The sequence below is a fragment of the Lontra canadensis genome, unplaced genomic scaffold (assembly GCF_010015895.1).
Source record: "Lontra canadensis isolate GAN:19392208 unplaced genomic scaffold, GSC_riverotter_1.0 scaffold21, whole genome shotgun sequence".
NCBI classification, from domain to species: Eukaryota; Metazoa; Chordata; class Mammalia; order Carnivora; family Mustelidae; genus Lontra; species Lontra canadensis.
This window is the reverse complement of record NW_022631015.1, coordinates 20,436,600-20,508,688: the sequence shown is the minus strand read 5'-3', so window position 1 is coordinate 20,508,688 and position 72,089 is coordinate 20,436,600. Positions and strand designations below refer to the sequence as shown.

The 72,089-nt window shown below is 40.7% G+C and overlaps 1 protein-coding gene across 1 annotated transcript; it reads left to right on the top strand.

Moving 5' to 3' along the window:
- Positions 1-57,037: 57,037 nt before the first annotated feature.
- Positions 57,038-66,572, top strand: PRL (prolactin). The gene is made up of 5 exons (XM_032861635.1): positions 57,038-57,065; positions 59,371-59,552; positions 61,463-61,570; positions 63,946-64,125; positions 66,381-66,572. Exons 1-5 carry the CDS (start codon positions 57,038-57,040, stop codon positions 66,570-66,572), a joined length of 690 nt encoding a protein of 229 aa, XP_032717526.1.
- Positions 66,573-72,089: the final 5,517 nt, after the last annotated feature.

Sequence of the window (72,089 nt, the reverse complement as noted above, 5' to 3'; positions counted from 1 at the left end):
TTATTACAAACAATAAACTCACTCATGTATGTCTCCTAAAAGCTCATTTACAAGTTTCTCTAGAGCACATATACCTAGGAGTACAATGGCAGGACTATGGGATGTGAGAATGTTCAAATTTTGAAGCTAATGCCACACCGTTTTCCATATTGGGAGTAAGAACATGTACCTCCATCAATATATATTCTCCAAGGTCCCCCACCCATCTACATCAAACCGGCAGAAGCAGAAGAAACATACAGGAGCCCTCTTGGGAGGTTTCAATGGCTGAGTCCTAGAAGCAGCACATATCACCTCTGCTCACACGTCACTGGCTCAACCTCAAACACATGACTTTTTCGGTGCAGGTGTCCCTGGGAAATGTAGTCTAGGAAGAGGAGGCAATGAGCTGACCACCTCATCGGTCCCTGACAGCTTCTAGTCCTTCTAATACTAAAATATCTTTTATTAGGTACGCACCCCACAGTCTATACAGCACATTCATGTAGTTTCTTACTTTCATACGCTCACCAACTCTTTTGGGAAATTAGATCACTTATCATTATCCTCATTTTGTAAGTGAGGAAAGTAGGGCTCAAAGTGGTTAAATGACTTGCCCAAGGTCACAAAGTTAGTAATTTGCTAGAGACAGAATATAATATCAACTCTTTTTCCCCAAAGTCTTGTCCCATTTCTAGTATAATTAACCTTTCTTTTCCCCAATATTCATTCATCCAACAACTGAAATTAATTTTTGCATAACTACTACATGACTACTGCACTATGCGTCCTTCTAAAAGTACAAAAAAAAAAAAAAAAAAAATCATAGGGATCCTGTCACGAAAACGCTACATTTTTGAGTTTTCTAGGTGTATCAGCTGCTATCTACCTGCTGTCTCTATTTACTCACTTTTTACTCACAGCTCAGTCTAGATCTAGTTCATGCCTTATCTTATTTGAATTCTGTGAAACCATCCCGAATTGTGGCCCTTCCCTCTTTGTCCTGCTGTCATCCTTTAATTCCCATGATCCTACACTGTCCTGATTTTCTTCCTACCTCTCTGTTTAGTAATTTAAGTTACTGTTCTCTTATCCTCTGCTATGGGTCTTTGCATATTGAGAATACCTAACCCTAACTGCCACAACCAGATCTTTTTTTAAAGACCCAAATGAAATATCACCTTCTTGGTGAGTTTGTACCTAATTCCCCAGGCAAACGGAAGTATCTCCAATGTTCAGCAAAACTTGATTCTGAGTTCCTTCACAACACTGACCATGTTCCGCCTCATTAATCGTCTGGTCGACTTGAGATACTGTCTTAGCAGTTGAACTGATCTCCTTTGAGGCTCAATCCTGGCATATCTTGTCTTCTTCTAAATTCTCATTTTTGGCTGAAGGCCTTTATAAATGCTGTCTCCTCTACCTGGAAGACTTTCTCTTTTACCTGGTTAATCCCCAAATCTCTTTCTCAGCAAAAGTGACTTCTTCTATGATGCCTTTCCTGACCCTGCCATGAGTTCAGGTCCCCTTGTTACGTGCGTTCCTGTCCCTCTTGGCACTTGTCACAATTGTAGTGCAATATTCAACTGTGAAATTCATTTCATTTCTGTTTATTCCATTAAATTTTAAGTCCTGAGATCACAAGATCCAGGTGTGTAGTCTTTACTGATGTATGTTCTTTACATACCGTGGCCCTTCATTAGATGTTTGTTGAGTGAAATAATTTTATTACGGCAGAGTAAAATCTCAATGAGTTTTTAGATTCCCTCTCACGCATGACTCACAGTTGGCTAAAATCAAGGAGTTCTTTCTTTCCCCACCCAAACTCTAGAGCCTCATTATTTGGTGGATCTCATGGCAGAACTATAAATATATTTGCTTGTAGACATCATCTTACAAGATGCAACCCACTGGGTTTGCATTCTGCTATTCCACGTACACCATCTCTCCTACTTTCTGTCATCTGACTACATGATAATCAAGTCACTGACAAGGGCTGAACAGAACAAACAAGAGTCGAGGCTCTAAAACCTGCCTCTTGAAACTACTTCTTAGTAGATGACTGGGATTCTTCACCAGAGAGGCTCACCTTGCCATCTATATTATCCTGATCATGGCTAATTTTTGAAGGAGAGTCTGTATATCAAATACCCTTATACTGCTCATGAAAACCTAACCTTTGAAGGTCCAAAAGAAATGGTACCGTCATGATCAAATTCTACCTAATTTCTCTCAACAAAAGTGCCCTCTTCTGCCTCCATGTATCCCCATTGTGTTCCTGCCATTCTAATCTCGCTGATCACATCCTGACGTATATTATCGCTGATTGTTTGGACAGTACTAATCCTCACACTCACATTCAGTTCCTTTAAAGCAACAAGGGCTCACATCTGCTGCATTGAAATGACTACTTATTGAACATCTCCACCAGGCCAGAGACTGGTATTTTAAATGCACCAACTTATTTCTTTTTGGGGTAAATATTACAAGGATGAGCACTTCAGAGATGAGGAAACTGAATCTTAGAGACGTTAGTTTACTTTATAGTCCTCATCTGGCTTGGGTCCTGGCTCTTAGCATATAGGAAATGAGTGACTGTCAAATTAAAGTATACAAGTGATGTTGGTGGCAATCTGTATGGGGATTCTGCCCTCCCAGAGAATAGGATATTAATATCTTGCATTCGATACCGACTGGACTACATCTGAGCTGCTGTTCCAGATGACATTCCCTGATGCATTATTAATTCTCTCTTTCAAAGAGAGTATGCATTCTATATTGCTTCAGGCAAATAGAGACAGGACAGATGTGTTATTTGGAAAAACACTGTTGCAGGAAACAAACGTATGCAAATTATGCCTCTCTGTACACTTCAAAACCCATTCTTAAACGGGTAAACTTCTTCAAGGTGACATACTGACATTGTGAAGTAATTTCTCTCATTAGACTACACTGGCTACAATTCAGGCTTCTTAACGGAAGACCGAGGAAATGAAAACTGTCTTCCAAAAGCACGGAGTGATTGTTTCTACTGAGGATTTTCCTTCTCAAGCGTATCTAGACAAATACACAGTGAGATAGAGCGGATAATGAGGACTGTAAGTGATTCCAATGGGGAACTTGTACAACAAATCTATATTTTTCTTTCGCAGTCAGCCACAAAAACTCAGCTTGGGGGTCATGTTTTATATAAAGGTTTGCACAATCTTTGCAAAAGTACAGGATTTTTAAAAAAGATTTATTTATTTGAGAGAGAGAGAGAGAGAGAGAGAGAGTATACAAGGGTGGGGAGCAGTGGGGAGAGGCAGTCTTAAGTCGACTCTGTCCTGAGCAGAGCCTGACGTGCGGCTCAGTCTCACAACGCTGACATCATGATCTGTGCTGAAACCAAGAGCTGAATGCTTCACCGACTGCACTACCCAAGGGCCCCCGATATTTAATCTTAAGGAATATTTTCTGCTCATTTCTGCTTATAAGAACATCAGCTGAACGACTTTCTCATTTACTTTTATCTAACTATCTATCTATCTATTTTTAGAGAGGGAAAGGGAGGAAGAGAATTTCAAGCAGGCTCCATGCCCAGGACAGAGCCAGACATGGGGCTTGATCTCAGGACCCTGAGATCATGACCTGAGCCAAAATCAAGAGTCGGATACTTAACCAATTAGGCCACCCAGGCACCCTAAAAGTATAGGATTTTCTAATCGAATTTCCTTTTATAGGTAAGAAAATGTAGGCCTAGCAAAGATGAGTCTCCCAGAGCACAAGGCAGTTATGTTAGAACTCAGATTAGAGCCCAGTGTCCAGCCCTGGAGTCAAGTTGCTACATCACTGTCACCCTACCTGCTCTTGCAAATGGGTCCCCACGATGTGTAATTTCCATGTCAGAGTCCCGGGACATGACCATCCAGACTTCCGGTGGCAGCTCATGCTCCCACTGGCCTGTGCGGCCTTTCTCTCTGGCCTGGCGTTCTCAGTTCACTGGTCGAGATGAAGTTCCTTCCATGTAGTGGGCACTTGTTTGACTATCTGTGCATCCCATAGGGCTGGGCCAACACACTCTTCCCTCCCGTGAGCCATGACTAGAGAGATCTGTAACACAACATGCAGCAGGACACAGTAGGCAGGGCCTGGCATGGACTTTATTTTTTATTATGTTCCGTTGACCAACATATAGTGCATCACAAGTTTTTGTTGTAGTGTTCAATGATTCATTGGTGTGTATAACTCCCAGTGCTCATCACCACACGTGCCCTCCTTAACACCCGGTTACCCCATCCTCCCATTCCTCTCCCTTCTGTAACCCTGAGTTTGTTTCCTGGAGTCCAGAGTTTCTCATGGTTTGTCTCCCTCTCTGATTTCTTCCCACTCAGTTTCCCTCCGCTCCCCTGTGGTCCTCCACACTATTCCTTATGTTCCACATATGAGTGGAACCATATGATACTTGTCTTTCTCTGCCTGACTTATTTCACTCAGCATAATCCCCTCCAGTTCCATCCACATTTTTATCCATTCATCTGTTGAAGGGCATCTTGGTTCCTTCCAGTTTGGCTATTGTGGACATTAGCATGGGCTTCAGAATCTAATAGCAGGGCTGTCGATCCTGCTTCTGTTCATTCGATCTATCTACATGCCCACCACCCCTTTCTAAAGCCTTCTGAACTTCAGTTTCCTCAGCTTTGCCATGGGAGACATCATGGCTACTCTACATTGTTGGGATGGGGACAAGGTGAGGTAATGCATGAATTGTATTTATCACATGGAAGATGATGAGTAATTCACTGCCATTTATTAATGCTGTCCTTAAATTGTGGCCACAAGTTTGCACTAGGTTTTCTGAGTTGTCGTTTTCATTGATGGCTATTACGGGAACATATCTTTTCCAGGGGTGCCTGGGTGGCTCAGTTGGTTGGGCATTTGACCTTGACTTCAGCTCGGGTCATGATCCCGGTCAGGCTCGTGGGATCAAACCCCGTGTCAGGCTCCACACTCAGCAAGGAGCTTGCTTGTCCCTTGCCCACTGCTCCTACCCCCAGCTCACTCTCACACATACTCTCTCTCAAATAAATAAAATCTTTTTAGAGAGAGAGAGAGAATAGATCCTTTACAGAACATGAAAAAACAATCTACAGGGATCATATTGAGAACAATATATTCCTGATAAATCACCTTTACACAAGCAGAATGCCTGGAATGGACAAGGGATGTTAAGGAAAATAGAAAAGCCTTCTTTCTATATGTTGTTTCCACCCCAGACATTCCGTTTTTTTTTTTTTTTTTTTTTTTTTTTTTTTTTTTTCTTCTTTCACTCAAGTAGTTCAGTAGGCTGGATCCAGGTCACCTTCAACAATAACCTAGAGATGATGTTTAGGAGCCTCCACCCCTGTATTAGGCAGGGTTCTCGAAAGAAACAATAGTCATAAGAGACTGACTTGTCCAAAGCAACCCAGTTCCTCATCCGTGTGGAGTGCCCTATGCTGCTGATGTGAGCCAAGGCCCAAGACAGCTGCCTAGTGATGGCCTTCACGACAACGCAGGAGGATTTGCAGGTTCTTTCTTGGTGATCAGTCAGCTTAAGGAATTCTTCTCCATACGTGTCCCTATTTGGAAAATAAGAATTAATTACTGAGTTCTGAAGCACATTATCACAAAATCCAAGTTAGCTGACACAAAAGCATCAAGTGTATGGGTACAAGGATAAAGTCCTTCTGCAGGTGCAAGATTTAGAGAGAGGAGTCCACAAGACCACACCCACTCTTAGCTATTGAAGAGTGGATCTATAATACTGTATTAGATTCAGGTGTACAACACAGGGAGTCAGTATTTATGAATAAGACCACGCCCACTTCTGACAGCGCTCGTCATTTCAGGGATCCCAAAGGCTGCTGTTGGGTTCCATCATTAGCTAGAAGGGCTTCAAGTACACTTTGACCTCAGTTAAACACTGGAAACTATTATACTGCTTGTTAGGATTATCACAGTTGAGAGATACAGACTAAAATCGGCCAAGGGAAAGGGGATACAGAGCAGAGTCAAAGAAAGTATGAAATGTGGATCTTCTGGCTGTCCTTTCCCCAGGGAGTCAGGATCCACTTTACTTTCCTGGCACTGACATGTGACAATATGCAGAGAGTGTTTCCAAGCAGCAGAGCTCATTCAAGCCTCAGTGTTCAGAGACTTCACTGGGGCTCCGTCACCTCGGCATGACTAACTGCCCAGACAGCTGATCTCAGTCTCCAGCCCCTCCGGCTCATGCATGATGCAAACCCCATCATAAATCACGTGGTTGGTGCAGCCCAAAGCTTTCACTCCAAACAGCGGTTGCTCCCATCTGGCTGGCCAAAGGCCTCCAGGTAAACAGAAGCGCCTTTCTCAATGTCAACTTTTGGACAACTTCTCTAAGATGACACATTCTAAGGCCTTAGAGATTCCCTCCCAGGAAACAAGGTCAGAGGCCAGACTTCTCTCTGGGGAAGGCTGAGTTCTTTACTGCTCAGTTGGAGAGTTGGTTTTGCCCAAGGATGCTCCCGTATTGTAACTAGACAAAAAGAAAATCTGTAAGTGGCCTTATCCATGAAACAAACATTTCTTTGGTGTGTATTTTATTCGGGTCTTCTCTGAAATGTTTTCCTGGCACTCTCTCCATTAGCCCTCACTGCAGCCGGCTACGGTGGGCACTAGTTTAGTGGTACTTTCGAGATGAGGAAACTGAGGGTTGCCTCAAATTGCAGAGCTGCTGAGTGACAATGATGTAATGAACAGGAGCCAAGTGAGTGCAGAGGTACAATGAGGAGACTGTAAGAGTTCATGCTAATCCTCAACTACTGCAAATGTATTGCCTTTCCCATGGGACATAGATCTCCACACACACAGCCAAAGAGGCCAAGGTCACTGAACAAAAATCGTCCCATACTGTCCTCCTGTTCCACAGGATACGTGAATTCGGATCGCCACAAGTGACTCCTCTTGCCAGGCATTTAAGAGAAGTAAATGTAAGACAGAAGGACATGAAGATTTACCATGAGCTCATGGTGCCTTGATCAAAGAAGGCTTCATTGACAACAGCATTCCAAGTGGTCTTTTTGTCTGGAATCCCAGAGATCTGTACACCCTGGGGCACTGCACAATGATAAGATTCTGGGTCAGTGAAAGGCATGTCTTTCTTCATAAAACCGGATAAGGGCAATTCTGAAAGGGGAGGTGGGAAGACCGGTGTTTGAGTCTTCCAATATACATGCCTTGTCAGAGAGAGAAATTTAGAAAAGAGAACACAGGGATGCTGGGAGTTTAAAAATGGTTTCCCTTAAAACATTCCATATGAGCCTGGCCCATGCCAATCTTCACGTACCCCAGGATGCCTTGGTTTGGTACCAACTCGTCTGGTTGATCCCATTTCAATTGATCTCAGATTTGGGGGTAAAGCTTCCATTAACTTGCTGTGTGACCAATTGTGTTGATATTTCATAAATAAATTGGGAGTCCTGAAAACGGACTGAACATACGCGGAACTCAGTGTGAAATCCAGCCGGAGAGTCTGACCCGACACCAAGGCGGGGAGGGGAGTCTTCGTTTTTCTGAGGAATTGTGATTGAAGGGATGTGCCCCCAAGGGAGCTGTGAGGGAAAGTTCCTGCCCCAGCCCAGGACAGGACAGACCATGCAGTCTACCATCACATAGCACGACGGAGGACTGTTTCTTCCCACGGTCACCCTTCCATGGCAGAGAGAGATCTCCAGGGTGGCCAGTGGTTCCCACGACAGCGACACAGCCAGCCAGATGTGGAGAAGTGACATGGGCCAGTTCTAAGCAGCAGAAGTTGCTGTTCGTGGAAAAACATGGGTCGGCCCCCTCTTAGGCCTGTTTCTGTCTGAGTAGAGAATTCCCAGAGAAGGAGGGAAGGAGCTCAAGCTCCTTCTGAAAACCAAAATGGCGAGCATGAGCAGTGGAAGGACTGTGTGGGTCTGGAGCCATTTTTAGGACCATTTTGTACCTCCACATCTCACCAGTGGGTGGTCTTGGAAACATCAGTTACACGGCTGATTTTAAAGAAATATGAAATACAGATGTTTTCCCCTTTTATTGCCTGTAAATTTTATAAACAGGTAATTGTGAAATTTAATATGTAAAATTGCCTCACTCCAAGGATTATTTTATAATGATTAGAAACGTAATGATCTTTAAAGAAATTTGGCCAAAACACTGTCAGTGCCTCATTGTAGCTACACTCTACGAACACTGCAGCTTTCTGTTTTCAATAGAATTAGAAAGGCATCCAGTCCACACCAGTATAATGAGTTGAAAAGTGAAAAGTTTTAGTTAAGTACACAGTTGTACAACTCCTATGAAAACAAAGAAGAATGGTCTAGGTTTGGTGCTGACTTAGCCCACAGGATTGACAAAGCTCTTTGACTATTTGGTTTTATGTCCCCAAGGTCCATACCACCTCATAGATCACAGTCCTTCGAATTTGGGGCTTGTATAGTCTGGAAAATGCTCACAGACCCTCTCCTGGCCCTGGTGTATGAGGTAACTTCTAAATGTCTCGAACTTTTAATTGAGAGGAGGATGGGAAGCTTCCATAAGACAGGGAACCCCCAGCAGCAGCAGCTACTGCTCAAATAAAGCAGAAAAGAAAACCAGAGAGAGGGATGACTCTCAGCACTTTCCTCAGAGGGAGGGGTGTACGCTCAGCTTTCTTGTCCTTGGCATCTATAATGAAGACCTGGCCAAAGCGTATTTCTAGCAACACGTGGAAGGGCGCGGTGCCTTGAGGTCATGGGTAAAGGCACCACTGGAAAGGGAGGGGAGACGTGTTTCAGACTCTGCTTGGGAGAATTTGCCTTTGTTTCCAATTCATGGCCTCCTTCAGCCATGACATAGCATAAATGGAAGACGGAGCTTAAAAACAAAAACAAAAAAAAAAATAAAGAAGGCAGGATGGTTTTGTTTCTGCAAATGCCTTGAACAAAGCATGTGTTTCTGGTTAATACTGGATAAGCTCCAATTGATGTCTAGATCCTTGTCAAAATGTTTACTTTTCTGTGGGATTTTTTTTTTTTTTTTCCAGTGGGGCATTATGAAGCCATGGCTATGGGGCTGGGCTTCAAAGCCGTGGCCAGCTGCCCTTGGAAAGCCATTGTTGTACCCACTGCCCCATCCCTGTTCAAGTTAAATCTTACTTAAAAAAATAAAATTATTTTGGGCCTCAAAAATATCAATCTCCGTACAAAACGAGAAGAAACTGAGGAAGAGTTGAAGGAAATTCACCAAAGCAACTACTGAGACAACAAATACTGAAAGCATGAATGTTTGTTTTCCTTGGGATCCTCTGCGTGATTTTTTGGTGTCATGTAAAACAACAAAAATAGCTTGTTTTATTTTTAAGCAGTTGTGAACTACTGACCTGAGTGGGCACAGCCCCTGCAGAGGTAAGTTTGAAAATAAAAAAACATTCCCCTGTGTTCGCCTGGTTATTTTATTCAACACCACAGGCCTGTAGAAGGTAAAATACATATGCCCTGAATTATAAATATGTCAAGACAATAAATGAATAAGCCTGAGCAGTTTTAGCTTACATTTTCCCTAGAAAACTTAACCCTTAATAAAAGCCACATACTATGATATAAGAGATGATGGAATAAATAGAGGAAAAAAAAAAAGTGGGTAGATAACAGCTCTTCAGTTACAAAGATAAAAGAACTTTGTAAAAATAAGCTAAAACTAAAGCCTCTGAGAGTCACTGTAAAAGGATCCGATTTCTCCCTTTCCAATCTTTAAAATCCTTTAGATCGATTTCTTTCAAGTTCTGGGTAAAAGACCCACTTTTCCATCCCCCGGCGGAGTGCTGAAATTGGATCCCCAAGTTCTGGGCTTTGGTCTTGCCCCTCTCCCTCCTTCTGACTGGAGGTTTGTGAGTTAGTGTTTGATGCTTTAAAAACCATCCCCAAAGGTAGTGGCTTAAGACAACAACGGATTATTATTAATTCATGATGCAGAGGGCTGGCTGGCTGGTTCTACCCCCTTGGCTGTCTTGCCGGAGCCGGTAGAGCGAGGCTGACCTCATCCACACGTCTAAGGCTCCTGCCCAGCCTCCAGGAGGCCCATTCAGGCTGCACCTGGGACCACAAAGATCCCCAGCAGGAAGAAAGGGAGAGAGCATTGCACAAGCCCCCGTCAAGTCGCTGTGTGTACCCTGTTTGCTGTTGTTCCACTGGCCAAAAACAACATGAGTCAGTGCGGTTAGAGCAGGTGTAGACGACGTAAGGGAGTAGATACAGGGACGTGTGAACGATGTGAGGAGTGTTCCTGTAACAACCTGTCAGTCTAGGCTAGTCAGTTCACCTGCCTGAGACGCATTCTCTTCACCTCCAAATCGGAAAACGTAGTAATTCGCACTATTTTAAAAAAACTGGAGAATTAGATGAGAAAATATATGGAAATTTCTGAAAAATGAAAAGAACTCTAGAATTGTAAAATATTATTTTGACAGAGAAATCTATATTGTTCCAAGTAGTCCCCCCCACCCCACTATGCATGTTTTAAATTTTTACGTATGTCCCAACCACTTTTAAATAAATTCACCCCAATAAAAAATAACAAACTTTTTTTGTGTGTATATTTTAAAACCAAATCACTTCTTTTTAAGATTTTATTTTTAAGTAATCTCTGTACCCTGTACTCACAACGCCAAGATCAAGAGTCTCACGCTCTACTGACTGAGCCAGCAAGGCGCCCCCCCAAATCACTACTTTTTCTAACTGAATTTTTAAAACACTGAATTCAATCACCAGAGCTAACTTCAGCAGAAAAAATCGGATGCCATCTAACCTAATGTTTACAGAACTACGACTTTGTCTACACAATGCCAAAATATCCGGATAATTTAACAAAGTTGGTTTTTATAAGGCATCGAGATGTCTCATCTACCTAACGCTAATGATTTTGAATCTCTACTGCTCAACTGGACTGTTTTACTTCATTTTTTCTTAATAAGGTGCTACAGCTGCCCGCTTAAGAGCTTTCATTAAGAATATGAACATGTCCTGAGATTAAAATGTCTTCTGCTGAGAAAAGGGACTTTTATCCACCACACCTAATGAATCTCTTCCACATTTAATTCTAGCAAAATAAATGAATTACACTTAGAACAACCACGAGACTAAGCAGAACAAACAGTATGTTGAGTTACAACTGCCAGAGAAAGGTGGGGTGTCTTCTTCTCCGCAGCCCCTCCTGTGTTTAAAGCGTGTGAACAAAGCACTCAGTAGGATTCCATTAGAATCGTCACCTTCAATTAACGAGAAGGGAGCTGGAACAGCAATGCTGATTGGTCCCAAGTAGAGTTTGGAACTCCAACCTCCTAATTTGGTCCCCAAGTTCAGGGAGATCTAAGAGGTTTGGCAAGATTTTTATATTTGGGGTTTCAATTCTTTAACTTTTATGTACCCATATGTCACATAATTTTAATTTCTTAACACCCACTGCTCCAGGAAGTGGAAGGTTTACAAGAAAAGCTTTGTGTGGGATGTTTGGTGGCTCAACAGGTTAAGTGTCTACCTTCGGCTCAGGTCATGATCTCGGGGTCCTGGGATCAAGCCCCACATCAGGCTCCCTGCTCAGTGGGGACCCTGCTTCTCCCTCTGCCTCTGTTGCTCCCCCTAGCTCATGCTCTCCCTCTCTCTCAAATAAATAAAGTCTTTAATAATAATAATAATAATAATAATATTAATAATAATAGTGACGTTCATTAAGGGACAATTGGAACCGTTCTCATCTTAGCACCCAGCACTATCCAGTACAGACAATCTCTCACCCCTTTTTGTTCTCCCTTCTTTTTTCCTCTGCTTCCTGCTTGACCCATTTCTCTTCATCTTTTTTTTTTTTTCCTATTTCATTGCCCGATGGTGTCATTAGGTGCTGCAGGATTTCTTAGCAAACACATTGGTTTACTGTAAATCTGAGTCATGTTCTGTGATGAAGAGTCCTTTGAGATAACGCACAGTGTTATACTAGTTTCAGGTATTAAGGAGGTGTCATCACAACAGGTGCCCTCCTTAATCCCCATCACCGATTTCACCCGCCCCCTAGCCACCTCCCCTCTGCTGACCATCAGCGTGTTCTCTAGACTGAAGAGTCTGTTTCTGGGTTTGTCTCTCTCTCTCTTTTTTTCCTTTGCTGGTTTGTTTCTTAAATTCCACATATGAATGCAATCATATGGTATTTGTCTTTCTCTGACTGGCCTATTTAAAAGAAAACCCTCTTGAAATATGATTATCCTATGGCCATAGAGCTCTTCTCCTACAACTTTCTATCTTGACGGAGAGTTTTAGCTAGGAATTTGGGCCTCACTAGTGGATATGAAGTTTCATATTTAGGAAACCCAAACACTCTTCTGTCACATATATGGCCTAAGTCAGTACACAGGAGTTATAATACAGGGGAAGCACAGTTCAAGGCCCCACAGACTCACCATATTTTAATTTGTTGATATTTCCAGCATCTAATTGGTTACGCTTATATTTTTGAATCACCACAAGATTAGAAGTACTGGCAATAATCAAATTTGGAGAGGAAAAAAAGATTTAATTCTGTCTAATACAACTTTTGGCTTAAGTATAGTTTCTGGCATTCTAATTCTTCAAAAATGAATAAAACTGCTAATCAATAATTCATTCACAACCACATCATAAACTGAGAAGTCTAATTGTTTGGTTTAACTTTTTGATCCTACACAGTAAAATTAGATTACACTAATTATAGCCAGAGACAGTGACCATTATGTTTTTAAATAACAATCTCCTTCTAATCCCTATGATCAGCTTCCTCTTCTATATCCAACCACCCCCAAGCAACCTCTCCATGAGCCATAAGGAACGTGGGCTCCATCCCCAGACCTGGCAAGGGAGCCATTGCCCTAGACGTAGCTATAGAAATCCCTGCACTGGCTTTCTTCCCTAGGACTAAAGGAATGTTCCTCCCCAGGGCCTTATGCTTTAATCCTTCAAGAATCTGAACCCTGGAATTTCCTTCATCAAGGGCCCTATACACCCTTCCAAGACCAGGGTAATGAAGTTTGACTTTAGGGCAGAGGAAGAGCAGAGTTTTCATTCCTAGGCTCAAGGATTCACCCGTCTTCCCAGAAGGCCACCTGTAGGGGGAATAAACCTAAAGATAGGAAGACAGAGGGCCTCACGATTGCTTTCATCTCCTCCACCGCCACCCAAGAACACAGAGTGAACCTACAGAATTTACCACTTTTCCCAAACCCTCAGTGCCCTTTTGGGTTTAATGTCTTTGCATGTGCTCTTCTCCAAAATCCAGATTTCTCTCCCCTTTTCATGCCTCAAGAGGTCTCCGAAAGATCAAATTCCACTTCCTTTTTGAAAATTCTCATAACTTCTCTGGATCGATTGGGTGTCTTTTCCCTTGAATTACTATAGCCTATTTTACTAATATTTACCATACAAATTAACACATCTGACTATAATTATTTAGTCACATATTTGCCTCCTTCTCATGAAAAATTTGAGACCAGCAAGATTTAATTCAAATGGTGATGCTTCATAAATATTTAATAATTATGTGTTGAATTAAATGCACTACACAATCTATTTATACCCTGGTTATCAAGCACATTTCTCATGCTAAAATTCTTCAGGCTATGTCTTAGTAGAATATTACATTTTTATTAATGTAAAGGAATAGAATAGTAAACTCAAAATTAGTTATTTTCCAAATGTGGACAGTTCCAAAGATTCCATCTATAAAAATAAACGTTTGATGTATAACGTAGTCCTTGATTAAAAAACTGTTGATTAGGGGCACCTGGGTGGCTCAATCAATTAAGCCTCTCAACTTCAGCTCAGGTCTTGATCTCAGGGTCATGAGATCGAGCCCCATGTCAGCTCCGCCCTGGGCATGGAGTCTCCTTAAGATTCTCTCTCTCCCTCTCCCTGTGCCCCTCCCTCCCCACCCTCTCTCAAAAAAAAAATTTTTTTTTTCAATATACTTAGTATGGTTTTAAATCGAGAGAGATGCCCACAGTCAAAAACATAACCAAGGAGGGTGCCTGGGTGGCTCAGTGGGTTAAGCCTCTGCCTTCAGCTTGGGTCATAATCTCAGGGTCCTGGGATCGAGTCCCGCATTGGGCTCTCTGCTCAGCAGGGAGCCTGCTCCACCCCCCCCATACTCTGCTGGCCTCTCTGCCTCCTTGTGATCTCTCTCCGTCAAATAAATAAATAAATAAATCTTTTTAAAAAAAAAAAAAAAAGAATCTCTTCCTTGGTTTGCCTTTCTCTCTCTCTCACTTTCTCTCTCTCTCTACCTCCCTCTCTCTCTTTACCTCTCTCTCTCTATATATATATAAAACAAGGAAATATATCATATTCATATGTTGGATGCATCCATCAAATCAGCTGTTACTAACAGTCGGGTCAAACCAGAATGTCCCATCCTAGAGAAATAAATTCAGATTGATATAGTTACTGTAACCTGCCCCTCTGCCATGTACAGAAATGGGAAATATTATCAGAGGAATCTCACGAGGGTGAGGATAGTGCCCAAGGTCACTACGGGATTGAACCTATGACAATCTTAGAGACAGAAAGATCAAAATTTGGGAGTCACTGAAATATGCATGGTAAATGGGCAACTGGGGCCATAGGGGAAATGCCAGTGAGGAGCAGCTGGTCAGTTAGAAGGACAGAATAACACTGAAGGGTCTGGACAGAGGAGCTGGTGCAGGAGGTGGAGAAGGTGACATGAGAAAAGGTGGAGAAGAAACAAGAGCAGGAATGTTCCAGAAACCAGAAGAGGGGAGAACTGCATGAAGGCAGCTCAACATTACCAGACCGTGTACACACATCACACAGGTGACCATGAGGCAGTCCTGATGTGCATTCAGAGGGTCTCAGTTAGAAGTTCACATCTAGACTAAAGCCAGATTCGGTGAGCTGGTGAATGACTGGAAGGTGATGATGATGTAGGAGTAAAGAAAGAAATCTTTCAGAAGGCATTGAAAGGAAATGCAAACACAAAGAGGAAGCTTGAAAGATAAGGAAGGTCCGAAGCTGTTCTTAACAGTGCGTATTTTCCACCGTCATGGAAGCAGAAAACAGGCAAATAAAGCAATTTTAAATATGGTATAGTTGTATTTGCTAAAGCCATTGGCCTCCTAAATTTATATAGCAGAATCTTGGTAGTTCTAGACTCTTCATACTCAATGTTCGGACAGCTCCTTAGCATTCCCCAGGAGGTAGTTAAAACTACAAAATCTCACAGCCCACCCTGGAATCTCTTTTAATAAAAATTGCCAGTGATTTAAATGCATTTTAAAGTTTAAAAACCACGAATCGAGATTTTATTGTCGATAACCCAAGAGAAATCTTATCCGTTATAGTTTAAAATTGTTTTAATTTATTCTGTATACACACCAGAGTCACATCTAATTTATTTGTAAATATCATCATTGCTCTTTTTCAAATCCCCTAATTAACTAGTTTCAAGTTACACTATCTCGAGTAATGAACATTTCACTCTTAAAGTGGAATGCAGTCACGTCCATGCGTGCAGAGGGTGTGCAGTCACTTGGGTGTGACCATCCCTGCAGGTGCGGTGTTTTTTCAGCCCTCTCCAATTCGAGCCCTTTTCCATTTTCCAAAGGCAAATATTTTACCGATTTCTCTCAACAATGATGCTTCTTTTCCTCAAACCTATCCCAGCTTATGTCATAGTCATATTGTAGCAGAATAAATAAAGGGCTTCACGGTGTTTGTTTTATATGGGATGCAGCTGAAGTCATAATAGCAGAGAAGGAGAAAGGATCTGAGGAGGAGGGAGAGGATTCCATAAAAGGAAATCACACACACAAACAAACAATCCTTGTCTGCACGATTCCAATATACACAAATTTCAGCTATCGCGGTTTAGTGAAATACTACCGGTCTCCAACAAAAGGGTTCGAATTTCAGTTACTGCAATATATCAAATGTGAGTAATCACTTGAAGTATAAACTTTGCTGCTAGCTCTTCAGTCCACAAAACTCTGCATAAAAAAGTCAATGTTGCACCCTATCCTGTGACCAACCGTCACACTTTCATCAGTCTGTTGGTGACTGATCACTGTATATCTATTAGATTGTGCAGGTACAGACAGAAAAGCATGTTGTTCCATTGCTCCCCTGTCTCCCATTGAAAATCCCACTTGACATCTACCAAAAAAAAAAAAAAAGGACAATCAAGAAATAAGAGGGTAATGGCCAACAAAGATGGAAGTAGAGCACAGAAATATAAAGCACTAACACTGGAAGTTAAGTTAGAATCTTTCATGCATGGCTGACCACAGAAACGTTAACCTTGCTTCCAGCTGAGAGACTCTGGACATATGACCAATAAAAACACAGTGAAAGAGGACTTACCAACAAACACGAGGAAACTAGTTGTGATGAAAAGGGTCAAGTTGTCTTGGAGGAAGTGACATCTGTAAAAGATAAATTTCACATTAAAAGAACACTCAGGGATATTTCATGACACTGAAGGCACAAAGGATGAGATGTCAGAAGGTGATCCACACTTAGAAAGAAGTATGGCAATTTGCCATGGCCAAGAAGATATTCATTCCATGAGTTACATGATGAGAAGACAGCAAGCATGGTTCAAACTACCCTTGACAAATTTTTTTAAAGGAACAAAGAGCTTTAATTCTCCAAATTTCTGTTTCAAATTATAAAATACTAAATAGAGTTTTACTGGTTTTTTTTTTTCATTTCCCTATACACTTACGACTGAGAATAAGAGAGTTTTTAACGTTTTAGCAAAAAATTGTAAAGGTCACTGATAAAACATATTTTTTCCTAATGATTATTAAAATTGTTTTGTGCATTTTCAGTTCTCAAGGTTATTTTTACAATCCCACACTACTGTGCAGAGGACTGTCAGTAGAGATGACAGATAGATAAGATAGAGAGGCAGAAGTAGAGATTACAGATACAGATATCTAGAGAAAAGAAAATGGTCAAAATGAATTCAGACATAGGGTAACTCCTTGAACTATCTTCTTTTGAGGTTTTTAAGTGCCAACCAAGGTCAATAAAGAGAAGTATGCTTGCACATATATAGGCACTGGGTATCAATTATGATATTCACATGCAGAAAACATGCAGATTTGAGCTCAGTTGGCTGGCTCAGGGATGCACCATGTGACTCTTTATCTTGGGGTTGTGTGTTCAGCCCCACATCGGATGTAGAGATTGTTTAAAAAAAAATTCACAAGAAACAAACCAAAACATGCAGAAATTGAGCATGGATTTATCTTTTAACTTGGAAAGGATTTACAAGAGACAATTCCATGAGAGTCTTACCAGCAACTCTTCATATATAATGAAGGAAACTCCTTTGCAAGTGTTACTTCGCTACACATGATAAATGTAATCCTAATTTTATATACATTCTAGTCTTCTAAGTTAAATCATACTCAGACCCACAAGAGAAAATCTCTAAGAACAGAGTATTACTATTTCACCTATAAAATTGAAAGCCTACATAAAAATATACAACCATTTTTATATAAATTTCCATTGGATCTATAACATTTTATATAAAGTAAGTAAAAATGAGGTTGGTCTTACTGACTGTTCTTAATCTGTAAGGCACGAAGTGTTTAAATGCACAAGAACATGAAAATAAAGCTATTATTTGGTTTTCAGAGACTATCAAATTATAATATTATAATCTAATTATAATGTGAAAAACAATTCCTTAAGAAAAGGTAGAAAACAATAATATATGTATGCTAAAGATGAAGGCACACAATTAGTTCAACAATGAAGAAAACTATCCTTTAACCATTAGTTGCTTTTAAAAAAAAATATTTTATTTATTTATCTATTTGAGAGAGAGAGCTAGGGAGAGAGAGCATGCATGAATGCTCCAGCTGGGGAGGGGCAGAGGGAGAGGGATGAGCAGACACCCCACGCAGCAGGGAGCCCTGCCAGGATCACAACCTGAGCAGAAGGAACACACTTAACTGACTGAGCCACCCAGGTGCCCCATTAGTTACCTTCCATATAAAATTCATATTTGTTTTGCAGAGCTTCTCAACTGCTGAGAAACTGGCAGCTTCTCAATGGCTTTTCATTCCATAAGGTAGAGTTGCTATTGGAAAGCCTTGCGTCTAGGTGGGCCCTACGACTAGTTCTCACCAGTTGATTTATGAGAGAAAATTGATTTTATCACTTTCAGGTCAAGGTGGTGAAGAGGCCAGTGCAACCTCACCCTTCAGGTGGTTAGCATCAGGAGTTGAAGGATTTGGGGTAGGGCAGACTCACAAGACTGAAGAGCCTGGGTCTTCATCACAAAGAGAAAAGCTGCCTGACCACTGGGAGCACCCACATTAGCATATAAATGAACAGGAAATATTTATCACTTTCTGACACCATACACAAAAATAATTTCAAAATGGACTAAGACCTAAATGTGAAACCTGAAACTATAAAAATCCTAGAAGAGAACACACACAGTGACCTCTTTGACATTGCCATAAAAACTTTTTTTCTAGACATGTCTCCCGAGGCAAGGGAAACAAAAGCAAAAATAAACTACTGGGAACTACGTCAAAATAAAAAGCTTCTGCACAGTGAAGAAAACAATCGATAAACCTACAAGGTAACCTACAAAATGGGAGAAGATATTCACAAATGACATAGCTGATAAAGGGTTAGTATCCAAAATATATAAAGAACTTAGAAACCCAACACCCCCCAAAACAAATAATTCAATCGAAGAATGGGCAGAAGATAAGAACAGACATTTCTCCAAAGGAGACATCCAGATGGCCAACAGACACATGAAAATACACTCAGTATCACTAAACAAAAGGGAAACGCAAATCAAAAGTACAATAACTTATCACCTTATACCTCTCAGAATGGCTAAAATCCACAACACAAGAAGCAAAAAGGGCTGGCAAGAATGTGAAGAGAAAGGACTTCCGTGCACTGTGGATAAGAACGCAAACTGGTACAGCCACTATGGAAACGAGTATGGAGGTTCCGCAGAAAAGTTAAAAATAGAGCTACCCTATGATTTAGCAATTGCACTACTGGGTATTTACCCAAAGAATACAAAAACACTAATTCAAAGGGATGCATGCATTATTTATAAGAACCAAGATACGGAAGCAGCCCAAATGTCCATCGATTGATGAATGGATAAGGAAGAAGTGGCATACATATACAATGGAATATAATTCAGCCTAAAAAAAGAATGAAATCTTGCCATTTGCAATGACATGGATGGAGCTAGAGAGTATTATGCCAATCATGGTCCGTCCAAGAAAGACAAATACCACACGATTTCACTCATACGTGGCATCTAAGAAACAAAACAAATGTGCAAAGCAAACAAGAGAGAGGGAGACAAATCAAGAAACTGACTCTTGACTATAGAGAACAAACTGATGGTTACGAGGGGGGAGAAGTGTGGGTGGGGGGTTATGAAACAGGAGGTGGGGATTAAGGAGTGTCCTAGCGAGGAGCACTGGGTGACATATAGAAATGCTGAATCACTGTAACCTACACCTGAAACTAATAATATAACACTGTATGTTAACCAACTGGAATTAATAACTTAAAAAGCCAAAAAAGCACTCATCATAACTGAAATGGTGGGGTTTTACTGTGTCTAATAAAATTGATAAAAGGATATTGTTTCTTAGGTACCATAAGCCATACTTTCTAACCCAGTGCTGTACAACAGAACGTTCTACAATGATGGAAATCTTTCTGTGCTGTCCAATATGGCATCCACAAAACACCTGTGGACACTGAAGGAATAAACTGTGACTTTATTTAAGCTTAAATGTTAATAACCACGTGTGGCTAATGACTACCATAATGGGAAGCTCAGTACTCATCTTGAGTAACACCATTCCAACTTTCAACAGGCTCTGTGATACCTGCCTATCTACTAACAGTCTGTGTTCCTGGGTCTTGAAAAGTTGACAAAAGGAAAAGGTAAATTTTGGTTGATTATATTTTTCTAGAGAGAAAGAGGATAACGAACAACTACCTATATCTATTATCTCCAAAACATATTTTAGTCTTCCTTCAGAAGCACCTTTGAAGGTAATGTTTACTATTGATCGCCAGTGGGGCAGAAGGCGGGGGTTTGTCAGAAAAGTCTGGAGAATCATATTCTTAGCAACGCAGGGTCCACTGTTGCCTGTTGGATAAATATTCCAACCTATACTCTCTTCCCTTTCTCTCATTTTGTCAATAAAACTTCTCAAGCTACCAAATTATCCAGAGCTACAGTGATGTGGATTCTTACATTAATTAACATAAGTGAAATACACATATGAGGGGTCATAGACATGCATATGGTCAAAGTCCGTCTCTACATTGTACAGTATTTCCATAACCACTTGGAGTACCTGTATAATCCTGAGGTATAAACTTGGGGTACCTTCACTCCCTACGAACACCTCAGAGTGAACCCACTGTTGATAGTGGTGTGATTCATGGAATTCCCCTTGTCCACTGTCTGCTAGACCACCATCTGCTTCACTCTCGGCCATGCCCCAAAGTCCAGTGCAATGGCCAGCATCCTGAGCACCCGGCCTGAGAGCTGGGGCATGAAACACCTCCTGCACTCTGGCAAAGATCATCAGTATAGAGAGAAAACTGGAGTAAAGCAAATCAAATTTTCTCTAGAGACACTGTATAAAATATCAGTTTTGAAGCAAAGGGCAAGGCAATGAGTAAATTCTGTTGATTTTAATGCTTTATGATTGTTTACTATTTATCTCTTGGCAACTTCAGATGTTTAAAAAGAGCATTTATTTTGAAAAATTAGTATTTATCACTGTTTATAAAGATACAGAACAAACAAATCTAACCAAGATACTATCCAAAAAGGGGAGAAAAAAGAGAAAAAACAGATGAGGCCCTTGTCAATTTTTAATCGGCAAAGCAAAGAGCATCACACTAATAAAACTTAATTAAATCATTAAATATTTAAAATGAATTTCTGACTCTAGCTTATGGAATGAATTCCCTTTTATGTATTTGAAACCCTATTATGAAGTCTATACATAAAGCAAAATCAAATGTAGAACCAAACAATTTAATGTATTCATCCCAATCAAAAATTCCATTTCATTTATCCTTCCAAAATCTAAATCACCTCAGAAACTGCATCACCATTTACATTTCCCTCACATCAAGAAACACATAACAAAACAGTGCTACAAATACATAGCCCACGAAGTGGCTGTACTTTACAAAATATTCATTTTACATGTTTCATTTCATTTCAATAATAATGTATAATAACATTGCCCAATTATCAATGAATGCCGAATTTCTGGTAGAAGATATATATATATATTTTTTTTTACTAACTTCATTTTCTTCAGCTCACTCACAACCAACCACCTACACATGTGTATGTCTTCAATGTCCTTCAGACAAACATTTCTCACAGTGAGGAGTACATATATGCCTTTGTAAGACAGAATCAGATTCGTGATTACTTTCTTTGGTAAAGATACACTGTATCAGCTAATTATTACATGGATTCGAATACATCTATTGGGTAACCACATCTCTTATAAAATACTATATATATAGTAAAAGCTTGACATAATTGTGCTAGACTACCAATGCTGTGAATACCTATGGATACACAAATACATTACAAAAGTCACAAGTAACCCCATGGCCAACCAAGGGTGGAAGGCTGCCAACTCACTCGTTGGCACGTACACTGAAACTCACGTTAAGGTGGCTTTAGCAGGAAGCAGTAACTACACCCCTTGCTAGACCCAGAACGTTGATAAGTATGGAGATCGTTGCTCCCTCTGAAACTTTCAGGCTTCCTCTGAATGACAGAAATGCTTTAGACCTAAGTGCAGCGGCAGAAACCCAAGCCGTCCGCTTCCAAGCCACGGACCTCCCTTCTCTTTGATCTGCCCACCAGTGATCTCTCAGCATCCCGTCTGTGGCCCAAATCACAAACTGCACTCATTTTTTTTTCCTGCCTCTCTTACAGTCATCCAAATCTGCTAATTCTACCAAAACATCTTTGAACTTCTCCGCACTGTCTCCCTTTCATGACTTCCTGAGCCCAGTCTCCATAACCTTCCAGGCTTGCCCTGCAACGGGGCCTCCTGGTCTCTCCCTGGGCTTTCCTTTTGTTCACTGTACCAGGTTGTAAACCCACTTCCCAGCTTACTCGAATCCTATCTCTTCGCAATCTCCTCCATACGTTCATGGGCTCTCACACAGAGAAAACAATGGAAATCTTCGTGAGGAGGGGTTTGTCTGAGGGCACAGAAGTATGTTTCAGGGAAATAATCCCACAAACACATCCCTTAATGCAGCTGCTTCACCTTAAAATGAACAATTAAATTAACAACAACAACCATACACACTTTTGTTTTCTTTTTTCTTATTCTTGGCAGGCATGGTAGTTATACCTAAGGCAAGAGTGGTTTAAGATTTTGGATTTAAACCCCAAAACTTCATAATCTATAGCTAATCTGTTAGACTGTGCTTCCCTAACGGATATATTAGGGAAAAAAATATCTTTTGCTTTCATATCCTTCACCCAAATTTCTCTCATTCCACATCTCCTTCCAAGTTCACCATTACCATTCTTTAAGGATACGAAATCCCTGAACCTGTCACACAAGTCCTTCACAATCTGACCCAATAGTACTTGACACACCCCAACCACCGACCCCAGGCTGCAGGCAAAATGGACTATTATGAACATTCAGCTCTCAGCTGCTCTCTGGACAAGCTGACACACTCCATCCGTGTTTTTGACCTGCCATCTTACGAATTCCAAAATCGTTCAGTTATTCAAGCCCTTGTCAGATTTCACTTCTACAAAATAAGGAGATGTGCTTAAGGCTCTGGGATTATAGTTTAAAACCAAACAGATCTGCAAAAGAAAGAAGCATTGTCAGATGAATAGGGAAAAAAAAGAAGAGCCAAGAGGGAAAGTTATGAAATGATGAAACATTCAAGCATGTCCTTTCAAAACTTTAAGGACACTCGGTATCCTTCAGTTTTATAAAGGGAAAACACAGAATTGAAATGTATGTTATCTGTTTGCCTCTTAAACATCTGTATTGAGTTTTACAAAAAAATAATGGCCTCAGTAGCTGCTACAAATGATACTTAAGATTTTTTCTTATTTTCTTAAATCATTCTTATCTTGTCTCCAGTAAGGAACTTCTACTATAATAAGGAAAACATTTATAACTTATAAACATGATAGAAGTTTATTGTCTAAGCTTAACCATGTCAACAAATAATCACTATGTACCCTTATGTTTATTGTCTAAGGATACCATGTCAATAAAGCATATTCTCTAATTTACATAGATAAGGAGTTTAAAAAAAAAGTCTATACTCTCTTCTTTGGTCTTTTAATGGAGAAAATTGAAGCAAACTATTAAAATGCTTTCCAAAAATATGCTTTTCAATATAAACCCTCTTGTGCTACTTCTTGATATTATAACATGGAAGATGGGCCTTTAGCCGTCTCAGTCATGCATGGTTTTCTACATATTTCAGTGAGACTCCCAACAAACTGGCTACCTCTTGAGGGAAAAGCAAAAAAACAAAAACAAAAACAAAAAAACCTCTATCCCAATATGGCTGAGGGGGGAGGGAATGAGTTTGACTGGTTTACTAAAGAATAATGCTAAAACTCATTAACTACTTAAAACAAAGCATACTAAAGAAAAAGGGGATACATATCACTTTGTATGTTACTATTCTGTATTCTAGAAAACAAATCTGGAAATCTGAGTTAGTGATAACATTATTTTTATAATTCAATATAAAGTTAAGCTAATTTAGCTGAAAACTATGGGAGCTTACTGTACATTTGTCAGACTTAATATTTCATACTATGCTATTCAACTAAAAAAGGGGGCATCTGGGTGGCTCAGTCGGCTAAGCATCCAGCTCTTGTTTTGGCTCAGGTCATGACCTTGGGGTCATGGAGTCAAGTCCCGAGTTGGGTTCTACACTCAGCGCAGAACCTGCTTGGGATTCTCTCTCTCCCTCTTATTACCCCCACTCACCCATGCGTGTGCTCTCTCTCTCCCTCTCTTTCTCAAATAAATAAATACAATCTTAAAATTAAACTGAAAAGAATATTAGATTCAAAGTCAGATGTATCAGGCTTTTTATCCATGCTCTACTGTCCAACTCCAGGTAAGATATTTAAACCCCTTTGCACCCCAATTTCTTCACATATAAAATACTTCTGTATCTACCATACCACATTTGTATCAGTACATTACAATTATGTTTTTCCACATTAGACAGTAAACTCAAGAACTAAGACTATGGCTGATGCATTTTTTTTTCCCTCCCCATAGCACAGCAAAATTCTTAACACTATGCTCTCACAAGTAGCACAGAAGAGTGGAGGATTGAAATTTTACATTGGAATTTAATTCCCCAGAAATGAAAACCAGAAAAGAGTTAAGAATTCCAAAATGTCTGTGAAACACAGAGTCAAACAAACTTGGGTTTCTCTCATGGAGAAGTTGTCAGAACCTTACCTGTGTAAATACATAGTAGGGTCATCCCAGGGGCAGCTACAGTCAGTGACCGAATCCCTCTTAACCAAAGTGATCAGCATCAGCACCAATAGCTTCTTGGTGAATGGCAAAGTCCTTCAAACACAACGATCCCAACCACCAAAGAAGAAATAAATGCTTCTCTTCCCATATGGCCTTGCCCTCTACCTTGAATACACCTGTAAGTGTCCTTTTCCCCCAAAGGCCGGACCTATTACACTTTATCCATGATTTCTAGATTTCACTTCTTTAATGTAAAATCATATGAAGACAGTTGAAAAGAAATCTAAGTACAGAGTCCTAAGATATAATTGTTTTAATTGTTTCCATCTGATAGACTAATCCTAATTTGATAGTGAATGTTTTCAGACTCAAGGGTCTTACCAAAATCTTCCATTCTTATTTTTATTGAAACACCTCTCTTATCAAACTTACATGTAATGACATGTAAGTTAGTATGTAAATAGATTTAGTTAGTATGTAAATACACTTACATACTATTTCATGATGTTATATAATGTAATAGCAAGCACCATGGGCATTAACCAGTAGTATGAAGACAGACAACACCATTTCTTGGGGAACATTAACTCACCTACAGGGAGCTGTGATGGCCTGCAGGGGGCCCTCCTGAGTATCTAGTCAGCTAACAGGGGGCACCAGTAGGTAAGTTTTAGAAGAGAACAAGGGATATCCCAACAGTGGGAGAGTTATTTAAGCGAAGCTCACTTATGTCGATGTTCGTGGGTGTAAGAAAGACACTGCAGAGGACCTTGGGTTTAAAAGGATCCTAAAACAGCCCCTTCCAAATCTAAAATCACTTGTGATCACCAAGAAGATATTCTGTAAAGCTTTTTTTTTTTTTTTTTGAAGTTTTTTGTTTGTTTATTTATTTGAGAAAGAGAGTGAGAGAGCACAAGCAGGGGTGGGGGCAGAAGGGGAGGGAGAAGCAAACTCCCCGCTGGGCAGGGAGCCTGATGTGGGACTCAATCCCAGGATCCTAGGATCATGACCTGTGTTTACAATATATATTTAAACATAGTTAATATATTACAGCCTGACTGGTGCCCAAAATGTCTTCCCTAGAAGATGATCCTGGCTTCAGTCTGTTACTTGCTTACTATCATCCTCAGTCTGACCTCAGGTATCCCAAATTCATTTTGCTTCTTACCAATTAAGGTGCAGTAGAATGGTCTGGGAAAGCTCAAGGTATTGTCCCATTTGCCATTAAACGTAAGCGGCCCATTAAGATTTAGTAAAAGTGCTGGCTGTGATTTCATCAAGGGCCCACTGATCTATAGCCCAAAACTTTTAGGCAGGAATGGATGACTTACAGATAAAGCATCTGCCTTGGGTTCAAAATAAATTTGCAACCCACGAGGCATTTGCAGAGCCAAGGTAGAAAGTATGCTGTCTAATTAAGATCTAAAGAATGATCAGGAATCCAGTGGTGACTTGACTTACCACTTCAGCTCAAGCATTTCAGACCTTCTGTTTCTAAAGGCGGCAGTAAGCAATAAGGAGTTGCCCCTGATATAGCAGCACGCAAGCTATATTCATTTCTAAATCCATGGGACCGTATGTCGAAAGCAGTCATCTATAGTGGGTGTCATAAAAGAAGATGAGAAATGAACTTTATTGCTCCAATGATCCTTTTTGCTGAAGGTCACATACCCACCTTGTTCTTCTGCCCCTTCTTCCTTGTCAGATTTCCACAAGTACCAGACCTGGTTTGAAAACAAAGTTGTCAGTTGCAGGTGGCACGTATCTGATTATCGCTAGGAGTAAAATAACTTTTTCCACCAAACAGATTAAGAATGTCAAGATTCTTCCAGCAGTAGATCCACAGTTGGGAGTTTGTTTCAGGCAACTGGGATTCACGACTCAGAATTTTCACCTTGCTTCACCAAAAAATAGCTTCGTTTTTTGCGAACTGACTTGTGAAAGATACAAGAGTGTCAGCAAAGAGCGTCACATACAGCATTTTTATTTATTTGAAAACAAACAGAAACTCTTGAGAGCTTAGTGAAATGTCACTTCCAGTGTTTTTTTTTTCCCTAAAGAATATTCCTTTTAGCACTAAAATTGCAAAAGTCATAAATTAGTAAAAGAAACAAATATTACAAAGCTATTTTGTCTCAGAGAATCTCACAGAGTATCCCAAAAGGTCAGTATTTCATTGCTAACACTCAAAACCAACTTCACCTTTCAGCTGACCCACAACAGAAAATTTTCTTCTATATTCACGAGTTGTTTGAGACATTTCTGTCTTTCTAAATGCCTACTTTTGAAGGTACCACCTAAGAAATTATTTTATGGGAATCAAGGAGACAGCTCTAAGCTCATGCAACCAGCTGGTCCGTTTTATAAGCACACAAACAGAAGTGTCGTGGTTGGGTTTACTATTCCTAACTCTCCAACAACAAGACAACCTTCAAAAATGACTACTGTTACAATTACGCAACAGACACCACAAATGCTATATCACAGCTGTAAATCACGTTGGAAAATTGATTAATTTGGGAACCAGGGAAAGGTGCATGTAAAGTTAAGATGCAGGTAACAGACAGGAAAAGAATACATTCCAGTAATATTCAAGTTGTATTGCAAAGTGAAGGTCTCCACAGCCACTGTTTTTCAAACTATCACCAATAAGAAAGCCAGGTTCACTGGCTTCCAGAAACCTCTCTGTCCCCAAATCTCCTTTCAGAGAGGAACTGGCACCAGTTAGAAAAAGGTAACTGGCAGGCAGCACATACCAAAAGATCAATGACTCTTTAACATTTAAAACCAACTAAAATGCCTACATCTCGCCACTAACCAGCATTAGCTGTGTTTCTCTACCGTCAGTTATTTTCATCTATTAAAAGATGCCTGAAAAAATAAGGTCTGAAAGAGGAACAAGGGGCCTTCCTACATCCTCCTGAATCGTTAGTTTCAGGCAATCTGTAATCTTTGTAAATTGCTAACAACCCAGAGGTGTTTATAAATTTCAGTAGAAAGAAGCTAACCAAAGCCAGGGCCAACATTTGCACATCTGTTACTCAACACCGGTTGGACTGGGAATTAAACTTCACAGATCAACTAACGACTGACAAACATAAACCAACTTCACCTTCCACATGCCAAGAGCTTTCCAACAGATTAATTTCTCCTCTTTCTTTTATTAACATAAACAAACACAGTTACACAGCAGCAACTGATCTCTTTGTGGTATTGCACAGGCAAAAGCAAATATCCAAGCAATATTGTGATTTAAAAGCAATCTTTTAGGGAAAACTTCACTTCGGACGATTAAAAAAATTAAAAGCAGTTTATGATCATTTTCACAGGAGGGTTACAGATTATGAAACTGTTTCATAACATGCAGCTCTGTCACTAAATCGTTCCCAAAATACTATAATCCATAATAATCTATCATTTTCAAAATGCTATTTTAAAGTGAATATTCAGTTATCACCAAGAACTTAGAACCTTTCAATATTTATAACTACAGCTTAAGCTGGTGAGGAAGTCTGGACAGAGGAGGGAGAGGAGGGACACGAGTGAAGCCAGGGAAAGGTCAGCCCTGGGAGACCCATGGGAAGTGACACAGGAACATGGACTTTATTCTAAGGGACAAAGGGAGGCCATCCAGGGGTTGAAGGAGGGGAGACGTCATTAGCTTTGTATTTTTCAAGTGAAGTCTAGCAAACAGCAGAACCTATATTGAAGGCAGCACAAGTGGAAACAGGGATGTTAATTAGGGGACGACTGATCATCCAGATGAACAGCTTGTGACAGCAGGTCAGAAAAAAACAAGAAAATGGGTAAGTCCGAAACAGATTTAGGACTAAAGAAGGGTTCAAATGTAAAACAAATTATACAGAGAAGGGAGAAAGAAGGCAAGAGAGAAAGAGATTCTCCATCTGTAAAGTCCTTGCCGTGCATTGTTGTGTGGATAAAAATGGAAACGTGATGCTGTGTATCACCCATCTCCCACAGGGCCTCGTCCACAGCAGAAACTCAAAAACATGGAAATGCTAATTTTTAGGCGGAAATCAAATTTTAATCACTTCTTCTCACAATCGATGCAAGTTGTATCCCCCACCACCACCCCAGGGTCAAATCCTGTATCTTTGAGCCTTTCCGCTGCAGGCAAAGGCTGCAGCCCACCAAGACAACTGGAAGTGACTGTTGCCGGTGTCAGTTTCACTCTCAGTCACCATGCAGACGTCGCCTACAGTAGGTCGTCCACGTGATGAACCGCCTACCTTTACGCATTGGCAGGTACTCTCGCACAGCCAATAAAACCAACCTACCCTATGAAAACAGACCTCAATGAGTTTAGATGGAGTTCCGATTTAAATGTCGAGGAAAATCAAGACCATGAGTTTGCATTCTTTTCCCAGAAGTCTATTTTACTGCTATGGGTTAAAACCTCAAGGTGAAACCCTTTGGATTGAAAAAACTCTTGAGATATGGCCCAGTTTGGATGCCACAGTCGCCACGGCATATAGTTCGAGCCATGAGCGAGGTGCAAGGTACCCGAGAATTCTGTGGGCACTCCTGCCACAGGCCACAGGATGACCTCAGTAGAAGGCAGGGCACAGGAGAATGATCCCAAGATAGGAGGAGCCTGTCCTGTTTCTGGAACGAGACTCAGACCACCATTACACCGCAAAGGAGTGTGTCCTTTCTACACTGCCTGTTGACGTGCATACAATTATATTTTATATTTATAAGGGTGCAGCCCTAATAAAAGACAAGAACTCAGTAGGCCTCTTTGAAATGCATGGAACTAACCCACCATTATGCAGGATGACTGTTTTCTCCCTGAGTCATCTACTGGGCCACACAGAAGAGCTGTGCATCTTACTCAGCAATTAAATTGGGGGGAAAAGAATCTCAGAGAAAATTACTCCTGAACATTCTTTAGATTGCCCACAAAGAAAGATATATGTGGTTTAGTACATGCTTCAGTGTCTTGCAATAAACCTTGCCCGGTCAGCTTTTGTTTCAACATCGAAACCAATTGCTGTTTCTTCAGTTGAGAAACTAGACAAAACACCAGGCCTGTCTGGAGTGGCCTTACTGTAAATATTTATTATTTGTGTTTTTTTGTTTTTATCTAGCACATGGAATTGAGTGAGATAATGCCCTATAGGTCCACTACATACAAAAGAAAATTATTTTTTATCCATTTTCAGAACTGCCACTCAGATCAAGTCCCACTCTGATTATTGACTGAAAGGAACATTCAAGAACAATTTGAACAAAGGCATCATCTACTATAACTATCATATTAATCCTTTATGCCCCACCTCGTTAGAGACAATGCAACGGCACTGACCGTTAGGGTTCTTAATGAACTGGACAGCTAAATGTGCAAAAAAAAAAAAAGTGAGATTTGTTTTCCTCTTTTCTCACACATACATGTACATACATCCAAAACGACCCCAAAGTTGCCTTACTCTTTCATCAATACTCATTTCAGTTTAGAAACAGAAGACAAACTGAAGATCCTTCTATTTGCCTGTCCAGATCCACTCTCCACCCTCTCCCCCTGCTCTCTACCCCCATGGACCACATCAGCAGGACGCCTGTCCATTCCTGTTGAGGTCAGCGAATGGGAAGCCCTAGCAGGAGACAGATGAAAGGAAGGAGAATGGGGCCGGTGAGCTTATCCATTCCCCGGGGCTCCTCTGTTAAGTTTGCTCAGGATACAAATCACTGCTTCTTGTCTGCAAAAGTCTCTCTCTGTTCAGTTTCCAGATATGTTCCCTGCTCTCATCTCTTTGGATCTACACTACCCATCTAAGACTACCTAATCTCCATACTTTCATAAACTAGCACTCCTTGAAGTACTTGGATCTCCTTGTGCCACCTGCTTTCTGTTTGAATTCTAAAAAGGTAATTTAGTTTTACAGATGAAAACCATAAATCTGAGCAATTAAGTGGCAGACCCAAAGTAAAACAATTAATGAGACATTCAGTGAATGACAAAGTGGGAATACACCAGAACACTCAGTTTCCAGGAAGAGAAACTTCTCTGAAACTAACCAAAGGAACACAAAAGTGGCACATTCCTTGGATCACAGAGCTAGAAGTTCAACGGAACAGACGTTGGGCATCGGTGGATGCGGGAGCTTGACCTCTGTTACCAGGAACGTGTCCCTGCGTTCCACACCTTGGTTTTTCTCCATGTTGACTTCATTCTTAGGCAGGCCATCCCCACAGGGAAGAAAAGAGCTACTAGAAGCTCTAAGATGACTTTCCCTAGATGACTGCAGCCAAGCTAGCGCTACTCACATGCCCACCCAAGGACTAATCATAGTGAATCATGGTTGGTTAAATGAACACAGCTGACCATCTCTGGAGTAGGATATTAGGGTCAGCCCTGGTCAAAAAGCATGAAGTCAGGTGAAAAATAAAGATTCTAGAAGGAAGGAAGGAAGAAAGGAAAGAAAGAAGGAAAGAGCAAGTGGAAGGAAGGAAGGAAGGAAGGAAGGAAGGAAGGAAGGAAGGAAGGAAGGAAGGAAAAAAGCTTTTTCCAGAAGTAGGGGTAAAAGAAATAATGCACAGACAGAACCAACAGACAGATACCTGGTATACAGGGGCAAGAAAAGAATCGGTTATTCTGAAACCCATTCAGTTTATATTTAAATATCACACATACTACAACCCAATAATGCTGACCTAAACTGAACCTTATTTCAGGGAAACAAAAGAAAATGATCAAACTATAAAAATGATTGACATCCGCACGATTGTTACAAGTTCTAGAGGATTTTCACATATGTGATTCTCGCTTAACTCAGTGATTCCAGGCTAGGAATTCCGGATTCCTTGCCTATAGCATTCTTCAAGGTCAGACAAATGTTGGTGAATTTTGAGAATCCAAAGATTATTTCTAAAGGCTTCAATTGTGTTCACATGTTGTTAAGAAACTACAGTGTAAACATTTGAGAAAAGCTCACGGTTGTCAGTTTTATTATGCTAAGAATTGCTGTGGAAATTCGGCCAGAGACCCATCAAGATATATTTCTGGGCCAAAGGCCAAAGTTCCAGGATTGGTCATGTCTTCTTTTCTGCAATCTGCATTTTACCCAGGACCCAGGGGTCACACGAATCCTAAAAATATAGCCTCCCCACCCCCTGTGAAAACAACTTGACCAAGACTTTTACCATAATATTGCAGAAAGGCACAGATATGTGCGCTCACTTACCCAGAAATGTGTGGTTAGGAGAAAAATCTCAAACAAATGATCGAGAGGTCAAGGCCAGTAAACTCTTGTGATGGTTTTGAAGTAAATTGCGGGTTCACTCTGGTGAAATTTAGTGGTCAGAAACACACATGAAGACCTCATGATGAAGCATTTAATAAAATGGCAAATAGTGACAAACTCTGGATCTCACTCAATTTCGTGATAATTGGAACCTGATTCGTAAGGTTGAGAGGATAGACCCAATACTCTGAAGTGAAAGATGGAACCGAATTTGTTTTTCTCTCTTGATAAAAATAAGAAGTATTTATCAGCTGTAAAAAAGAATGCACTTTTGCCATTTGCAACTACAGGACGTGTACGGAGCTGGAGAGTACAATGCTGAGGGAAAGACAAAGACGGTATGATTTCCCTCATATGTGGCATTTGAGAAACAAAACAAGCAGGCCAAGGGAAAAAAGAAAAAAGAGAGACAAACCAAGAAACAGACTCTTCACTCTAGAGAACACACTAATGGTCAGCAGAGGGGAGGTGGGTGGGGGAGGGGGGAAACAGATGAGGGGATCAAGGAGGACACTTGCTGTGATGAGCCCTGGGTATTGTATGGAAGAGTTGAGTCACCATATTGTACCCCTGAAACTAACACGACATTATATGTTAACCATGCTGGAAGGAAGGAAGGAAGGAAGGAAGGAAGGAAGGAAGGAAGGAAAAAGGGAAGGGGTAGGGGTAGAGAAGAGAACAGAAGGGAAGGGAAGAGAAGAGAAGGAGGAAGGGAAGGGGGGAGAAGGAAGGGAGGGAGGAAGGGAGGGAAAGGAGAGGGGAAGGGGAGAGGAAGGGGGAGGGGGAGGGAAGGGAAGGGAAGGGAAGGGAAGGGAAGGGAAGGGAAGGGAAGAGAAGAGAAGAGAAGAGAAGAGAAGAGAAGAGAAGAGAAGAGAGAAGAGAGAAGAGAGAAGAGAGAAGAGAGAAGAGAAGAGAAGAGAAGAGAAGAGAAGAGAAAGGGGAAGGGACGGGAAGGGGAGAAGGGAGAAAGGAAGGAAAGGAGGGAGGGAGGGAGGATAAGGAGAGGGTAAGGGTAAGGGGAGAAAAGAGAGGAGAGAAGAGGGCAGGGCAGGGGAGGAGAGGAGAAGAGAAGAGAAGAAGGAAAAGAAGGGGGGAAGGAAGGGAACATGAACATTAGGGTACTGCAAAGGTTATTATCTATACAAATGTATGTGTGTCTGTTTATATATAATGGTATAGATTTATATAAAACTCTACATAGATACTTTTCAGAGATTTTTCTAAATCTCAGAGTGAGGACAGCAGACGGATCTTGAGGGGCCCAACTACAGCCGAGAGTCCCATCATGTGATGTTTTAAAAAGTGTCTTTAAAAAAGAGGAGCGAGGGGAAACTGACTCTAAAATCCCGAGCTTTACTCGTGTGTTCACCCGACAATGCCTTGGGAGCCCTTTTATTTCCTGCCAATCGCAGAATGGAAAGAAAGCAGCCCGAGTCCGCCTTTTACCCCTTACTGAGCAGGGCAAGAAAGAACAATTTCCGAGTATGCAATTTCCTTCTGTAAGGAGTTGGAAGTCCTACTTTAACCTACTGTTAAGCTGCATCTGAAGAATTATCTAAAAATACATGTAAAGGAAACTGATCAAAGGCTCTGATGCCCTTTTTTGGTGTTTAAGTTGAAATGAAATGCAGTACTAGGAACCCAGATTCGGTCACAAGTGAGTCAGGTCCAGAATCGACGGAGACACATCTCTGAGTGTACCAACATCTGGCCAATTTGGAATCTCCCCATTTTCTAAACAATGACTGTGGAGCATCACTTAAAGCCCACAATTCAAACAGTTTTCATCACAAACTGTCACAGGAGCTTCGACATGTTAACACTGTGCTGGAAAAGGTTGCTAACGGGGAGAATCATCACAGGCTGAGAAGCAAAATAAGAGTTCTTGCTGGGGAAGGAACGCCGCTGGTTCGCCTGACCCTTGATACGATGTCCAGCAGGCTCCGGCAAAGTTACGAAACAGATCAGTTTCGTGATTCAATCCTGGGTCTCCGGCTGTGAGACACGGTATGTCCTCGACATGGTTCAGTGACAGTTCACCATCACCGTTTTAGGAAAGATCCCAAAGGGAAGAAGAAGAGTTGGTGGGAGAATTGATTTTATACAATGCTTCCATCCCACTATAGTTAATACGTACTTTCTAGCAAATCAGATCACGTATGCCTGACACAGGTGTCAAATAAGTGATGAAAGGATGCGTTACATAGTTTCCACGCTGAACTACATCCACACACCCAGGACCACATGTTCTAATGTTATCCCCAAGCCAGTTCAACATGTAAAAATACCAGTCCTATCCCCCGAAGAGTACATGAAGATTACAAAAGATAATTGTATAATTAAAAATGTAACTATACAATACTTAGGAGAGGGACAGACAGCCATACAAAGGGTCAATGAATATGGTACCAACCATGGAAAAATGAACAGCCAGGGCAAACCAATTTGCTGGGCATAAAAGAATCTCAAGGGTTAATCCACCTTCTCTCCGTGTGTCTTATTTGATATTCTATCCTAAAATGCTATTCCTCCAATAAAGTGTAAATAATTTGCATTCCAAAAGCATGGGGGTGGAAGAGAGTCTGCCACTCTTGTAAACGAAGTGTGCGAGATTATCACAGGTGCGGGCAATTAGCAAGCAGATTGCCCTACGCCCAGAGTCCTTGGGGACCCATCAAACAGCAGTAAAGAGACTTTCGAGATCTCAGCTCAGTTACAAATAGAATGAAGCCGAGAAAGCTTACTCACCCTGTCCTCATCTTCTCCATTTTCTTTTGAAATGGAGAACACGCATTAGGAGTCGCTTTGAAGTTAGGGCTGCCTGAATATGATATTATTGATTTCCATAGCATGTCTCTGCTCTGCAATGCGGATGTGCATTTTTCAAACATATTAAGCGAGGCTTTGATCTGATGTGTACCACCAGAACACCGTCTAGGGGCTGAAAACCATTTCTATATAAGGGTTTGCTGGGCTGAGGGTCGGGGGGGAGAGGGCTCTAGCTTGAAAGAGGTTGGAAATATCCCATCTGAAAGCTCTTTTCAGTTCTCCTCAGCCTAAACATTTTACTCAGAGGGGTTAAAGGTCACCAACTGTCAAAACAAAACCAAAATTACACAGTGCTCCTTCAAGGAAGGGAAGCAGAGTGGAAACTCCGAGTTCACCCACCGGGCTCCTTCAGGCAGCCTGTAGTGAACAGTAAAAATGCCCTTAAAAAGGAACAGGTACATTCTTCCAAATCCTACTGATCTCCACAAGGTGTTCAACAGATGTCGAAGATGACACTCTCTGGGATCAACGCAGAGACGGCATTGAACTACTCTAGAAGAAGGACCGGGGGTCCAGTCCAAACTTTAAGCTGTCAAAGCAACCGGTCCACGAGCTAGCTCCAAAACACCAGATGGTTTCATAACCCTAAAGCTTCATAAATCTTCCTTGAAAAGTGTCCAATTTCAAAAAAGGGCTGTTTTCTTTGCGGGATTGGCGAATGGGGGAACTCTTTGCCATTGGGTATCTCACCCACAAAACCCAAACGGCCTTTTAAGCTTTCTTGTTCTACAAGCTGGAGACAACCAGAGACAAGCAAGACGCTCAGAGCAGGGGGCCATCTGCTAGCCAACTCCCTGAGAAGAGAAGACGGACCTGAGCTTGGATTTCTCAACCCTGACTGTCTCATGACCATGTAAGGACGTTCTGGAAGTTTAAACATTCAGGGTCTGAGTGGATCCACTCATCCCTCAGTCAGGAACTTGACAAGTATTTCTGAGTTGTTGTCGGTTTTTTTTTTTTTCCTTAATGCAACACAACTAGCTTTTAAATCCTGTTTGTGCTCAGGAAATATAAAAGAAGAAATTACTTCTTCTCAAAGGTCTTCCTGAGTGGAGGTGACCTCAACTTTGCAGGAGCCCACTTTATCCCCACACTCATTTATTTATTTATTTATTTATTTATTTATTTATTTATTTATTTATTAAGATTTTGTTTATTTATTTGACAGATGGAGATCACAAGTAGGCAGAGAGGCAGGCAGAGAGAGAGAGAAGAGGAAACAGGCTCCCCGCTGAGCAGAGAGCCCGATGAGGGGCTCGAACCTGGGACCCTGGGATCATGACCCAAGCCAAAGGCAGAGGCTTTAACCCACTGAGCCACCCAGGTGCCCTTCTTTTATTTTTTTTAAGATTTTATTTATTTATCTGACAGAGAGAAATCACCAGTAGGCAGAAAGGCAGGCAGAGAGAGGGGGAAAACAGGCTCCCCGCTAAGCAGAGAGCCTGATGCGGGGCTCGATCCCAGGACCCTGAGATCATGACCTGAGCTGAAGGCAGAGGCTTAACCCGCTGAGCTACCCAGGCACCCCTATCCCCACACTCTTAATACATGGACGTGTTTGAGCTGCCCTCTTCCTACTCCCCACCCAGTGGGAGACAGGCAAGAAAAGTACAGAGAACTGGAGAGAAAGAGGTAGAAGACTGGAAAGCATGGCACATGATGTGGACAACCAGCTCGTTTCATTTACAGAGGCTGGGGTGTGTACACAGTGTGTGCAAGCACATTTCTGCACCAAGTTGAACACAGTGGGACTCAGCGTCCCTCTAACCAGCCAACAAGAGTCTGCAAAAATTAGGGGTATTGGGTTTTTATATGGAAGTTTGTGAATCAGAAAAGGGAAGCTGTTTTAAGCATCAATCTCATATAGCGAAGCAAATGATCTTCACTATCATTACCTTATGCTATGCTCAGGCATCCCTCTCTAGTCTGTCTGTGTACCTTCATCCTCCTCCCAGATTTCTTCCTTCCTTATCTCAGTGCACAAACATCTCATCTCCTGGTTTAGCACAATGTTTGTGGAAGGACCAAAGAAAAGAGAGCATGGATATGAAATGCATAATAAACTAGGAAGCTTTATAATAATCTCAATTATGAGTAGTAATTCATACCCTAAGATATACAAAGACAAAGTGAAAAGTAAGACTTCTTAAGAAGGTTAAATGCTTAGGATTGCTTAACTTACAGAAAACTAGGTCCAGAGCATCTGGGTGACCCAGTCAGTTAAGCTACTGACTCTTGATTTTGGCTCAGGTCATGATCTCAGGATTGTGATACTGAGCCCCACGTCGGGCTCCTTGCTGAGCAGGGAGCCTGCTTAAGATTCTCTCTCTCCCTCTCCCTCTCACCCTCCCCCCACTCATGCTCTTTCTCTCTCTCTCAAAAAATAAAATTAGGCCCAAGGTCGTTTAATAACCACATTCAAGTACGTAGAAATTATTAGTAGGCTAAGGAGGTCTTCAAACTCTGTGTAAAACCAGAAAAAAAATGGGTGCCTTCAAGTGTCAAGGTGTAGGTAATAAAAAATTCCAACAGTCTGGGTTGTTGAGTCCTGGAGTGGATGAATCATGAAAGGAGACTGTGGCCTGACCTCCCAGGAGTTGTGCAAGAAGAAGAGTGGTCACCATCTGAAGTGGTTCATACTTCATAACCAAGCAAAAGAAGTAAGAGAGATTAGGTCATCCCAACCATATCTGCCAAATCCAAAATGGTCCAAGTACTACATTTTTTTTTTAAAAACCTTATGCAAAGTCCCTATAACCTCAGTGTAACATACACGCATTAAAAAAGAAAATCTATTAATTTGAAAATCAGCTTAAAATGTCATTTTACTGACAAATCATGAACAATATTCTTAAGATAAAATATGTACCACACAACAAATGCAAACGTCACAAAAGCCATTTTAGTTGGCACTTCTGCTTACAAGACACTCCAAGGGCTTCAAAATTATATGACAGATGTGGTAATAGCAACCTAAGAGTGAGTTTCTCTGTTCTTATCAGCACCGCCACAAAGCCTTTAGAATCTGAGTTGTCCAAAAAATTTTGGATTTTTTAAAGTAAACCCTGTGCCCAATGTGGGGTTCAAAGTTACAACCTTGAGATCAAGAGTGGGCATGTTCTACTGACTGAATAAGCCAGGCGGCCCCCCACTGCATCTCAAGAAAATTATTTTGGTCAAATTAAGAGCTTCCATTCTTTCAGGGCCTGGTCATCACGAACATGGTCACAGTACATCCAGACAAATGTTAACAGCATCCTTGTTAAAAGTTCCCTTAGTTGGGGCACCTGGGTGGCTCAGTGGGTTAGGCCTCTGCCTTTGGCTCAGGTCATGATTTCAGGGTCCTGGGATGGAGCCCTGCATCGGGCTCTCTGCTCAGCGGGGAGCCTGCTTCCCTTTCTCTCTGCCTGCCTCTCTGCCTACTTGTGATCTCTCTGTCAAATAAATAAATAAATAAATCTTGAAAAAAAAAAAAGTTCCCTTAGTGACACTATATGTATATGCCTGTGTATACATTTACATATGTGTATTTTACATATATATATTATATATATGTGTGTATATATATATATATTTTTTTTTTTTAAAGGAAATAAAGGGGAGAAGCTAAAATTCTCTTCTGACTTCCAGGTTTTATGATATGGTATTTTCACTTCTCTCATTCAGACTTTACACTGAAAAAAGGAAAAAAAGAATTACAGTAATAAAAAGAAGTCTACATTTTAGATCTTTTGCGTAATGGAAAGTGGGATCCTAATGTTCAGTTGCAAGCCCATAGCTTTACTGTATGGTGTGTGTGTCACACATACACATGCATACAAATTCCACTGCTGCTCAGCCTGAAAAAATTCACACACTGGCTATCTGGTCCTGACAGGAGGGGTCCAGGCAGGAGAATGAAATCCCTTCCTTAGCATGACCTCCGCTCTTTTTATCCTCCTCAAGAACACCAGTGAGAGATGGGGTGGTTTTTATTCCACACCAGCTGTTTCAAATGATAGGGAACTTTGGCACGTCTGGGCAGCAGACACCCTATGACACCAATGACTGTTTTCGGGAAGGCTGTCCTGTGGATTGGTCCCAAAAGAGATGGCACCTACAAAAATACTAGAAGGACAAAAAACAGGGTCCTGTTCAAAGGGAAGCAGGCTGCTGAGGGGCTTTCCATACACCCTTTACTACTTCTATGTTCACCCTTTGGCTTAAGTAGCGCTTAAACTACCCAGTAAGTTCTCGATTCTACGTCCCAGAAGACACTGCCAAGAACAAGTTTCCTCCTACACAGACACCAACTCACATAGATCAAATGCCACAAGCGGTGAATGGTCAAAAGAGTAAGAGGTTTTTCTTTTTTAATTGAGGATGATCAACCACTAAAATTGTAAGATGTCAAAAGAAAATAAAATGGTAAAATGCTTTCAAGTGTATAAAAGTCTGTGACTTGATTCTCCTTTTCATCGAGTTGATGAACACATTCAACACCTCATACGTTTGCCCTTTTGTTGTTGACATGGAAGTCCAATTCTCTCGGATTTCAAGTACACAACACAATATGGGCAGTTAGAGTCACCATGTTATACGTTAGATCATCAGCAAACCTTATCCATCCTAGGATGGAAAGTTTGTAACCTTTTACCAACCTCTTCCTATTCCCCTCCACCCCCCAGCCCTTGGCAATCACTTTCCCCCCTGTTTCTAGTAGTTTTACTTCTCTGTTTTTTAGATTCCACATATCACTGATGCCATGCGTATCTGTCTTTCTCTACCCGGTTTATTTCATTTAGCATATTGCCGCCCCTCCCCCCAGTTTCATTCATGTTGCCACAGATGGACAGAATTTCCTTCTTTTTATGGTTGTGTAACATTCTACAGGGCGTGTGTGTGTGTGTGTGTATGTGCACACGTGTGCGTGTGCACACATTTTCTCTACCTATTCATCCAATCACAGACACTTAGGTGGTTTCCATACTAGGAGTTCGGAATAATCCTACAACAAACACGGAAGCACAGCTATCTCTTTGAGGTAATGATTCCATTTCCTTTAGATTTATATACAGAAGTGGGATTACATCATATAATAGTTCCATTTTAAATTTCTAGAGAAATCTCCACGGTGGTTTTCCATAATAGTTGCCCCAATTTACATTCCCACCAATGGTCGGCGAGAGTTCCCTTTCACCCACATCCTCCTCAATGATTGTTATTTCTTGTCTTTAATAGTAGCTATTCAAGAGTGTCTGAAGTGATACCTCATTGCGGTTTGGATTTGCATTTCCCTCATGATTAATGATGTTGAGCATCTTTTTATATAATGGTTAGCCATTAGTATGTCTTCTTTGGGAAAAAAAAATAGTCTATTCAGGAAAACTGCAGTATAGAAAACAGATATACAAAAATCAGTTGTGTATCTATACACCAACAATAAGTTATCAGAAAGAGAAATATGACTATCCCATTTTCAATAGCTTCAAAATGAATAAAATACGAATAAGTTTACCGAAGAAAGTGAAAGATCTCTATACTGAAAACTAGAAGATATTGTGTAAGAAACTGAAAGAAAACACAAATAAGAGGAAAGATATTCCATGCTCATGAAGTAGAGGAAGAGTGTTAAAATGTCCATACCATCCAAACTGAGCTACAGATTCAGTGCAATCCCTACTGAAATTGCAATGGCATTTTACACACATTAAAAAAAAAAAAAAAAATCCTGAAATTCATATAGAACCACAAAGACACCAAATGGCTGAAAAAAGTAATCTTTGTTTAAGTTCTATTTATTTATTTGCCAGAGAGAGAGAATGTGTACAAGCAGGGAAGGAGCAGGCAGAGGGAGAAGCAGACTCCCTGCTGAGCAAGGCACCTGATGAAGGACTCGATCCCAAGACCTTGGGACCATGATCTGAGCCAAATGCAGATGCTTAACCAACTGAGCCACGCAGGCTTTCCCTGGCCAAACTAATCTTGAGAAAGAAAAACCAAGCTGCAGGCATAATAGTTCCTGATTTCAAACTGTACTTCAAAAATACAGTAATCAAAACAGTATGATGTTGGCATTAAAAAAAGACACAGAGATCAATGGAATAAAATAGAGAACCTAGAAATAAACACACAAAATAAACAGGCAATTTATGACAAAGGAGCCAGGACTATCCAACAGGAAAGGACAATCTCTACAATAAATGGTGTTGGGAAAACTGGACAGATACATGATAAAGAATGAAACTGCATCCCCATCAAGATAACACCTGAAACCATAACATCTCTAGAAGAAAACACAAGAGGTAATTTTCTTGACATTGGTCTTGGAGACAGTGGTCTCCTTGACATTGGTCATGGCAGATTTTTGTGGATTTGACACCAAAAACAAAGGAAACAATAAAAATAAATAAATAAGTGGGAATATATCAAACTAAAAAAGCACAACAACAAAGGAAACCAAAGGAAATCATCAACAAAATAAAGAGGCTACCAGTGAAATGAGAGAAGATATTTGCAAGCCACATATACAATAAGGGGGTAATATCTACAACAATAAAGGAACCCATAATTTAGTAGCAAAAAAAAATTTCTTTTCAAATGGGCAAAGAAAGAGTAAATTTTGATAAATCTCCAGCTTAGACTCCAGATGATAGGTATGGCAAGCTTTTCCTACCAGAGTAACAAAGACCTTCCATGTTTCCTGGGCATTACTTTTTTTCATTTCCACCCATCTGTTCAGTGACTGCAGTCCACAGTGTGCATCCCGCACTCAGAAGTCATCACCCCAAAGTGAACTGTAACATGGGTCCCAGATTAGCCCCAGTGGGTAATACTTATTAATGAGGAATATGAAAAGCAAGGTAATACTTACAGTTTAGCAACCCATTGTTCTCTAAATTCTATTTCAAAATTGAATGGCAGAGTAGAAAAATTAGCTAGGGGACCTCAATAATATATGGTTAGAAAATCACACACAAAAAATGGCAGCCTTAATGAGTTATATGGTTTGGGAGAGATTATTACTGTTGTATTTTCATCTCTTTTAGTTCTCTGGTCCCTCAGGTTAATGACATACTATGAAGATGAATACCAACATAGAGGAACCTGGTAATGAAATCATAGTGAAGAGAGAAAGACAAAGACAGAATATATGAGGCAGGAAGTGGGATTTCAGGAAGTCAGCAGTGGAATAAACATGAAGGATGGCTTGCCTAGAGACAAAGCAAAGTTCTCAAGGTCACTCAAGAACTGAGAACAAGCCGGAAGGGAGAAGACCTGCTTAAGTTGTATGCCAGAAGAAACATTAATTTCATAAAAATATGATGAAGCAAAAAGCCAACTTCCAATCAATAAGAGAAACTGAGTAATGTATGTGTAGATACGAAAATTTAGGGGAAGAGGTAGGTCTGAGATCAAATACACAAATCAGCAACAGGAGAGCCACAACACAGAAGAGCTTGAAAAATAAATCACCACTCAGGTGTCCAACTCAGGTATCCAACAAAAGAACAAAAGAAGCAATCTGGGGAGACAAAACACAAAAGATCGTGCAAATGGCTAGACCCAGAGGATGCTTAAGCATGGGATTTGGTGGATCAGAAAATGGAAGAGACTCTAGCACCAAAAGCAAAGACTCTGAGGGAGGGTTCATGTCTGGGCACTTCTGGGACAAACCCAGCTGTAAAGCTTGGACACTCTAACACCTAACAGTGAATATAGGTCAAAATTAAGTTTTGCTATGACACTGAGATGAAGACAATAGTATTTGTCAGTTTATTTTTCTCATTAAACTATAAAGGTAATGTGTATTTAGCCACTGACCATTGAGATCTTCAGGTCAGAGTCCCTATTACCTATTAAGAACTTTTTTAGTCATTTTTATATACTTGGATAGGTCATCCGGTCATAAAAGAACATCTTAACAAAATCATTCATTTGCTTGTCTACCAATGAATGGCTGATCACACAAGAACTTAGGACATTCTGCTATACTTAATGCCACACATACAATCTACTTTAGATAAGCCTCAAATTGCTATGTAGCAATTAAATGTATATTTATATTTATGCACAACACATGAAATATACACAGAAATACATGTACGCATACATATCTATAATATATGAGCTATTATGCTCCTTTGCTTGCCACAAAAAGCTCTTAATATGTTGAGAGATACAATCATATACTTTAACTCATTCCTTTTTTTTGAGGGCCATTTCTTTTGCTTTAATCACCTAATTATAAATAACAATTTTGTTCTTAGAGACCATGGCCATTTCAATTGACCAAGAGCAGAGAAAACCTAGTAAGTGCTGATATCTTATCCTTAATTTAATTACCATTCTCCTGATAAATTGGAAAAACAATCATGTTCAGATATCATTCAGGATGATAAAATCTCTCTCATTCATCAGTCTTTGCCCAGGCTAAATTCTTTCTCACTTCAGTCTTGAATTCCACTATTTACAAAGGTCACCAGCTCATTACTCTTCTACCCTTAAATCAGGTTCTCAATATACTTTTTCCAGTTCCAGGGGCAAAAAGATATCCAAATTTATTAAAGCTTGATGACAACATGAAAGTTAGAGCAGACCTGACTGGAGCAGATTTTGTAGGCATATTTTTAAATTCACCTCTCAGAAACATTTTTATGATGAAATATTAAAAATGAAGATACTTAAAACAAAGAAGACTACTAAAATACTTTAGATAAAAGGACATTTGGCTATCCTCTGATATCCTTTCTTATAAAAAGGAAAAGAGACATTTTTAAAAATTCAATTGAAATTCTTTCAACCATGTGCAGCAACACTGCTTTATATAAAATAGATCATGATTTATCTTGTAACTATGGAAATGTTTATATTTTTCAGTGTGGAATATCAAAAGACATGTTTTGATGGATTTCAGAGAAAGATTTAATATCCTCAAATTTGCATGTACCTGAATCTCCTACTGTACTTTCTTCTTCTGCTGGTAACTATAAACTCTGGGGCAAGAAAATAGAAAGAAAGAAGAGAGAGGGAAAGAGAGAAGGAGAGGTGAGGGGGAGGAAAGAAAGGAGAGACAGAGAGCGGGGAGGGAGACAGACAGATGAACATAAGCAAGTGAGAAGAGAGAAAAAGGAAGAAAAGCCAGAAAGGGAGAAGGAAGGAAGGAAGGAAGAGAGGGAGGGCGGAAGAAAGGAGGGAGGAGAAAGGGAGGGAGGGAGAGAGGGGAAAAAGGGAAGGAAGGAAAAACACATTTGAACATACTAAAGAACACCAAATGCAGGACACTTCTAGAGGATAGGCAGTATTCAGAAGAAGGGAAGGACAAGGGTGATTTTCTGGTAATACATGGCTTTCAACTTGAGGAAAGACTGTAATAAAGTTCCTTTGGGCGGCTAAAACCCTGTTGGAAATCTTACAACTATTCTGGGCAACTTCGCCTCTTGAAAGTGAGCAGATAATTTCAAAGACCCAGGGAAGAGGAGACCCAAGTTCTGTGTACAAAGCCCGTACAAATTTCTGGCTGACCTCTAGCAAACTCCAAGCAACACAGGTAAGAATTAAAGAACTGAAGTAAGGTTCTTCACTACCATCCAAGAAATGCAGATTGAAGTTTGATTTTTGTTAAATTAATTGCCAGATAAAACACACAAGCAAGCAAAATGTAATACTCTCCAATCCACTATACTGAAATCCAAACACAATATAGTGGATTTATATTGTGCACAATGAATGCAATATAAAATTGACAGGAGCAAATGAAGAAATAGGAAAATGTCACTTATTTTCCAAAGAAAGTCAATTAGCGGAGTTTACTCTTGAGGTAATTTAGGTATTTGAGCAAACAAGAATTTTAGAACAATTATTATATCGAAAATGAGTCATATGAAGCTAAATAGGACCAAAATGAATGAAAAGGAAGAATCTCAGCAGAGAAACAGAATTAACAAAAGCAAATGAAACATTCCAGAAAAGCACAATATCTTTTTTGACAGAGTCAGTAAACTTGAAGGTAGAATATAAAAATTATCTAATATAAAGAACAAGGAGGGAAAAAAAGAAAAATAAACAGAGTCTAAGGGAGCTATGGGGCAAATTTTAAAAGTCCAATTTACATTTAATTGGTGTCTCTGAGAGAGAGGAGAATATTGGGCAAAAATATTTGAATAATAACCAAAAAATTTTCAAGTTGGTGAAATGTACAGATATGAGAATTTCAATGACACCCATATAGTGCAAATCCAAAGATTACCATGTCTCAGTGTATCATAGAGAAATCCCTGAAAGCAAAAAAAGAAACAATACATTTAACACTGGAGAACAATGATTAGTTAACATGTGACTTCTCATCTAAAATTATAGATACTAGAAGACACTGGAATGCATATTTAAAGTGTTAAAAATATGACTAAAGCTTCATATTGGACAAAGCTATTACTCAAAATAAAGGCAAAATAGGACATTTTAGATTTAAAAAAATGACAGTTTTCATAAGCAAACTTGTACTATATGAAATGTTAAAAAAATTTTTCAGTTTTACAAGAAATGATCTGAAAGGCTAATCTGGATTTCTAGGAAGTGATGGAAAACACCAGAAATGGCAGATTTCTGGGTAAATACATAATCCTATGTCCTCTCTTAATTTCTGCATAAAATGTTTAATGCAAAAAAAATCCAACGCTGTTTTGTGAGTTATATCATGTATGGGTATGTAACACATAGGATGGCAATAGCAGAAAGAATGGGGAGAGGGATAAATGTAATTTATGTATGTAATTGTATGTATGAATGTATGTATGTAACTGTATGTATGTATGTATGTAATTGTAAGGTTTCTATATTTTACGTGGATTGAAACCCTGAGGCTAACCAGCCTGTGAAAAGTTATGAATAAATACTGTAATTGCTAGAGCAACTAGAAAAAAATTTATTAGAATCTGAAGGTCATAATAATTCATTTTCAAGATAGTAACTGTCACTTCAATCAAATCTAAGGAAGTAAATACATTTAGGCCCAATAGAATGATCATTGGCTTTATACTCCTAGTAAATACATTTTCTGTTGTTTCTTTTCAATATATTTAGTGTTTTTCAAAATTGTGTTTATGCAGAAATTATAATAGTTCGAAGGGATCAGTGGAGCACTGATTTAGTCACAACAGCAACAAATTCCTCATTTCATTTGGATTATCAAGAGAATTTTCTATCAATATTTCGCATAAAGGCATGTATGCAAATAATTATCATGCAATTGTTTATAGTGAGAGGGGAATAGATGCTATTTGGAAGAGTGGACTAATAAAATGTTAATACATTCAATGAAGCATCACAAGGAGTTAGAATTGACTACATGTACACACAGCAACCTGAACTCGTCTTAGAAATACAGCAACGAAAACAATGAGCGTGACAACGATTAGATGAAATCTCTAAGACCATATCTCTGAGATAAATTACAAATGTATTCCCACGTGACAACAATACACATCTTACAGGAACGCATACAAAGTAATTCTTACAAACAAATTAGAATGATCGAGTGTGGGAAAAGGAAAGTAAAAGGAGGGCAGAAGGGAATAAGACGAGAGAGATGATATAGATAGGTAATAAATAAAAAAATGATGGGAGTAGGTATGCATTGAACAATAAGTACTAATGTTTGCTGAAATAAATTACCCCAAGGCCCATTCAAAACAACAACAGCAAGAAGGCAGGGGGGGGAAAAGGAACTGAATTTTTTGAACATTGCTTTTTGATCCTTTTCCTTCTTCTTTGCTTTCTAGCTCTGGGTATGTAGGATTCACTCCCATACTAGTTTTATAACTTACATCGACAGGTTTTATGAAAGGTCCATGTAACTATGGTGTGGTAACTCTTTGCGGTCAGAATTGAGGGCATTCAGCAGAACATTGTTGTTGCAGCGATCAGACCACAGAGTCAGGTTCCAACACTGACCCATTCCTAAACTCAAATGAAGTATGATTCACTGGTCTTAAACTTTTTAACTTGTACCTTTGTCTTAATGATCTAGGCCAGAAGTTAACAAACTATAGCTTGCAGGCCAAACACAACCAAACAAGTTGCTTTTGAACATGTCATGAGCTAAGAATGTTATTTCTATTTTAAAATGGTAATGTAAGTACCTATGTTATATCCTTCATTTTGGCTCTTGGCTAGCCAAGCCTAAAACATTTACTCTCTGGCTCTCACAAAAAGTTTCCTAACCCCGAATTCAGATTCTAGGGAAAAAAAAAAAAAAAAAAAAAAAAAAAGCCAAAAAACCCCAATTATTTCTAGTATTCCTTCCTTTGTAAGACTTGTGTCCCGGCTTATAAGAAGAAGTAGTTTTAGAAGCAGTCTTTTGGACCAAAGGAGGAACCTGTCCCTGATTGACAAGCCCTGAGCTAGAATATGGGGAAATGTGTTCCTGGTTGAGTAAAAAAAGACTGAAGCTAGGTAGACATCAAAGTTCATTTGCAGAAGAATGTAAGGACTGAACATAATAGCCACACCAGAGGACAAGGATGACTGCAGCCTAAGTTTTCTAAGATGTACATAACCAAATCTTCCATTCTACACACTTTGCTTGCAGTGGTATGTTGATGCCCCTCCCAATGAGAAATGTATCTGTTCTGTCCCCTCCCACATAAGCATGCCAGTGACCGTGAAGGAAATGATATGTAGCTTCCAAGGTCTGGAATGGTTAATCTTGGAACCCTGCCTCCACGCTGTGAGGAAGCCCAGATCACATGGAGAGGCCATGAGTAAGAATTCAACTAGATAACCTCCGCTGAGTTAACATCAACTACATCAATGAAATGCCAGACATCTAACTGAGGAAGCCTTGGAGACACCTTTGGCCCTAGCCAACACTTGGATGCAACCTGCAAGAAAGACCCAGAGGAACAATCCTGAGACATATTAATAAATTGATTATTATTATTTTAAGACACTAAAATTTGGGGTATTTTTTTGCAGCGATAAATAATCAGAACAACCAGAGGATTCTTAACATTATTCAACATATAGTTAAGTAAGTACCGTACAGGAAGCCACTAACCCACATGAGTTATTCGATGTGATTTCATGAGACCTTCGCACGATACCTTAACTAAAGTCTGGCCCTTGTTGACTTACAGAACTTTATGAGCAGAATCAGGAACTTTCCCGAACCGTGATGTATCATATTCATCAAATTTGGTTATAAAGTCACAATCATCCAGTATAGCCCCAGCAAGCCAGAAATGATGCAATAATAATGAGACTCCTTTTTCTTACTCAATGGTTTAAGCACAAGTCTATATGGTTTAAGCACAAGTCTATATAACTTCCTAATAAACAATAACACACAATTTGTTCCAAGAAACAAGCATATGTCTTCATCCAAAATCCTGGAGTTTCCTCCCACATAACCCTTTCTGAAAAAAGAAGGCTTAAAGATAGAAACTTGAAATTTGGGGCTGGAACGAAAGCAGACAGCTTTAATGTCATCTTTTATGAGCTGTGTGCTAAAATGTATCAGTCAGGAGGGAGAATATATACAATAAAGTCTTTCATAATACTATAAAACAACATTTTTGGTTTTATGTTTGGGATGATAAAGTTTCCTTTGCTTGGAATGACATTGAAGTAAACTACAAGAAAAGACTTTGGAGATTCTTTTTCCGACAAGGGCAAACCCACAACATTTTCACAGAGCCTTTGATCTTAACCTTGGAAATCTGTCTGCTTAGGATAAAGGCAGAGAAAATGAGCAGGAAAGCTCTAAAGGTGGGCTGCTATTATTAAATGCAAATATATTCATTAAGGAATTGGCCAAACAGGAAGGTATATTCCACTTTTAATGAATTTTTTAAACACACAAATATTCTGCAGGTGTGCGTTCATAATTTAATTAACCTTTGAAGGAAGCATTGGTTATCAGTGTAAATGGTCCAGGACGATAAAATGCTATCAGACCTAAGTTTTCACCTCTTATTTTATATACATTATAAAAATTTTTTAAATGCATCAAAAGCAGACTTTCTTCCAGTTTCATATCTTTGACCTTCCTGCAGTCACTGGAAGCCCCAATGGCATCATTTTGATGGGATTTTTAATTTACGTCATATTGCTAGAAATAACACAGATGATAGAAGTAACACATGTAATTAAAAAAAAAACATTTTCTAAAAACATTGACATGGATGAGAAATTAAGACGTATTTTGCACGTAAATGTATCTTTGTGATATATACAGTGACGTCGTGACAATTATCTAAGTAATTTAGAACAGATACACTTACACGTCTACTGCTCCCCTCCCCAGCAAAAACTGAGTAAAAGTGACTTATACAATTTTTAAGGTTAAAATACTCTAACAAAATCTACCCATCACTATACATGTTACAGGACTCTGATCCCAACGCTAAAAAATGGCTACATTCTTTTAATCATCATTGTTCAAAAAGTGAAAATTATTAATGATGTCACTAACAGTTGCTTCATCTACAAAGCTTAGCAAACAATTTGATTGATGGTTTTTTAACTAATTTACTCAAAATTTTTAAAGTTCTCACTAAAAGAAGATACAGATCCATGCAAACTAATGCAGAGCATACTTGTTGAAATTGCTTGAAACACTAATGGGAAAGAAAATTTTGTATCTTGACATCTGAGATTAAAGTTCTCTTTCAAATTAATGTTATCGATATCATTTCATTTTTAACACTTCATTTATGTAGACAAGAGTTTGGAGGATAGAGTTATTTCACATACTTCCCTTCAAAACATATTCCCAAATGATAAAATGTGTGTTTCTAAGTAATTGATGGGACCTTAATGGGAAAGCTTTCTGTAAACCAAACATGGAAACATTCTCTCAATTTCATATATACACATCCATGATTTTCATTTATATAAATGGAAATTATTTTCAGGCACGGCTGAAAGTAAAGTCTCTCCCCAATTCTGCAGTTATTAACAGAAACATACAGCTTATAGTCACTCTCTCTATGAAATTAATGTCCCTTTCTGGAAGAAACACTCTATTTCTCATCTACTAAGTTCATCATAAAAGGAAGGACTACAGATGGCCTGTAGAAAAGGGGATCCTCAAATGCCACATCACATACAACGGTAATAATAATATCGCTTCTCTCAAGTGGTCGACAGATAACCTTTTAATTTTTTTTAATCTACAAGAATTCTTTGACTTTCATTCTACTAATGATGTAGTAGTGACAAGTGAAAAAGTTAAATGAAGATTTTATGACACAAGCAAGACTCCTATTAGTAAAAGAATTTTTTGAGACCAAAATGGCAGATAAACCAAAGACCAATTTGAAGTAGAAATAAAATTAATGACTCTTCATTCCTTATCTGTATAACTCATTAAGAAATATTTTAACAAATGCAGCTTTTTTTTAACGCAATTAAGAATCACGCTCAAATTCTATCTGACAGTGTCAGTGTTTCCTTAAAGGATTCAAAGTGTTTAAAACATTCCATTTCTCTCTCCTCTCTCTTTGGGAACTCAATTACCTTGGCATTTTTGCTTGAAGTAATGTGTTTCTCAGTGTGTCTTCAAGGTCACACCTGCATGTCCTCAGTAAGACTTACTATCTTCTGCTGTACAAGAAGTTCAGTGGGCAGAAGTATGAATGTGGAAGGCAAGGAGAGTGTTTTGTTTTGTTTTGTTTTTAAGATTTTATTTATTTATTTGATGGACAGAGATCACAAGTAGGCAGAGAGGCAGGCAGAGAGAGAGCGGGAAGCAGGCTCCTCACTGAACAGAGAGCCGATGTGGGGCTCTCTGTTGTGATTTGATTTGATCATGAGATCATGACCTGAGGCGAAGGCAGAGGCTTAACCCACTGAGCCATCCAGGCGCCCCTGGAAGGCAAGGAGAACTAGAACCAGCGTGGCAAGTAGGAAACCTGGGCCAACTGTCAGTAATCAAATATGCTCAATGAATTTTTCTTTACTTGTGCAATGAGGAGTTGGGTTAGATGTACTCTCTAGTGTCTCTGATCTCTAAAACTATGGCTTCGACAGATTAGAGATTGTTCAGAAGTTGCCCTTCAGGATGACTAATCTTCCTGATGGATAAACAGATTGAGACTGAAATGGACACAGGTAGGAGCAAATGGAGAAGCTAGTGCAAGTATCCGGGTCAAGATAACCTTGGAAGAGGAGAAAAGAAAATTTTTTGTAAGTTAAGGAGGCAGAATAATCGCAAAGTAGGAATGGAGGGAGTGGGAGTCAAAGGAGACAAGAGAAAAAAAGCAAATAAACACAACTCTGGGAGGTTAAGTGTGGGTGATGGGGAGGACAGTTTAAGAGAAAAGCTGAGCAGGTATGGATTACTAAAAAATTATTCAGTGTATGTTGGTTGGAGACATCTAGGTTGAAATGTGTAGCAAGTAAATGGCATCTCAGAGGAGAAGGCAGGGAAGGAAGACAGAGTTGGGATCATGTTCACGGACGTGACAGGTAGTCATGGCACGAGGTGGGACACTCAGTGGGAAATGACAAGCTGAACGACCCAGAATTGACAATAGCTAGGGACTTGGGAGTTATTTTGATTTAGCAATGAAATAATCATTGGAGACTATTAAGAGAAAACAGAACAAAACAAAATGAACTACTTATATATTCTTGTTCCCATGTATTGTATTTGGGGAGGGGTCTGAAAATTGTTACATTTTCATTATGGCCAAGAATAATGTCATTATCAGAGAGGTTTCATAGGTGTTTAAAAAACACACACACATTTGATCTCCTACTCTTGTGTACTGGTTAATTTCCCCTCACATTTTCTTAACTCTATGCTTTACGTTTTGGATCTTATTAAATGCATAAAAACTGCTGACAGCTTCGTCTCCACTGCTGACTGCATATAGTATCATGAAGGATGGCCTTTTAACCTTCTTGCCTTAATCTTAAACCTGCCTAGGAGTCATGTTGTCACTCCAGCAATTTTAAGTAATTTACCTGATGTGCATTCTCTGTCCTCCCCTCACTCACGTTCTCTTAGTCGCTTCGTTTTAGGTGAGGGCTTCTCAACATTGGAGCTACTGCCGTTTGAGATGCTGTAGCATTTGGTTTTGGTGGCTGTGCTGAGTGTTGTACTTACCGGCATTTCTGGACTCTACCTGGTCGATGCCAGGATCGCCCCCACATCCAGTCACGACAATCAAAACTGTCTCCAGACAATGGCCAATGTGTGTCGGCTCCCACCTCCTCACCCTTCGAAAATAATTTTTTTAGGTATATCACTTGTATCCAGCATCTAACTGCCATTTGCCACCCTTAAAGAAACGAAGTCATTTTTTTTTCTTTTAATAATTAACCTGTCCCATATTTTTGAGATTTGATCTTATTCTAACTTTTAATTATGTGTGTGTCTACTCATGTTCTCTATGCTTCCTATCTTTTGTTAAACAGAATGTCTTTTATTTTGTGTACATGTGTGTGTGCCTGCTAATACTTCCTTTCTCTGAGTTAGAAGGCTTATAATCTGTTTCCCATATTTTTAGTGGTTATAATAAATTTGTATCATCTGTTGATTCTCTTCCTTTCTTAGAATACTAGCTTGATTTTATCTATTGATTCCCCACTCCGAGCCATGAAAAAAATAACTTGCTCATCTGTCCTACCTTGGGTAGCAGGTGTAATTTTGCCAGTTTTTTTAAGCTTATTTTTTTAGAATTAAGAAGAGCCAGAATTCTGAGATCTCCTTATCTCAAAAGTCCTCATAATCACTGTATAACTTTACTTTGCCCTTGTAATTTAGAAGTGCATATATGCATATAAATAGACACACACTAATATCTACCTACACAGAGAATATAAACATATATAAGAAGCATAAAATACGTGTATATGTCTATGTGTGCGTGTATGTATAGAGCATTCGGTCAACAGAACATCCCATCTAGTAATTATTATTTATATTTAAACCCCAAATGCTAAAGAGTTTTGCTAAACAAATGTCACTTTAGTTAATCCTGAGTATCAAAGCATATATTATGCTGCTAATACATTTTGCATTTAATGAATAAATTAAAGAAAAAGAGGGACATGTCCCAGGGAAGCTATTTTAGGCAAATTCCAGGAGAAAAACATATTGTAGGATGATGGGTGTATAGACTAGAACTGAAGTATATTGTTTCCTACGAAGAACCTGCCCTACTTCTTAGTCTGAGTCCTTTTAATGCCCTGAAAATGATGAACCGAGGAGGAAGGCAGAGATGACAGCTGTCAAGACATGCATGGCCCTATGAGCTCTGACACTATCGGAAGGTTCTCTTTGGATCAGTACAGATCGGTTGCCCTGATCTCATGTACCCTGACTCCTCTCGACTGCCCCAGTCCCTCCCCAAGGGCCCCGCCAGTCTCACCACAATTGAACAATTAAAGAATTAATGTCTGTCTGGGAGTACGGGTTCCCTCAGGGACCCTGGCCTGTTGCTATAGCATTCAGTTCTGTTTGGTCGTGGCCGTGCTAATTATAAAATTTAAAATTATCCGTGGAAGTAGCGATGGCTCAGAGTCCCACTTCCTATTAGATGATGACTCCATGAGTGTGTCCGTATCTATATATAGAGATCTATCTCCCTGAAAGCGGGCACGCTTCAGATCCACTTCCCATTTTAGAAGATACACACACACACACACACACACACACACACACCACGCACACATGTACAAAATACTGGAGTATGAAAAATCTTTTATAAAAAAAGTTATTGAGGGGCGCCTGGGTGACTCAGTGGGTTAAAGCCTCTGCCTTCAGCTCAGGTCACGATCTCAGGGTCCCGGAATCAATCCCTGTGTTGGGCTCTCTGCTCAGCAGGGAACCTGCTTCCCCCTTTCTGCCTGCCTCTCTGCCTACTTGTGATCTCAATCTCTCTGTCGAATAAATAAATAAATAAAATCATTAAAAAAGAAAAGAAAAGAAAAGAAGAGAAAAGAAAAGAAAAGTTAAGTTATCGGGACACCCGGGCGTCTCAGTGGGTTAAGCCTCTGCCTTAGGCTCAGGTGGTGATCCCAGGGTCCTGGGATCGAGCCGCACGTTGGGCTCCCTGCTTGGTGGGAAGCCTGCTTCTCCCTCTCCCATTCCCCCTACTTGTGTTCCTTCTCTCACTGTGTCTCTCTCTGTCAAATAAATAAATAAAATCTTAAAAAAAAAAAAAAAAAAAGCTATCATCTGCTCCACTTCGCATTAGCCCACAGCCAATATCTGATGCTTTTCCTTGAAAAAAATGTCATCTTAAAGGGTGACTCTACAGTTTCCACACACATTCTCCTCTGATCTGGCATTGTCCTATATCACGCATTAAAATGTGTCCAAAGGGATGTGCTGATGGGAACAAACATGTGACAAGAGACTCACAGGACAAGCTAATGCTGAGAACTCAAGAGAATTAGAGCAGAGGACGTGAATATTTATCAGTGAAAATAAATTACAGGAGAAATTTCCAGAAGTTTCCATCATGGCTTTCTGACTGAAGGAGAAAACGCCCTGAAGACACTGCTAATGGATTAAGAACTTGGGTTCTGGAGTTACTTAAGGAAGCCGATGACCTGCAAAGCCCTGGCAGAGATAAGCATTAAATACAGGCACTTCAGGGAAAATATACATCGTAATATGCATGAAATTGACATACACAGAGGATGTAACAAAATCATTACTGTTGTTTGTCCTGAAAACAGTGCGGTTCAAGAAAGGGCCATCATGATTGATTCCTTCTCCAGTGTGCCTTTCACATTTTGTTATTTTATATCGAAAACATGTAACCTCTCTGATCTTTCAGTTCAGGTTTTGCAAGACTGCTGGATGGGAAATCTTAAATCCACTAACAGTGCACCTTTCATCCTTTGAAACTTTCACTTTATTAAAGGCGATTCATGACCAGTATAAATTGAAATATGACTGTGATTCTCTTATGTGCTGATTTTTAAACTTCTTAATTTCTTTTACTTTTTAATGTTCTCCATATCCTGCAGTAGACAGCTTTCAAGCTTTGTGAATTCTTTTTAATATTTTTGCATCATCAATGAGACAAGAAAAAACAGTATTATTCCAAATTTAAAAACAAACAAAAGAAAATTCAAAGAAACTACAAGCTCCATTCCTAATTAGTAAGAAAAGAAACTCAATGTTACTTCATGTTAAAAATCAGAATCATTTAGAAGAGATGACAAAATTGTTCACGAGTTTCAGGTACTAAAAATTTCCTGGCAACTTCAACATCATTTTAGCAATTTATTTGGCTGCTTGACAGAAATCAATCATCAGTTCCCGGTTTATCCTAAGCCCCCACATGGCAAACAAATGAAGTTTCGTAAATAAAAACAAACAAGTCTATTCTCAGTGAGTGTCCTTATTGCTCTAAATTAAGGGCAGGGTTTGGTAAAGAGAAAGATCTTTAAAAGAGCCATGTACAAAAATTAAGGTGAAAGGTAGGTGATGTAGATAGCAGAAAAAAATAGGACCACTATGACTTTTTGCATAAAATATGCCCTGTGCATTATTTAGGTATTGCAATATCCCATTAACAGGAAATGGGGGGTGGTGAGGCAGCAAGGAAGCAAATGAGAGTTTACAGAGAAACATGCCTCTCTTTGGAGTCAAATAAATCCCTTGGCCTCCCAGAATGAACACAACTCAGGTGTCCTTAGACTGCTTTTTTTCTGGCTACCTACAAAAGTTATAACATTATGTTGTCAGTTCTTATGGAGGCTTTCCCTACTCTTAAGATTCTAAAAGAAGAGGGGAATGGAGGGCAGTATTAATTTTTCAGCCATGGGGCACTGCTCTCTTAAAAATTAATTCAGACTTTCACTGTCCAGGGTTAAAAAATGGACACCACCTAGGGTAGATGAAATCCTGACCCACCTTCAGACTGAGAGAGCCCATATATCACCACACTTGATACATAGGGTACAAAATCTAGCATGGCTTATGCTAAGGCAATGAGGAAGATGATTTTTAAGGGATGTGACTCTTTGTTGAGATTTCTAGGTCTCCAGAAGAGCACTTGGAAAATCGCGGAGGCCCAATTGTGGCCGCAGGAACTATGGAAGAAAGTAAATGCCCTGAATTATTTAAAAAAATGAGCTCACTTGTTGATTAACTGGGAGAGGCATATGGTGACATTGAAGCTAAAGGTCACAGCTGCTTTAGATGCAAGGACTCAAAAATTAGAGAAAGTTCGTCAATAACCCAGTTCTTATTCATTAAAATCATTTCATTTAGGAAATCTCTAAGAGGCGGATGAAACTTTTGAACCCATGAAAGATGAATTTTTGTCACCTTGGCTGTGGAAGGGGGCTGGGTCAGAGAAATAAAGTGATCATAAATTAGTGAAGTCTGTCTACTCTATCCTTGAGGAGAGTGCAAATCATTGCTTAGAATTTTGTTTTTACTACATCATATTCCCAGGGTGTGTGTGTGTGTTCATCCTTGAAAACCTCCATGTTGCTTGCCCAGAATAAAGTCTCTAAGGTCAGGGGTGATTTCTTATTTCTTGTTCATGCCCAACTGTGTTTGTTAAATGATTCATTTCCAAGTCTTGTTTATATCCCTCCTGATTCCTAATGAAGCAATAATCCTTCCAGCATCTTCATTTGACTAATGACTTCAAATTCTTGACAAGGAATCTCTTTAGGCCTCTGTCCTTTAATCTGTAAACTGGGGACACTAACCTAAATTTACATAAATGTTAAAGTCAAAAGAAATGAAGGCATGAAAATACCTATTTTAAAATGAAGTACCATACATATATGTCATTTTAAAAGGGGCAAAAGAGAATGTGTAAGAGCAAGAAAAAGACGACAGCGAAAATAACAAGTGCATGATGGGAGATCGAAGGTCCTATTTTCTCCTTATTCTATATTTTCTGATATTTCCTGTGTCAGTTTTGAGATCTTGACTTCACCTGGCACTTCTCAACTAGGAAACAAAGAATACCCATCACTAATCCATGAGACACCTACGTGATATATAATGCTATATTCAAGAGCTATAAAGGTAAATTTTACATCAAATGACTGCTGTAGTGGTCCGGGTCCTTTGACCCAAAATAGTCTCCACACCTCACCTTCATCATTTCTCTCATTTCCTTTCGGTCTAATTAATCAAAATCCTTCCTCGAATGTTCATTTCTGGCCAGTATGTCTTCCTGAATATGAATAAGAAATAAAATACCATTTGATGTTTGAAATTATGGGGGTAATCTCAATGACGGAAATAGATGACTGGCAAAAGGGAAGGGACTGTCTGATTAAATATATTCATGAAGATGTCAAAGGCTTATAAAGCCAATATCTGGGAGAGAAAGCTGTTGGACTACCAGACCTTCTCTGGCGACGTGTGTTCCTCGAAAGTATCCCCACCATGGACGACAAAGGGTGGTCGGTGAAAGGTACGTGCAACAACTCACGGACTTGTTGAATTACCACACTCTTGAGGGGGACGGCACTAATTTGAAACTTCAGCTAATATTCTCTGAGCAAGAGGTTTCAGGTTTACAGAGTTTAGAAAAGCTATCTAGCCACTGGTCTGGAAAGCAGTTGTACAAGAGCCCAAGAGGACGCAGGACGCTCATTCTCAAATGGAGATCGTCCTTCTTCCAGAGACATCGAGCGAACGTCTGAGATGTTTCGGTTGCCTTAATTCAGAATGGGCGTGCTCCTGTTATCTAGTAGGCAAAACTCAGAGATGCTGCTGAATGTACCACAGCGCACAGGGCAGCTCCCTGAATAAGGAGTGATCCAGCTCAAAAACGCCCATAGTGCCAAAGTTGAGAAACCCTGGCCTGGAATAAGATGACCAATGTCTATGGATCTGATCTAGATCTACTAGATCTACTCCAGAAGGTAGACACCAACATTTTCTGGTTCCCAGGACTCTGACGCGAGTCAGCCTGGTGAAACTTTCAACTCTGCAGTCGTAACATAGAGACAATGATAGTAGAAGTGTTTCGTATCATACTTTGTCAGCTGGGTTTCAGCCAAATGACATTTCAAAGAGAAAAACAGCTTAGTAATAATTAACCATCTTTACTTTCTTGGTTGACATTTGCAAGAAAAAGAAATTAGCAACAACCATAAAATTCATTTTACGAAAGGAAGAACAAAAACATTTATCTATTTTATCTCTTCTTAGACTGTGAGAATCCTTCAGATGATAAATGTAGTCAGAGTTAAATACTATCTATGAAGTGATGAATTTCCTAGAACTAATATTCCAATTTCTTGACCTGTAGCACACTTTGTATTTATACCTGTAGATAAAATATCCGTTCAGATAAATTACATGACTCTAAAGGCTCTAAAATAAGCTTTTTGGGCATATCATGTTTTTTGAAAAATTAGAAGTCTGTTCGACGACTCACAACATTTCTGTCTTTCCTTTTGCAGCTAAAGGTTTTGAGTTACAGTTTCTATTAACAAAAAATTTTAGATATTTGTAGGTATTTTGGTTTAGGAAGTTTTTCACACATAAATATTCAGCACTTGCCTCGTGTCATCCTAGACATTTCTGATTACATTTACTGAGGTTTCCATCAAAGCTTGGTTTTCGGATAATACATTTCTAATTTAGATATTCTTTTGGAGTAGTTTCATTGATGCTAATAAGTGATTTTAATAGATTGTTTCTTTCCTTTTGAAAGTATAAATTACTGATATGGCGGAGGTCCGTATCTGCCCATCTGCTGAGCTATCACAATGATGACTAAATCATCTCTGACTAATTGTCCAAGATTTTACAATGGGGGGTTTTGTAGATGGATCAGAAGAAAGGGATCAAGCCAACTTTCTAGGGCCATTGTGAGCAGGCATTAAGGACAAAATACCATTCTTTTCAAGGAATGGCAGTGACTTTCCAAGCCCTGAGTCCTCATGCCCACTCCTGGCGCCCTGGTGACGTGGGTGCAGCATGGGCACCCACAGGTGTGTGGGACATCACACGACACAGTGAGAGCGAAAACACTGGTGTCCGGCCTCCTCCACCAGCTAATAATAGGACTGGAGGAAAATCACTTAACCTCTCTAAGCCTTCTGCTTCATCAGTATAATTTGATGATAATAACGAAGGCTGCATCGCTCACAAGGTTACTAGGAAACACACATTTTAAAAAAATGCAAAGCTTTTGGCAAGGAGTCAAGAATCGCATAGGGTTATGAAGGTGAGTTAGCAGATCTAGGCCACGGCACCGCTTCCTGTTTGGATCCCTTCGTACTCCGTATCCACCATTGTCAATCATATTTATTCTAATCAGGCATGAAAGTAAAACAAACAGATGTACCGTGTGAGGTCTGCCATTCTGGGCTCTAAAATGCAAGTAGTTGTCAACACAGAGTTTCAAAGATGACAGACTCACAGAGAGTCCGGCGCTGCTGGAAGTCTGCAGAAACCCCCAAGATGTGCAACTCACTTAGAAGAATGACTTAAACACCCTGGCTCAGAGTTCATTTAAGCTCTGAATGTTTGCAAAGTAGGGAAGCTCTCCTGGGAGCAAGACCAAAATGCAGGCAGTAACCCGCTTCTCCAACTATGTCTCTGTGCAAATATAATTACATATTGAAATTTACACAGTGGGAGGTGTTGGCTTTTCCCTACCCCGGGCTATCACAGTCCCAAATCACATGGAGGGGGGCACAGGACTTCTGATAACCTCCGCTGAACAGACCACCTCACAGTGCTTGGTGTTTCCATCTGAGCAGGGTCTCTCCTGCCCCTGCTGCTGCTGGTGTCAGACCTGCTCCTTTGCCAGGGCGTGGCCTCCCTGCCCATCTGTCCCACCGGTGCTGTCAACTGCCAGGTGTCCCTCCGAGACCTGTTTGACCGCGCAGTCATTCTTTCCCACTACATCCATAACCTCTCCTCAGAGATGTTCAACGAATTCGTAAGTACTGCATTTGTTGCTTCTTCCCGAAAGGGGAAGCTTCCTGGGCATGAGGGGACTAGCCTACCCGTGAGACAGGAAAGCTGCCAGAGCCGAATCTCAAATAACATGATTTTTAACGTAAAAAAGCCACTGGCTCCTAAAATGGGGGACAAGAAGAAAGGGACAGTTTCATGACACCTCAAAGATTCTTTAAGAGTATAATGACTCTTTAAAGTTCTCCTTTAATTCATTTTCTTTCAAAAAAACCCTTTCTGATGAATGTTAAGCGCCTGCATTAGCCGGATGGGGCTGCTGTAACAGAATCCTCTAGGTTGCGTGGCTTCCACAGAAATGTACTTTCGGGCACTTCTGGAGGCTGGTGGTATGAGACCAGGATGCAAATGTGGTCAGGTTGTGATAAGGGCAAACATCTTCCCATCTTGCCTTTCCCTGTGCTCCTGGTGGTAGAAGATAGAAGGTAGAAGGTAGGGGTGGGCAATTCTCTGGTGTCTCTTCTTATAAGGACAGTAATCTTCATGGGTCAAGGATCTAGCCTGAAGACCTCATTTCACCTTGCTGACCTCTATAAAAGGCCCATCTTCAAATATAATGGACTGGGAGTCAGGACTTCACCATTGGAATTTTGGGAAGACACAACCAATCACTCCACAACAACACCCTGGCATAAAGCACTTCTGGGGGAGCTCGGGTAAAGGGAAGCATGTTGAGTGTTCGTCCTTGTGTATGGGGTCTGTGTCTCCCGAGGCATTCATCACCAAGCATCCCAGATCTCTAATAAATGAGATCGCGCTGCCTGGAATGGACTTAATCGAAGAAAGTTAAACTAAGCTGAATCCATGTCAGGAAAACAAACAATAATAGCTCTTCTGAAACCGCAAAATGCTATAAATTATTGCTCTAAGATGTCCAGTGTACAGATTTAGAACCAGAATTGAAGGACTGGTTTAGAATAGGAAACAATATTCTCCTTCTGATTACGGTACTTTGAAGTTGTGTGTTACCATGTAGAAGAGGATCCATAAATCAGAGGGTCACCGTAAAGAATGGGGCTCGATGTTTGTAATAAACACGTATCCCATCGTTCTCTGTACTCGCCGGTTTTCCTTTCATCCTCTGCCTTTGACTGTCATTCTGGTGTCTCTCACGTCTTCCTGGCAACCTCCTTAGATTTTTCACCGCTTTTGGTAGAGATTAGCTTTATGTCAATGCTCTGCCTAGTTAGTGTTGTGGTGGTGGTGGTGTGTGTGTGTGTGTGTGTGTGTGTGTGTGTATTTTAATTCTGAGTCCACTGATTAATATTTCCTAAAATTTTATACCCTATTTTTTTGGACTTACCATTTTGTAACAATCAACAAAATTGTATTACACATCTATGACGAACATGGTAAAGTACAGGGGTGAATTAAGAAAAGAAAAGTTAGAACTTTATTATACTTATGAGGGGAGCATATCGGCTTGGACACCCAGTAAAGAAAATATTAAATGGCAAAATATAGGTACGTATGCACAAGGGTATTGGCTCAAATACTAAAGAAAGAGGATAATTAACAAAATACTTAAGGTTTCTTTCTTTTCTTCTTCTTCTTCTTTTTTGGTATTTTTAGGGTTTGTTTTCCAAATAGTAACTTGTGGAAAGGGTAGAATTAAACAAGGGAATCACAAAAAAGGCTAGAGGTTGGGATTTGGAAAAGTTAGATTAAAAAAAAAAAAAAGAATGCATCGATAGAGAAAATCAAAATAAAAGGCCAGGAAAAAGGTGCCTTTCTCAATTCTTTAGTTTCAGTTTTTTATGTAGTTCTCATTTAAAAAAAAAATTATACATCAAGTGTGCTAATATTCTGGTAATGGGCTCATTTAACCAATGCTCAAACAACTGTAACTAATTAAATTTGCCTGCTCGCTTTCAGGATAGAAGGTATGCCCAGGGCCGGGGGTTCATTACCAAAGCCATCAACAGCTGTCACACTTCCTCCCTCTCCACCCCAGAAGACAAGGAGCAAGCCCAGCAGATCCACGTGAGTCTTCTCGCCGGGTTTCTCGCCAATACCACTGAGGGGTCCCCACGCTATAGATTGTCAGTGCTGGACTAGCTAATGCTAATGCACATGAAGAGAAATATGGAGGAGGAGCAAGTCATCAGAGAGAGATGGCAGTCTGTAACAACGGAGCATCAGTAAAACCAAGTGAGGACTAAACACCATAGCAGCAAAATAAATCTCTAAGTTGATCATGCAACTAGCATGATTTTAATCAGTGCCTTGGACCCAGGATTGCATCTATTATACCATATGAAAGCCTGAACTGAACTGGACTTCCACGTATAAAATAGAAGGTCTGGCAGATTCAGGGATGGGGAAGACATGCATAGAGTTGTGTTTATCACCGGATACCCTTGGCTCCTCCACTGGCAGCATTCCACATTATGGAGCCCCAGCCTGGTGGGCCAACTCTGAGGGCTCCCCTTCTGATGCTCCTTCTGCTTCTCGGACACCTGCTTCTCGCTTCATTCTTCCCTGACCCCTCCATCACCTGTCACATCCGAATCCTAAATCTCTCCCCAGATCAGATCCTGTCAAATACTATGTTTCTTTTCTCCTGGCTACAACGATTGCTTCTGTCCTGATGACCACAAAGTCTGCACAGGAAGCCCCAATCATTTATCCCCATTTTTTTTAAATCATAAGAATCTCTCCTTTCTGATTCCCAGCCACAGGCACCATTTTAACGTGACTTAAATTAAGCCTCTTCACATACATGTCCCCATACATGCAATCACAACTTCGTTAATGGGTCCCTGCATTCTTGCTGCCTGCTAAGCTCCTTAATAGCACTGATGTTGATGAGGACGATAAAATGAAGGGAAAGAATGAAGAAGGATGAGGAGTTAAAATGTATTGAGGGCCACTCCCTGGCCAGACACTTCACCAAGCCATGGACATGCATCACCATAGTTAATCCTCACAAAAAAGAACCCAAGGACACTAGGCACTGTTGTTACACGTGCAGACATGAGGAAGCTGAAGCTAGCAGAGGTTGGGAAATCTGGAGTCATGACGGCGTGGTAAGCCCTGAGTCTGCGCTTCCTTGAATTCGAAAGCCCCCACCCTTACTCGTTACACTCTAAGGAGCCCAACGATACGGCCATTCACTGCTTACACCTCCTTCATATCCCAGAACATGCTTTTGTCGCCACATCTGTTGGGTTCCTCTCCTCCATTCTTCGCTTCCTCTACCCTAGACTAGTTCACAGACCTCAGGAAAGCAAGCCTTGGAAATCAGAGACAAGCAGCTCCTAAGAGTTTCGTGTGCGATCCCGACCGTGGGAAAATCAGGGCCAGACCTCCCTTGTAAATTCCACTGATGATGTTCCCCCCGGCATGGCGCTGTTTTACTCACCTGCACAGCTGGGCGGGGGAGAGCGCTCTGGTGGCAGCACAGGGACGGGGGCTGGTACAGACTGAGGAGAATATATTGATGAGGGCCATGCCTTCTTCACCAGCTCTTCATCCTAATACAAAATAAAAACTACACATCGCAAGTGAATTCATTAAAGAATGACTTGACTCATTAAAATGATTGTCCTCGGATGAACGCGATGTGGCCCTTTGTCAATGGCACTCGTGGAATCTTTCTTTTTTTTTTTTAAGATTTTATTTATTTATTTGACAGAGAGATGACAAGTAGGCTGAGAGAGAGGAGGAAGCAGGCTCCCTGCTGAGCAGAGAGCCCGATGTGGGGCTCGATCTCAGGACCCTGAGATCACGACCTGAGACAAAGGCAGAGGCTTTAAACCCATTGATCCACCCAGGAGCCCAGTGGAATTTGTCTTTCTTGAGTCAGGTACTAGAGGCACATCCCAAGAGCCAACAAAACTCTTTTTGGACAAAAAAAAAAACCTCACTAACCGGGCAGATAGTAGAACTTCCGAGGAAAACAAAATTCCTCACGCTATCAACTAGAATTCTCGTTAGAGGAAGTAGTTATTCAAATAAGCCAGATATATATATTTTTTATTTTAGCAAAGTCTAAGTCCATAGCTTAAACATTTTTATTTTTACAACTTTAACCACCTACAAACATTTTTTCATACGTATAGGAATAACAAAGAGATCGTTTAGGTCAGCTTTCCCAAGTAAAAACACAAGCAACTAAACCCACTGTGCTATGCTTTCTTTAAATTTGATTTATTTGGGAGAGGGCACGAACCAGGAGGAGGAGCAGAGGGAGACAGAGAAGTAGATTCCCTGCTGAGCAGGGAGCCGGATGCGGGGCTTGATCCCAGGACTCTGGGATCGTGACCTGAGCTGAAGGCAGACGCTTACGCCACTGAGCCACCCAGGCCCCCCGTGTTATGCTTTCCTTAATGTGATTGTTTTATATGGTCACGTAGCACGAAGACCTTCTGAACTTGATACTCAGAGTGCTGCGCTCCTGGAACGACCCCCTGTATCATCTAGTCACAGAAGTGCGGGGCATGCAAGAAGCCCCAGATTCGATTCTCTCCAGGGCCATCGAGATTGAGGAACAAAACAGAAGACTTCTAGAGGGTATGGAGAAGATAGTTGGCCAGGTAAGTATCCTCCTGTTTTGTTTTCCTCATCGATGAAAGAGGTGACCTCCATGGTGAGAAACAAGTTCCAAAATACCTCTCTTTGCAAGAACTAAATTTAGGCATTTCCCATTCTAGGCACTGTTATTAAATAAAGCAAGATTCTAGTAATCCATACTGGTAGGTTCTACTGTAAGTGACTCTTAGGGTGTGATAGATGACAGGTGCAGCCTTCCCTCCAGAACAGACAAATCCACCCAAAGCTTGCCCCTTCCTGGGGACCAGGGTTTATAATATTTTCCAGGAAAAGAAAACTGGAGAGTAGAGTCTGCAGGATAAACATTTTTCTCAAAGTATCCCAGGACACCTGCTACTGAAATTCTGCTCATGTCCTTTCTCTTTTCTCCCCGCACCAAAGGATGACAGTGGGAAGGGAGAAAAGAAAAAATCAAAATCAGGCGAGATGGTATTTCTTGCCACTACCCCAGCCCCACCTCTGCTGGACTTACTTGTCAGAGAGAGAAGAGATTGTCAGAGATTGAAAAGATGAGGTCAGAGATTTCAGTGGGTCACAAAAGAAGGGAGTGTAGCCTTTCGGAAATTCTTTATTTTGTCCTTTGCAGAAAGTGGTGTCATCCCAAATTTTATGTTTTCTTTTGGGGGGAGGTTTCCAAAATCAACACTCATAACATTACATCTAATCTCCCCAAATAACATCATATTTGGATTGAGTTAATATTTATAATATCGATCTCCAATCAGATGGGATCATTTCAGCTCGAGTGAGGTGGCATCCAAACAGCTTTATGAAGTTCTCAGAAATAATTTCTCATCTAAAGAAAATGATAGTATTATAAGAGTAACAGGAGTGATTTCATTCTTCCCTAACTCCATACAAAGTACATGTTATCGTGTGTCCTGTTTGTCACTTTCATGGGAGAAGAATATATCCAACAGAGACACAAAGAACATCTCCACCTCGAGACATGAAATAGACACCTAGACTTTCAAGTTATTTTGTTCATTACTGCCAGCTCACTTTCTGAGGTCACTAATTTGTTCTAGAATACTTCTTTTTTTTTTTTTTTTACCGTTTGTTTCTTCTTATTCTTATCATTGTCCCTTGCACAGTAAATTTCATCTTGGGGCCCAAGCACCAAAAATAAACATACAGCAAGTCAACAAATACACATACTACAAACACACACACTTTAAATTCCAATAGGAAATCCCAAGTTTAAAAAATATTCTTACTCTGTAGGAGACAGTTCAACAGATCAGGGTCTACATTTATCCTCCATGTGTATCCAGTGGCTCTCAAAGCCGCTGACATGCCCACTTCCCAAGCTGCCTACTGGGTCTCTCATTCCTCTGGAGATTCCCAGCTTGCAAAGCCTGGAGGAACAGAGACCCGGGTCCCCCTCCTTCACATTCCTCTGCGTCCTTTTGTTTTCACTGCCATGCTTCCCAGCCCACCACCAGCCCTCACCACTGAGGGGTCACTGCTCACACCCCCATTCTTTCTCATAGACACTATCTTCAGCATCTCCCACCCCCCAAGATCTCAAAACAAAGCACCCATTGCTCATAGACCTTTGGCGCGGGGGGGGGGGGGGGGTGCGTAACGAGGGGTGGAGGCGGGTAACGGTCTTGGGTAGATCGTGAAAGTCTCCTGACTCTTTCAGGAGATCTTTGTGATAGACGTCACAAATGACCTGCATCTCAAACCATCAGGGGCAATCCTCAGTGCTTCTGAGGTCTTTCGTCTATGCACTACATGGAGAAAAGAACTAGTTTGAAGCGGGAAACAGATAAATGTAATTATGCTAAACTATCAGAAGAAACACGGTACAAAGAACACATCAGAGAAAAGATTCAGGACATGAAATAGATCCCTCGAGCAAGAGAACTGAGCCTCGCTCCTGCGTTGTCCCTTGGTCATATTCACATACACACACCTACAGCCCATAAATACACAGACATATGGCACAACAGTATTGCAATGGACTCTCTCTCAGTCTACAGCAAACGTGTGGTTCTCCATTTACTCCGCTGCACACACAGCTCATCACCTACATGTTAGGACACTCACACCCGGACCCTGCTTCTACTTTTTAGACTACAAACAGATTCCGGACACACTCGCTCAATAACCCATGCCTCTGTCTAGAGAGCTTTACGTTCATGCCTCTTGCCCAAATCTTAATTTGACGATTAGCAGGAACCAAGACACGCAAAAACGAGTAATACTAAGTCACTATCTTTTCGGTGATTAGGTTCATCCCGGAGTCAGAGAAAACGAGGTCTACTCCGTCTGGTCAGGACTTCCATCTCTGCAGATGGCTGATGAAGACTCGCGCCTTTTTGCTTTTTATAACCTGCTCCACTGCCTACGCAGGGATTCGCACAAGATTGACAATTATCTCAAGCTCCTGAAGTGCCGAATCGTCTACGATAGCAACTGCTAAGCCCACATCCCCGCCGTCCCTTTCCGGAAGGTTCTTAGTGATCCATCCCATAGCAAGCTCCTCTTAGCTTTACAGCTTTCTCATGCAGGCTTGGGTGTAATGAGTCTCATCTTAAAAAATAAAAACTGACTCCTTAGAGATGTCAAAATCAAAAAAAGGCGATTTGTCAAAGTTTCTCGTCTTCATTTCATAGAAAATCAAGAGACTCCATCACAACAGTTGGGAAGTTCTTATTGACATTTGTCAATAAGAGCAGAAGCTAGCATTACAAACAAGACCATGAGCAGCTTCCTTTAGAATCACTGCAAACTATTATGGGTCACATTATTAGAACCCAAGAATTAGGTAAATATTCATCATGACGGTCACGCTCCCAGGAAGAGTGAGCTCTCAGGACGGCTAATGAGAGTCTGCCGCATGCTCTTGGCTAACTCTCACTGTGTTCCAACAAATAATGGAAGCACTCGGAGGCTGTGATGTCCCCACGTAGCACGAGATTTACTGAGCCATCTTCAACTCCGTGGGCGACCATCTCAGTCCATTCTGGCTGCAGTAACAAACCACCACACTCACAAACAGATATTTATTTCCACAGCATGGCCAGTGAGGGCGCTCCCCCAGACAGGTCACAGACCTCCTGCTGCAACGCAGAAGGAACCAGGGACTGGGGGAGGGAGTGTTGGGGGGAGGAGGGTCTGTTTTATGAGTGTACTAAGCCTGTCATGAGGGCTCCACCCTCAGAACAAATCACCTCCCAAATGCCCCACCTACTAATACAATTGCCTTCTAGTGTTTAGGATTTCAACATATGCAATTTGGAACAGGACAGATTCAAACCCAAAATGGCATTATCGTTCTCCAGGGGCTGTTTCCAACCATGTACCACTGAACTCGTCTTGTGGGCATCATCATGGATGCATCCCATAGATTCTAGTCACTCTGGGTCTCATAAGTCCATTCAAGTCTCAACTCCATTTCATATTCAAACTATTGTAATGTTATCCTCTGCCCTTTTGTGGCTCATAGGATCTACCAGGGGAAGGAGATGTGGCTGCAAGGGTTCCTCCCCCTCCCACTTTCTGGATGGATCTCCATCTCTCTTTGCTCTGCTAGAATGGGAGAGAGGATGAGAAGAGATGGGCAAGTTCTGGCTTCACTGACTTATGTGGTGCTGCCCGTGGCCTTCTCATCACCAAAGAAGCTAATCTTGAATGCCCTCAAGTGGCAAGTGTCTCTCTCATGGGGCACCCTTCTGATTTTCCAGGACATTCACAAATGGGGGCACCCCCACTGTCCAGTGTCTTTGCCAGGGGAAATACTCTGGTTTGATTCTGTATCTACCCCGCCACGGAGCCGCCTGCAGTGTTCTCCCCAGCCTCTACTGCTGCTCCCCTCACCCTACCCACACCCTCCTGGAGAACACCGGCACAGGGTCTTCGGTCCACTAGGGAACCCACAGCAAACTCGTGTATCACCACCACTCCAGACAATCAAGGGGCCATTACACTGCTTTGCTCTTTGTCCCATCTTGGGGTCTCCTGACAATTCCTCTTCTCTTCCTGTTCCCATAGACACAGAGCAGATCATAAAGTTGGGTTCATGAACACACAGGAATCTGAGGGACGACATGTGGTTTTCCCCTTCATTGAGAACCAATGAATTATTATCTCAGTCAATAATTTTCTTAGAGAGTTGGCCTTGCAAACACTCCCTGCTGGGCCACTGGATCACAACACCCTCCTCACATACTTAGTCGCCTGCTGGAGAGAGGGAACTGGATTAGGGTGGCTCAGCTTGTCGACTGCTGCTAGATAACCCGGGATTAGGGCCCATCTCTGCTAGCTTTCCGCAGAAGGCGGTAGGACTGCCAGGCTGTCTCTACAGCAGCTTTAAGGATTTGGCAGGAATTCTGAGACAACAGACAATAGGAAATACTCCATCCAACGTCCTGAAAGAGAGGAAATAAAAAGCTGGAGCAGGAGGAGGATAAAGAGCGAAGGGGTGAGGGGAAGAAGGGGAAGCATGAGTAGAAGACTTGAGTTGTAAGGGATGGGATGTTTCTAGTACTGTAGTTGGTAAAGACCTAAATCTATTGTTTTGATTTTATACCCTAACAGCAAACATTATGTCATATTCTCCCCATACTCCACCTTCCCCTTCTCTCTTCCTTTTCTGTTTATTGTCCTTTGTATTATTGTCCTTACCAATAAACTCGCAATAGCTGTAGAGATGAGCAGAACTTGGCATGTCTTCCGATCGGAACTCAAGGCAGTTTCCCTCCACCATGTGAAGAAGCCTTTCCCCCACACATAGGGACGCTACCCAACAAAACCAACCTCTTCCCTTGTGGCCAACATCATTTTTGTTTGAGTCCTGCTTCTGTCTCTTGCCGTAATGACCCGAACCTTTCAGAACACAACAGAATACCCTGCCCTAAACCAATCGTAAACCTCCCTTTTCTTCTGCCTGCATACAAAATGTCAGCTTTCTCATCTTCTAGTTTTCTTTTGAAGGCAGGAGAATATGAGAAAAAAACCTATAGGCCCGTCCTTTCTCAGTCATTTATTGCTGAAAACATCTAATTCTATTGTGTTACCCACTTAACTTCCTTTCCTTCAGTTTCTTGATATTTCCAACAGAGAGGATGGTATTTATCAGTGGCGAGATTTGGCAATAAATGGACAAGGTGGTTGGAAGAAACGAAGGTCACCACCAGCCCACAGACATCTTCGTGTGTTCTTCTCTTATAAAGTTTATTCCCAGCACAGATGCAAGACCTCAGACAAATACCTGAGGTGGTGATATTAAAAGGCTTCTCCCAGCTTCACCATGACATATAAAGTGAATACTGTAGTTTCCAGACAAGATTGAGCAGAGCCATGGGTGTTCTGTAGAGTCAGCGAGGGGCAGGCAGAAAGGGGATATTTGGGAAGAATATAACAATCACTCCCCTGCCAACCAGAGTGAGTCTATTTTTTTCTTCCTTTTACGGATATCCATGTAAGATCACATTTGAGGAAATGGGGCCTCTTATAGGAAGAACAAGACCGGTGGTTACAAAACAGAAACAAACAAACAAGTATCTTTGAAACGCACTGATTGGAGCGATGAGCCCACCACGTGTCCCGAGCCCCATAAGGACTAAAAGAGGTTCAGAAAATCTCTATCTCCCGGAAGTTTGCACTCAAGTGGTGGAGAGAGTGGCATCAACATGCCAATCACTATACTGGATGGTAGAGAAGAGTTGGTACAGCAAGTCATGTGAACCGAAGTACTGTGGGGAATGAAAGGAGGGAGAAGACCTCTGGATGTGAGAACGAGAGAGTGTTCTGGACTGATGGATGCATCGTGGAGTTCTGAAGGTTGATGGGATATTGAAAGGCTACAACTAGGAAGACAGGACATCTGTCAATTCATCTGGAATCATTTCACAATGTCAGGATCTCCTGCATTCTGAGCTGTTAACACAAAAGGAACTGAGCTGTTAGTATGCAGAGCATTTAAGGTATCCGTAAATAATCAAATTTGATCAAAACGCCAGAAATGTGCACTTTTTAGCTGACGTGTAATAGCTCTCGTCCTTAGGCTCACATGATATGCTGTGCACAGTACTGGGGTGGGGGGGCGGGGAGAGCATGCAGGGATGGCTTATGCACCGGGATGATCGTATACGTCAATCAGGAAAGTTCGCACTTATTCTACAAGGCAACAGGAAACCAGGAAACTTTTGTTCAAGAGAGCAAGATGTCCAGAATTGGAAAATAGAAACACTAATCTGGTTGGGAGTATGGGGCTGGCAGAGCAAAGGAGCAGGCCCAGAAACAAGATGGAATAGTATGACGACACTCGAAAAGAAAATCAAAGATGGCTCTACCAAGCCCAAAGAAGCAAGGTACAGTGAGAGGTGTACACACAGGAATAGGGCTCGACGATACTGATGAAAGGAGGGAGATGTTAAGAGTCAAAAAGGCGTCCAAGCACATGAGACTGGATTTTAAATAAAGGATGGGAAAGTCAGAGAGAAGAGAGGAGATCAGTTAAGGTTTTGTCCAAATGATTCCAAACTTAATTTTCCTGTATTTCACCTGCTTTGTACCGGAAACCATCAAAAATTGTACGTGGCTTTAGCAAATCCCAGAAATGAGTACATACAAGAGCCATGGCTTGACTATATCAAATACCAGAACCAAAGTATTTATAGCACCCAGAAATAAGGGTGCTAAGTCACTCGTCTCTCTCAGCTCTCACATCAGAGACACATACATCCACGGTGCAGCACAGTGAATTCATAAGCATCAAATGAAAACAACCCATTTCTTTACAGAGCCAGCCCTACACGAAACCTAGACAAAAGTCATGACTGACCCCCCAAAATCTGTCCCCCCTCTCCAAAAGCTTCTCATTCTCTGCTCTTGAATCCACTTCTGTTTACTACGCCTTCATTGTCTTAGGCCCAGCAGTCCGTCAGTTAATCATGAACCGAACAAATAATTAAAAAGTGTCCACTCCGAAGATAATATTCATGTTTAAAGACACTTAAAACCAGAAAGCCTGTAATCCTCTGAAAATATAACTCTAAGAGTGAGTTGGCTGCTCCCCAGCATCTTTCCAAAATGCCCAGGAGTCATCCAGACCTGACTCTGCCACTCAGAAAGCTTCTGCAGTAACTGTAACCTATTTGGACGGCAAAGATAGGAAAGACAAATGGAAAAATGAATGACATTTAGAACTCAATGCATGAATAAACAGAAAAGATAACACGGGTTTTAAAAACAGGTCCACACTTCCATGCCATGCAACATGACAGGAGCCAGGCCAGCCTCGGTGACGGCTCTGTAGGAACTGGCTACAAGACGTCTTACTCAACTTAACCATTCAATCACGATTCCTTGATGCTCGCACTCGGAGCCACTCATCCCACTTAAGTGCACTCACAAGAAGGGAATATGCTCATTGCATATTTGAAAGTTGCTAAGAGAGTAAATCATAAGAGTTCTCATCGCACACACACAAATTCCTGTAATGATGCATGGTGAAGGCTGTTAACTAGACCTATTATGGTGATCACTTCATAATACATACAGACATCAAATCATTACGTTGTGCACCTGAAGCTAATGTAACTGTTACACGTCAATTACACCTCCATAAAAAATAAACAAAAATAAGTAAAACTTTTAAAGGACTAGACTTATATTTTGAATAAAGAAAGCAAATCAACCAATATTTTCTTTTTTTAAAAAGATTTTATTTATTTATTTGACACAGAGAGAGATCACAAGTAGGCAGAGAGGCAGCAGGGAGAGAGGGGGAAGCAGGCTCCTTGCTGAGCAGAGAGCCCGATGCGGGGCTCGATCCCAGGACCCTGGGATCATGGCCTGAGCCGAAGGCAGAGGCTTTAACCCACTGAGCCACCCAGGCGCTCCGACTAATATTGTTTTCTTCTGTAAATGTTGTATTCTAGCTAGCATGTTGGGTCTCAAAACTCAATCTCCAAATGTAGTTTATGTTTACACA

Coding starts and splice junctions, on each gene's coding strand:
- PRL (XM_032861635.1), top strand. CDS start 57,038: ATGGACGACAAAGGGTGGTCGGTGAAAG. Junction 57,066..59,370: donor CAAAGGGTGGTCGGTGAAAG/GTACGTGCAACA, acceptor CCATCTGAGCAG/GGTCTCTCCTGCCCCTGCTG. Junction 59,553..61,462: donor CAGAGATGTTCAACGAATTC/GTAAGTACTGCA, acceptor GCTCGCTTTCAG/GATAGAAGGTATGCCCAGGG.